At 30.9% G+C, this 72,089-nt stretch overlaps 1 long non-coding RNA gene and 1 pseudogene across 2 annotated transcripts in view; one reads left to right on the plus strand and one right to left on the minus strand.

Moving 5' to 3' along the window:
• Nucleotides 1–11,085: 11,085 nt before the first annotated feature.
• LOC129962959 (cytochrome c oxidase subunit 1-like) lies at nt 11,086–41,193 on the minus strand (annotated as a pseudogene).
• Nucleotides 41,194–53,446: 12,253 nt separating this feature from the next.
• Nucleotides 53,447–72,089, plus strand: part of LOC129964123 (uncharacterized) — a 25,093-nt gene continuing 6,450 nt past the window's right edge. The window contains exons 1-4 of one of the 2 annotated variants that reach the window (XR_008784070.1): nt 53,447–53,580; nt 56,510–56,730; nt 63,223–63,413; nt 63,594–64,431. This is a non-coding gene — a long non-coding RNA (uncharacterized LOC129964123). Of the gene's footprint in view, nt 53,581–56,509; nt 56,731–63,222; nt 63,414–63,593; nt 64,432–72,089 lie in introns of those variants that run through there. The other variant, XR_008784071.1, reaches the window with a different exon arrangement.

The following is a 72,089-nucleotide window of genomic DNA, read 5'->3' on the forward strand; positions in this document are numbered from 1 at the left end:
TTTTCATATTTAATCAATTTTATACAGAACACATGTGATAATATTACTGAAGATTAAATCATGAAAGATGTAAACTTATTTTTTTTTAATTTGAATTTATGACAATATATAGTAACACGTTGATAAAAGCTAATTTTTTCCCATGCAGATTAAAATGGTCATGTCCGAGCAGATTAAATTTTATTTTCATTTTGAGCGAAATTTTTGAAAAATTTGGTTCAAATATTTTTTAAACATTCATTATCAATAAAAACTTAATTTATAGATTAAAACATATCATTAAAAAGATAATTTTTTGAATTTGATGTAAAAATGTACGCTTTGGGGGGATATTTTCGGAATTATCTTGAAAAAACACCAACATTTCGTTTACTTTGCCCTTAATCAAAATTCTAATTAAAAATTTAAAGTAATTGCTCCGAGGTGCACATTCCGACCTCCAATATATATATATATATATATATATATATATATATATATATATATATATATATATATAATATGGCAAATTTGGTAACTGTAGGTCAAACAGTCTGGCCTGTAGACAACCAGCAAACATTAAACTTTATTATAAGTTTAGATAGATTGAAGGTGCCATTTTTCAAAACTTTTAAACTCTCGATATTTTCATCAGAATTTCAGAAAAAAAATTGACTGCTAATTTTATGACAAGCAATCGGTTGGACGAAAAACATTGGGAGGTGTAATGGAAAAATTCACATAATTAGTTAAAATGCCTGGACTAACATGTCTTTTTGAGCTATTTCCAACGACACCAGTTTTGAGAAAATGCGATAATAAATAACAAAGTTTCAGATGCATCCCATTATTTTTGTTGGTGACTGTACAGTGTTTTTACTTTGTTGTGTTTGTGATAAAGTAATTTTCTAGAGGTGGTGTACAGAGAAACCGCAAAAATCTGACCACTGCATCCTTAAAAGTTTCACATTTCTTTTTCTTTATCTTCCATTTTTTCTGAAAAGAGGGAATTTTTCTCTGTCGGGGCCAGTAAAAATAACCTTTCTCAATATATTTCTGTCAGATTTGTAAATTTGAGTACAGATATTTGAAGCAATCCCATCTTTAGACGGTGATTTTGTAAACAGTTTAATGAGCCTACTTTAAATAAGAGGTGGTAATAAAAAATTTTCAGGCTGTAATTATGCTTCTTGCCAGGTGTTACGACACCTTGAAATGGTTGTCAGTTTTAGACCAATAAAAATGTTTGGCTTTCTCACATTTAGATATTTTGTGTAACCTGCCTGCTGACCCTACAACATGGATAGTATTTTAATGTTTCCATAAAACATCCAACGATAGTTAATTGGCTGAAGAGTCGTATACAAATTATTATACTCGATACCTACCTGCATCGAGTGTCCTAAAGTATTTCCATTATGTTGCAAGATTGCTTTGACGCTTTTTTTAAACGAACCTGTGATAAGGTGTCTCTGATAATTCATATTTAATTAACCTTTGAACATCATCACAGACAAGTGAGAAAGGTAACACTCTGTAATGAAGGCGTCAACCGAAAGAACGCCTTGTATGGCATTGAAGTACAATAGTTATGAAATTATTATTAACCTTTGGTTTGGATTTAGCATTTTTACTGAATCTATCGTGTGAACTTTGGTGAGTGTTTCGGTGATTAATTTAAATTTAGAAAAGCTTAGACCTTTAGCTAGATCCTGACACTCGTTCTGAGAAAATGGTTGGGTTTCTCGTCAGCAGAAAAATCTGAGCTAGGTTCATTCTGGGGAGGTTGTTTTATCCTCATCCTCAGAATCACTCCGAATATCAATCAAAGAGGGCCTAAAACAAGTATTTCTGAGTTATGAGGTATTCAATGTTTGGCCAGACTAATGTTTGATTAAAACATGTTCTTTCCTATTTGATACCTTTTCGAATACTAAAATGTCTATCAATAATGTCGTTTTCCTTATACTGTAAGTCATTGGAATACCAAAACCAAAAGTTTTTCTTGCCCTTGATTATCATTTTTAGATATGTATTTTTTGACCCGAGAATAGGATACCAGATTTCAGATTAAAAAGGGAGAAATGTATGCTTAATTAAACTAAGCATTACTGTTTTACAAGTAAATCTGACCTGATGGAATTGTCTAAATATTTTTCCTGGTTTCATTAAGTAAAAATCTAAGAAATAGACCAAATGCATTTTTTTGGCTGCAGATGATTGCAATTTTTGCCTTCTGTATAATGAAAGAACTAGAATTATTACTCTCAATATTTGTATTCGTTTTTAGTTCGAATTTCTTAAGAGTTCGTATTTTCTTCTATCAGATTCCTTTCTTTTTTCTTGTCATCTGCCAGAAATTAAATGTAACAATGAAAATTCTCAATAAAGAAGGTGATTAATTATTAAATTGAGACTCTAGGCGCTGCAGTTAAACCTATTCTTCGTTTAAATTTCACACTTTTACATACACTCGAAAGGAGATATTAAAAAAAATCTATGTATATAAAGATAATGTTTTTGAACGTTTTTTAAATGCAAATCTAAAGTTTTTATCCGATCTTAATGAAACTTGGCTCACTTGTTGTTCAAAATAAAAAGGTGGAGCATTGTTGAATTTTTAATGTTTAAAGATTTATCTTCTGAAAATATTTTATAAAAATTGAGATTTTTTAAAATTCAAAAATATGTTTTTAATTACTCTAATTTCATTTCTGTATAATTTAATCTACTCTTAAGAAAACAATTTTAATTGAATCAATTTTTTTTATTTTTTATGCAGTCTGTAAAAATGCTTTTATTACAACAGTCAAGATTTATAACAACATTTTCTTTTATTCCTAATTTCATTATTAAATCTAATCACGCAGATGTGTACTTTTACCAGTATTGAAATTATGATAAAAAATTACTTTTTAGCTTTCTCGTATACAGAATCTGTAACTATCAAAAGATTCGACCACAAGGTTTTGATGAATCTCCGCATTTAAAACCTTTTCTAGTCCGTAAAACACATTTTTGGAATTGCATCTTTCAATGAACACTACTGCTAAACAAAAAATCTTTCAGCTATAAATATGAAATTTGGTGTGTGATCTTTATACCAAATGTGCAGGTTTTTGTCAAATTTTAAACGAGAATTTATTTACAGCACTTTGTTTGTCATCTGTCTGAGAACAAATGAATATGATAAAAAACGTAAGATCTAGATGTTAAATTCTAGATTCCTGTTTAGCATCTATCTACACTATAAATCTGTAACAAATCTTGAGTCATATCCGTCAACAGATTTACCGATTGTTTGTCTGCGCATTTGTGTGCATGTCAATGCGATAACTTAAACAAAACAATTTAAATCGATGGAATTTAGTTCTTGATCTTCTTTCTAAAAATGTAGTAAAATCCTGATTTCAGTCAGTCGAGAAAAAGTGTCAAAAATACTGAAATCAATTTTCTTCTATAGACTAACTACTAAGTACAAAACGCTCATATCTGCTCAGGACATTTACAAAGGGCTCTTCGATTTCTAGGGTTGAGCACAATAGTTTGTTATAACAATTCAATAGAATGAAGTCCATTTATCCATAAAGAAATGTTTGTTTATCTGGAACCTCTACCCATTTTCATCGGCACAGTTCAGGAGGGAAAAAATGCCATTTTTGTTTTCCTCGGTGGAAGGAAGGGAATAGAAGTCGCTACTTTCATTAGAAATCCTAAACTTGTCATAGATGCCGCCATATTGTTCTCTTGGTCAGTACTGTGGGGGGAACAACATATGCGTAATGTTCGTTTCAGTATTCTGAGACGACTACTTTTCGACGGTTCTATCTCACTAAGGGGTGAAATGCGGAAGGATGTAGACATTTCCGGAATTTACTTTATTGTTAAATGTAAACATCTCCTTTCCATTTTCCTTTCACCCCTATTTTGCCGAATTGAACCCATTCTAACGGATACGCAAAAGAGCGGAGAGTTTTAAAATCTGTTTTTATCAACTAAAAGCTAATTCATTAACACTAGAACATCCGGGGTTTTGATTACCTTTAAACGTCCACCTGTATCGTTTCGACACCGCGATATAAAATATATAAAATAATTGCAATAACGAAATAATTGCGGGTCTACTGTTCAGTAGGATTTAGTTTTTAAGACATTTTAATTATTTTACGTAATTATCATATATTATGACTGTATATCATAGAAACTGTAACAAAACAAAAAATTAGTTAATCTTGTAAAATGAATGAAAAAATAATATTCATAAATATTAGTATAATAAGCAAAATTGTAATTTTTGTGCGAACGAAAGTTTTTTTTAAATCCTTTATCGTTTTTACGCATAATGTTTTGTGCATACCTCATTTGCAATGGATACAGTGATATTCAATTTCTTCTGTACATTTTCCAAACACCATTTTCGTGCAAGCGACGCGCATTTCTTTAACTGCATTTTCATTACACTTTTTAATTTAGAATCGAAAATCGAATGATTTTTTGTATGAGCAGATAAGCAAATGCTCTGTAACGAAACACAACACTTAAGACACAACAATTTCAGAATAATTGATTCTTTTCCGCTGTGAACCCAATAACACTGCATTCAAAGTCAAATATATGTGCGATAGTGCTTAGGGAAGTTTGTCGTTCAACAAACGATAATTCTAAAACAGCTATTTATAATGATGATAAATTGCCTTGGTATTGAAACGACCCCAGTGGACGCTCCAAGTATATTTAGTTGTTAAATCTCTTCTAATTAACCTAGAACCACAAACCTTTTCTACATGGAAAATAATTAAAAGTCATGAAAATTTTTAAAATTCCTTGCTACAATTCGGAAAGGAGAACCAACTAAGCAGGCTCCGGTGTCCAATACACACCGACGGACGTTCTAGTGTTAATTGTCCCAAATCTTTTCTTTTATTCTAATAGCATTTGTGAGAAAACCATATTAAAAATCAGTAAATTGGACTTCATGAGATACAAAAGATTCAGTGTTCGAGTTTTACATAGATTTTTACTTATCAAGCATAGAAAGAAAATTTATTTATTATCATTAAAAATTTTGGCCCGACATTTTAAATTTCTGCGTTTTCAACTTGCATGAGTGTGTCTGCATATCACAAAAGCGAAACGATCTAGGTGAATGCAATTTGGTATATTGTCAATATATATTGTCAAGATATAACTTTGAGATTACGCAAAACGATAGATTTAGATTCCCTCTAATTTAAGGTACAAAGATGTAGATTAAATAAAGATGTTAATTTGATTTCAGAATTTAATCTACTCGTTAAACGTATAAAGGACAGCTTTCAATAAAATCTTACTTTATTTGTCTAAACCATTCCTGCTTTTTAGCTATCCTGTTCACAGGTACATAATTTTACATACAGAATGGATGATCAACCAGCTTATAAATTTTGTCCAAAATTGGATACAGAACTTCTGCTGATAAAACGTAACTTTTATATTATGTGTGCATGCACACATATAATATGTTGCTCTTTGAGTTTTTTTCTATCTCGCATTCACAAAAACACGAACAGATGGCTGCCTTATTGACCGATGATTTTTTTATAATACTTGATAGAAGTCTGTTTTAAATGTAAAAGACACTTATAGTATGTTATTAATTTTCACTCGGTTTGTTTTTGAATTATTAAATTAAAAGACGAACATGATTTAACAAAAGTAGGTAAATTTTCTTCGATATCTCCTTGAATCTTTTGGGAATTCTCATTGATGTTTGGATATAGTATTTTTCCTTTGCTTATGATAATTCTGGGTTTTAGAGTAGTATTTTAACCCCCAGAATGAAGCCTTTTTTGCAACAAACCCTTCAATCATTTACCTGTGTTAGAATTTTGTGACATTCCATCTTTTTTTTTTTTTTTTTATCAGTCTAGTTGTGGGTATGCAGGAATGACAATTAACAATCGAGTTAAATATTCGAAATTTAATATGCGACCTTGAGATCGTGATTAGAGATGCTTATCAAATTTCAGACAAAATCGTTGATTATTCAAAAGTCGTAAAACGATCTTGGGTTTCTTAACACTACAAAATGTGATAGTAAAGGTATTAAAAGTAAAGGCATGTTGCTGATGCGTGCAATAAAATAGAGGGCGAACACTTCAATTGGCTTCAGAATTTGTTTGATTGCTTTGCTTATGATTATGAAAGGTGCTCGGAAAATGAGATACTGCAACAATACATCTTTTCTTGTAAGAAAGGTGGAGAGGAGAGGTGGGTCTACCAGACTAGGCATTCCGACTTGCGGAATCCTACTTCCGACATTCCGACTTCCGACCGTCGTTGCGGCATGTGCTTTCTTCCCTTGATTTTAGTCCACATACTGGAAAAGCTTTCAGCCAAAAGTGAACATGTGCACTTTAACATTCTAATCTTGTTAGTGAAATAAGAAAGGATCCGGTGTTATTTTTTTCTCAGAATTTACTTCTTTTATATTGATTCTATTTTTAAAGAACCTTTTAGCTGTAATTTTCATAGAACAACTTCCAAAAAAATTTCTGAAAAATCTTTAGAATATGAACGACAAAGAAAAAACACTTCTGGAATGATATGAATATTATAATAGGTGTGAAAATTTCCTGCGAGTTCGTAGATGGGTCTTCCAGCTTAAAGGAGAAGGCAATTGAGGGAAGGGGGACGCAAGATGTTCACTTAATTTTAGCTTTAATTATTGAAATTATGAAGATTATTTAATCAATTAGGTGGCATTGACGAACAATAACCACGAAATATTAACCTCTGGCGTGAGTTTAGTATTTTTGCAGAATCTTTCGTGTCATTCTTGACTAGTTATTTGGCGATGAATCCCTGGCATGCGGTTAATAGCATCCGAAATTCGAATTTGATACATTTAAATCATTGCATTTTAAGATATTGCGTTTATATCTTTTGAAAGTATAGACCGATAAACGTTCATTTCATAGTTTGATTTTGTACAATATGTGACAGGCATCAACGATATATAGATATCGAATCTGTGCACCGAATCTCATGCATCTAGCTTTCTTCGTTTTGTCATTATCGTGTTAACTTACATTCGAGTATTCGTGTAAATTAAATTCTAGCATCCGGCAGACAGAGTTACACTGACAGTATTTTTGCTTAAAATTTGACAGAAATATACGAATTTGGTGTAATAACCATATACTAAATTTCATTTATCTAGATTGAGCGGTTTTGAGTTATCTTAGTCACAAACAGTTCGACACTTCCCAGAAATATGCTTCGCAAACTCAGGGAGGGTTAAAGCGTTGAGATTCGTCAAAATCTCAAATTCGAATTCTTTTACGATTACTATACCAGGCATATGAGAATGTAAAAAGACGAAGTTGCACTTCCACGGAAGTTAATGTGTGATCAGAAAATAATTTAGTTACATTGTTAATGGCACTGTGGTGTGAGGTTTTTAAAATGAAAGGTTTAATGTTTAGAACAATTTCATGCTTAATGCATTCATTTCCTGTGATTAAGATCGTAAGATGCTTAATCCTTTGCTATATTTTAATTGAATAGAGATGAGCTTACTTAATTAAACAGTTTTGAGTCACAGGCAATTCATATTATGAACAACGGATAAAGCAAAGAGATGTAAACTGAACACAGGTGTGTTTCATAAGCATCTCCTTCTAAGCTGAATGGCAAGTTTTGTTATCATTCATATATGGACTACATGGCATTTAATTGATTATTAAAAAAAAAAAATCCTGATGTTAATGATTTCTCTATTAATTTTTTTATAAAGGATAACTTTAAAATTGAACACAATCAGTATTTTCGATTAACTTAGCTGGTCACTAAACATTGCTTATAAATTAGTAAATGCATACACATTTTCACAGAATTGTAGAAAAAATATAAAATAAACTGAAATAAATTAAACAGCTTGTTAATGATTTAAGTACCTGGTGAAATATGAAATGAAATGGGTCCATTTATTAAAGGAGGGACCACTTGATATGTAATGTCTAGGATCAGCAAATGATTGAATCCACTCCTGTCTTTCAGTGAAATTCAATTTTTTTTTAATCATTCATTCTTCGTTTTCCTTCATTTTTAATACGAGATGAGTCAGGAAACACATGAATTTTTTTTTTTTTGGCAAAAGCAAACCCGACGTGTATCGATTTCTAGCTTGCGATGTAATTGACTCGATAAAATTTACGTTTCAGCTACTCCCGCTTCTGTTATTGAAATTCTGATTCATGATGTTTAACGATTATATCTATTCCTTTCAATGAATATCTTTTTATCAATAGATAATCTAAGGAATGCACTTGACCCATCCTGATCATAACGAAAAACTGGAGCTACATAAAGACCAGCGGGAGTAGTCGCCCCAAAACTTTCTCGCGTCACCTCTAATAAAGATGTTTTCTCAAAGAGTGCCCTACATGATATTGGCGTACAATAGTTACGTAATATCTGGCTTGACTGTAGCATTTTTATCGGTGAATCAGTCATGTGAACCTTAGCTTGTGTTTTGGCGATAAATCCCTGACGAATGGTGAATAGTATCCAAAAATCGAATTTGTGCTTTAAACAAATTATTTCCAACCAACTGAAGCGAAAATTTCACGCAGAACTACACTTATATTAAATTTTGTGTGTGGTTTTGTGACTACTTTTAAGGCATTCTATTTGTGAGTAATCTCATTTGCATGCTTCTGGTGGTCGATCCCTTATTTGATTTAATTCCCCTTAATCCCTTATTTGATTCAAAATTTGATGTGTGTCTACAATATAGTGAAATCTGTGTCTCGAATTATATCGATCTAGCTGTCTTCATTTTGCATTTATCGTGTTAACTTATATTTGAACAGCCGGACAGACAAGTTCCTCTTAACGAATTTAGCTCAAAATTTGATAAAAATCGGAAAATTTGGAGCAAAGCTCGTACACCAAATTTCATGAGTCTAGCTCAAAGCATTTTTGAATTATCTTTAGACATAAACGGGCAGACATAATGTCCAAAATGTGTATTTCGAATTCGAAAAAGATTGAAACGTGGCGATTCATCAAAATCTCGAGTTCGATTTTTTTTTTTTTAATGGTTACAATAATTTCTCTATGTGAGAGTAATAATTAATAACTATTACCTTCATAAGAATTGCAAATTGTTGCTTCTAAATTAAACAGAACATACTTCAGATGACGTTGAATTATCTAAAGCAAATTTCATTGCTGATTTTTATTATTGTCTTGTTTTATGATATTGCTCTACTGTTGTGCATTGCATTCTTATTAATATCATTTTTTTTTCCATATCCCGCGAGGCGAGTATCTTCTCCCAGCAAGCTACAGGACGGATGTGAATACCTGCTTTTGCGATATGTATGTTATGTCATACTACCGCTTGATAAAAGTTTTAAGGAAGGAAAACTGACATTCTGCGATGGCTTGGACTGGCTTTTGCTGTCATCGAGAATTTCCGCATAAATTTGAAAGGACAAATTGCTTCGTTTCTTACTCTTCAATAAACGAACTCGGTGCTTTTTCTCGGCTTCTTTAGCAGACGTTTTGTGGAGAATTTGGACTTTTTTTATGAACTCAATCATCTGAATTTTATTCGATACACTTGGTACTCATGGAATATTCCCTACTCTTTTTAAAATGTTTGTATGTACTTTTTTTTTTGTTGTTGTTCTAATCAAAATCAGATTGGTTTTTAATTGTATTTGAAATTTTGAAAGCAAAAAGACTCCGCTATTCTCCTGCAAAAGAAAAAGGAGATATTTTGGTGGCCAATGAAAAGCTTCCCGTGACCCCACATCTCTTGCATCCGGACGCCGTTTTATGAGCCGGCATGCGACTGCTGTGTGGTTTGAATGCGAGCGCGTTCTTTGTTTGTGTTCATTTATTCCCCATTACATACGCGAACATTATACTTAGAGATTCCCTCTTATTTCCTAGTGCATAATATAAACATTCCACTAGTCTTGCACAACGTATCAAATATTTTTCTCCATTGAAAGGAATGTTTTCTATCAAATTCTCTTATAAAAATATTAAAAAAATTTTTTAGCAAAAGATAATTTAGGGTAAGGTTATAAATTGAACCTTATAGCTATAAGTCAATCAATTTTTTATTGCTAGTTTAAAAGGTTATTAATTTTAATACTAAGCAAACCGTACTATTGTAACATCAGATTTAGTTGCAGTTAGGTTTAAGTATTAAAGTGCAAGTTCAGTTGCCATTTTTTTTAAATTTAAAACGTACCGTGTAGTGTCGGTTGCATTAAATTAAAAGGAGATTTGCGAGTTATATTAAGCTGACCCAAAGTGCGATCTAAAGGAGGTACATTATTAATTCATTCCACCGTACAACTAACATAATAAATTCTTTAATTAGACATTTTCACAATTAAACCTTCTCAAATTAGCATAATAAAGAACAATACTCCTAATAACGATAAAGAAGACCTCGAAGATGATACTATATTTCAAAATACATAAGCATCAGGATAATCAGAATATCGTCTACGTATCCCATTTAACCCTAAAAAATTTTGAGCAGAAAGAGTTGCGATATTTGTAAGTGTAAATATAAAATTGTAACTTTGTTTTCTTTCCATTTATTACCATGTGACAAACCAAAGGAAACTAATATGTAATTCCAGCTAAAATTGCAAATACAGCCCCAATTCTTAATACATAATGGAAATGAGCTACAACATAAAGATAATAAGTAGTATGAAGGACACTATCACAAGAAGAATTTGATAAAACTACACCAGTAATCCCCCCTATAGTAAATAAGAAGATAAATCCAATACATCATATTAAAAGCGTCTCAAACTTAAAATAAGAACCATGTAATGTTGATATTCATCTACATACCTTAATAGGAAATCGAAATAATTATCGTAGCCGCAGTAAAATAAGCCCCAGTATCAACATTTATTCGTACAGAAAACATATGATGATCCCATACTAAATTCCTCCAATTCCCCCTATAGCATAAATTATTCCTAAATTACCGAAAGGTTCTCGCTTACCTACAGAAGAGCTAATATGCGATACAATTCCAAATCCTAGTAGGATTAAAATATAAACTTCCGGGTGACCAAAAAATCAGAACAAGTGTTGAAATAAAATTGGATACCCACTTCCTGAACGATCAAAGAAGGAAGTATTAAAATTTCGATCAATTAATAATATTGTACCAGATCCTGCTAACACAGGTAATGATGATAATAAAAGAACAGCCGTAATTAGAACTAACCAAACAAATGAAGGTGCCTTCTCTATCGTCGTTCCATAAACCCGTATGTTAATAATTGTTGAAATAAAATTAATTGCCCCTATAACCAGCCAAATGAAGTGAAAAAATTGCAAAATCTACTGATCTTTCAGCATGTCCCTCTAATCCAGCCAGTGAGGGGTATAATGTTTCTACCATTGAAGAAACAATTAAAAGGAACAATGCAGGAGGTAATAATCAAAATCTTAAATTATTCATTCGTGGAAATGCTATAGCAGGAGCTCCTGAAATTAAGGGAACCTATCAATTCCTACCCCCCCCCCCAATCAAAATTGGTTTACTATAAAAAAAATTGTAACAAATGCATGAGCCGTAACAATTACATTATACAATTGATCACCCTTAAACCTTCCGGGCTGTCCTAATTCAATTCGAATCAATATTCTTATTGCTGTCCCTACTACAGCAGCTCAAGCTTCGAAAATTAAGTACCAGTATTCTTATGATTAGTTGAATATAATCATCGCAGTAACTTAGTTTATTCAAAATCTTAAATTGCAAGTTTAAATTTCTTCTTAAGAAGTCAGTAGATGATGAGATGTAAACTCAAATTTGAAATTAGCTCATTTAGCCTTGAAAACTAACAGAATTTATAGCCTATAATATTAATCGTAACCTTACACCCACATTTAAACCCATCATATATAGTAGGTCTAAACTTATTTATTTATAGTAATAGGATTTCATCCATTTATTCTTACTCTTCCTATTATTACTCTATATGAAATTCGTAAATAGACATAAAATATTAAAATTATTACGATAAATAAGCTAAAATCTATAATTATAAAATAATCGCCACTTCAAATAAAATCCTAGTATTGGTGGTATACCTCCCAAACGTAATATTCATAAAACAAAACTTCATTTAGATCTTATCTTTCATAAGTGTCCAAATAATCCCTGTAATTATTGCTCTGTCCATTGCTAAATAAATTTCTCATAAATTTTCATGAAGAAAGTTTCCTGTTAAAATCCACCCAATATGATGTACTGAAGAATATACTATTAATCGTTTTACTCTCTTCTGATTTAAAGCTCCTATAACTAACCTTCGAATAATAATTAATCAAAGAAAATATTAAACTAAAAAGGAAATTATTAAAAGCGGTAAAATCTTTTGAATAGTTATTAAAAGTAAACATCTTCACTTTAACCATACAGCAGGAAATCAGGAATAAAATGGTCCCACACCCATTTTATATCTTAATACACCTAAACAAATGTAATCAAATTCAGAATGAAGTATTATTAAGATTCCAGATCCTAAGCTCTGAATAAAAAAATATTTTATACATGTCTCCACTCTAGAAGATCTTCGATCATTAGCTAAAGCAATAAACCTTCTTATATTAATTTCTAATCCCACCCAAATCAAAAACCAATCCCTACATCTCACAGTTAAAATAACTCTTAAAATATAAAATACTGAAAAAAAAGTCACACTTTGAGCAAAAATTTTTTCAATTTATTAGGTATGAACCCATTAACTTAACTAGCTGACTTTATTATATATATTTTTACATTATTATACATAAACATATCGTTCTCATTATTCATTCCTCTACATTTACAAAAAAAGAAAATGAGAACCAAATTCCTTTATATACGAAATATATTCAATCATTTTAATTTAATTACACACTCGAATTTAAAATATGAAGAAGAGAGGCAAAGGGGGGGGTGAATTTATCTATCCCACCCCCTACATTAAGGCAATATATAATATAATTTCAATTTTTAGAAAGACAAAGATATATATTTAATTTAAACTTATCTTCACGTTGTAATTGGCTTCAAGGAATAAAATTGCTTATTTTATAAAAATTAAGCCTTTTTTCCCTCCATAATAGCCTGTCAGAAACTCAAGTAGTAGGTGAATTTTTTATATTTATGGTTAAAAATTCCATTTTTGAGAAAAAACCACTTTTTTACTATGTGAAAGTGTTAAGCACTAAAAAAATTTGACTTCAAAAGAGATATGAAAATATCTAACAAATTAATGCTCAGTCCAGCTTTTTAATATAAAGATTTAAATAAAAATTCGATTATTTTCAGAAATTTAAAATATATAACCACATACAATATGATAAAAGTTGTAAATCAACTCGTTAACTGAATATAGTGCGAGGTGTTGCGGTTGGACTATAAATGAAATTATACAATTATTTTCTTCATTAAAATTTTTTTTACAATAAAAAAATATTAAGTGAAAAGGAGATTTGTGACCTGAACCTCACTTTTTTTTTCTTTTTCTTTAATTGCAATCCCAATCGTCTTTATACATTTGTGATGGGTCGAACTATAACAGTCTCCTAAATTTTTAATTCAGTTGCAACGGTTAAATTGTTGAGATTTGTCCCCTTTTAAATCATTTACATCTTTTCGTTGGTTTATTTTTTTTAATGTCAGGACTAATTAAATTTCAAGTAACTGTTTAGTTTTAATAGGAAAATGAAAGAATTAAATATTGCTTTCGTATATATGTATATTTACATTTCATTTTTTATCACCTGGATATACAATGTGAAGAAGCTCTGTTGTTGTTTCTTATGGCACTTGGCATGGACAATCCCGCTGTTCGAGGACAGTCGATTTAAGACTGAGAGGGAGCGCCATCTAGGGACGAGAGAACGATATCTCCTTGCATTATAAAATGAAATTATATTAATATAATCCATATTCTATTCGTAATTTACACAGAAGTTTCAAATTAGTATAAGTTTGTGCCTATGAAAGTCAGTATTGTCAAATGATAATTTCTTGAACTGCCGTAATAATCCAAACGGTGCCAGAAACAGATATTGTACAAGCTTAAATTTATAAGGAAATGCTTACATCTGACTATTTTTTTATTTCGTTTTCTTACTGAATACTTTTTACTGTTATCTGCCGAATTTTCTTCCAGCAAATCGTTTTCTCTAGTATGGCTATTTTGAAACCAAAAGAAAAAAATAACCTGTACAGGAGGGAGAAAGCCACGCAAGCCTGAACTGGATTTAGAACATCGGTCAACTCCAAAAAAACGATGTCAAATATTTAAAACATATGTCTAAGACTAAATCAAGGATAGTAACTTTGATCTGTTTAAAATTTAAGAGATGGGTTCATTTTTAAGTATATAGAAATATACTATATAATACAGTACCGAACTCCTCTTCACAATATAAATTAATATTTTTAAATTTAGCCGTGTGAAAGCGAATTAAAAGTTGTTAAATTTTAAAAATATGAAGATAAAAAAATAACACACGGAACTTAATTTATACCATAAGCAAAAATAAACTGTCACAAACAACAACAAAAATGAGCAAACTAAATAAGACAGAGGGACAATCAACTCGGAAGTACGGTCATCTGTTTATAGTCAGTCGACTGTAATAAAATAGGCTCGAACACGTTTCAAACATTTTTTCCAAATTTGTAGAAAAAATATTTAAAATTTCTCTTTTTCATGCAAATTAAGATGTTTAAAAATCTTTCTAGGATTGAAATTGGCTTAAGAAAAGCGTTTCATTTAGCTTACGAGGTAATTGTAATTTGATTAATAAATTAATTTGGTCAATTGTCAAATAAGAAAAAAAATTTGTGCGAGATAAGAAATTGAGGCATCTAAGTTTCTTTTCAGTTGAAAAGTTTGTCAGAACTTATACCAACCTACATAACCTCAGGCAAATATTGATGAATTTGGTGCGAAGCATACTTGTCCATGACCCTAGAAAGGGTTAAAAAGAAAAATGTCCAGCGGCAGAGCGGTTAGTAATTTCGGATAGCAAAATATAGTTACTGGAATTTTATAGCCGGAAATTATTTAATTATCTATAATAATTTTTAAAAAATTTATATGTAAATATTTATATTCAGTATTACATTACGGAAAAGTGCATAATAATTACATTCCTTTGTTGTTTTGGTATTTTATAAATTTATTTCAAAAACATTTCATATAGAATACCTTTTTAATAATTAGCCAGATTAAATGCACAATGTCAAATCTTTTTTTCAAAATCATAGTAATTAATGCATAATTTTATGATAATCATTTTTATATAATTTAATGAAAACTCATTTGCCTACGTTTCGTTTTCAAGGTTCTATCCAGCTGTATGAAATTTATCTGCCTTTTCATTCTGCAAATCTTGAATTGGGTCATCAAATTCGATGACCCAATTCAAGATTCGATGATTTAGCACCTCCTTGAAGTGGCTAAGCCAGAAAACGGTCTCATTGTCTGAGGATCTGAAACAATTCTTAATTTGAAATTCCTCCAACAGAAATACATAAAATTAAGAAAAATCTCAATAATACTATTTTGAGATCGAAACGAAGTCGAAAATTTCGTATTCATCCGCAAACAAAAAGTCGCATTAATACAAAAACGACAATTTTTGCCTACAACTAAATAATTATGTTTTGTACTCGAAAGGATTGTTTCAGATGCCATGCTATCTGCACAATGCATCACTTTGAAGTGTTAAAAAATCGTAGGTTAATTTTTTTGAAAAAAAAAAAAAAAAAATCGGCTTATTTATCGAAACATTCAAAGGAACTCGTTATAATTATGCAAATTGAATTTCCTAGTTTTCTAAAAATTGGATATGTATCTGCATTAGAAAGCTTGTTACGTATAGACGACTCAAACCTTCCCAATCAACATCAATTTCTACTGCACCAAATTTAATTTATAATTTTGGCAGTTAAAAGCAATTGCATATAATATTGCAAAAAGATACAGTAAAATTTTTTCGAGAAAAAATCGCTTTATATAAAAATATTTATTTTTTGGTCTCAGAGCTTTGCAGTGAGCCGTTATGTGAAGGGAAATATGCGCCTGCTTAACATTTGTGTACTAAAGGCTAGGAAATAACTCGCTTAAAAGGTATCTGTCTACGTGCAAAGACAAATTTTTGAAAAAACTGTTCAATTTTCATTTTTAGTTTATTTTTTAGGTCATTGCAATTCAAAACAATGAATAATACCATTTAAAAGGTTTTATGTAATTTGCAACTCAGTCAAATGGGGAAATTTGGGTAAAAAACTGTCAAAATTGGTGTAAAACGCAAAACATCCTAACAAGAATTCTAACCAAAATTTTCAAATTCTTTTTCTACAAAATATAGTTACAGCTTTAGTGAAGGCAATGAACTAGGATCTAAGAAATATTTGCATTTATAAGAAAGTTATAGCAGTTCGAGTATTTCCTAACTGAAAATTTATCAAAATTCTTATGCATAAACAACATTAAATTAAAAACTATTCATCTCAGAACTGTAATCCTAGTTCATTGCCTTTAGGATAGTATAAATAACATACATACAAAATTTCATTAAAAAATATTCATAATATTTTGAGATATCATGTTTTGCGTATCAAAATTTTTACAAAATTAAAGTTCCTTTTTTAATATTCACCACATTTGTATGATACACCTTCTTTGTTAACAATTTTATCTGTTTTCTTCTTTCTAATAGCTCTTAATTTTTTCCTGACAATTTTTATTGTACTTAATGACTGCCTTTTTGACGTGATTATTCTTTCTTTATCGAGAGAAAGGTAGTGTCTCAGGGTATAATCCCCAGGAGTTATTCCCAGTTCAAAAAAAATTGCCAAGAGACCATAAAATTCATCATTAAAAATTATTGCAATTATTGATGCTCCCAAACGTAAAGTCTGTATTCACTCGAAAAAGCAAAGTAAATAAGCATATAACACGAGACGAACAGATGTTTTCAAACGTAAACAATGCTCGAGAAGCAGCTGTTGCCAATCTTTTCTGTATATAAAGAGCTGAAAATTAATTCAAATTTAGGTGGCTTGCAAATAGTTTTGTATAAATTTAAAAAATTAATTAATTTATGATTTTAGGAGCGTATATTTGATGAAACGACGAAACACATTCAACTTCCGGTAAGCACTTCCGGTTTCGTTTTCGACTCTTTTGAATTACATAAATCTTCATATCTCCATTTCTATCAATCGTAGGAGAAAAATAAATACAGATTTAGAAAGCTAAATAAATGCACTTTAATATAAAAAAAATTGTGAATTTTGACCAAAAGTGGCCTTTTAGACGTAGACAGATACCATTTGCATCTTTTTCAGTGCAAAAAACTAAAAAAAAACCCGGAGTGCATCGCGGTGGTTCTTTTTTATTCTGTGCACTTAATTAGATTTTGCTAATGACGGACACTTGCAAACTTGTGAAAACTGCGAATAATTTGGAAGATATCTACCATAACAAATACTCTAGTAAAATTTAAGCCTTCAGAAAACTAGATTATTTAATGCAGGGAGCAGCCCCGATAACCGTTACACGTTGTTTCTCGGTATTCGTTTAAAAACTGCAATCCAATTAAATAGAATATTACTTTAAAAATAGCTCTCTTCATTAAAAGTAACACAGTAATACTAACTTTTAAAACGCTGCATAAAATATTTTTGTTTAATTGTTACTAACAAATTCAGAGAAATGTTAGAATTTATAGAAATATTTTTGCCCTTTAATTGCTGTTTGAATGCATTTTTTACAAAATCCTTACACAAAATCTTCGAATTTTAAAGCGCGGAATTCTCCGAGCAATGCTTGGTGCATGTTGATTTATATGTATTTCAAACCATGTGTTCATTTTCGCAAGAACAAAAAGGAAAACATCGTTATGGCGAAAAACTCGACCCTATTTCAATAAATTTACGAGTTCAAAAATCGCGTTTTTTTTAATTATGTATATGAAAATTAACTGATGTATTTTCAATTAAACTGATGAAATTCGATATGTGATGTCCTTTTATAGTCATTATCCCGTCTAACGATATTCCAAAATTTGGTTTCAAGTTCATTAAGTTGTTCCTTTTTAAGGTAATCTTTAGTAAAAGGCAAAATATTCGCACGATTTTGAAGAGATATTTGTTATTATTAATTTACAAACATTTTGCTTGTATTGGTTTGCTTAAAAGACCATTAATTCTCATTCGAAAGTATGTGTTTTCATTATTATTCACATATTCCTATATATGCTTCAAAAGCATACTTTTCCATACCTTATTTAACTTAGTACTTATAGTTTGAATTTTTATTCTTAATCTTTGCTCGTATTCTTTAAATTTTTGTTCTTAATGTTTGTTCTTTTCTCTGTCTTGAACCGTTGGCAATGATTAGAGATATTTGCCCAATGGGAGTTGAAGGGCCAGAGTGATAAAAAGACACCTCATTTCCTCGGACATAAATTTAGGAGGGTCAGTCTACTTTAACCCCTTTTTCCCCAGCTGTGGAGGCATCAAATTACAAGATCTTTTCAGCTCGTAAATGTGACCTCATGTAAAAAGAAGAAATGCTCACATTGCCTCAACTTCGTTTACTGTCAACGCTTCTGAACATTAAAAAGATTTTATTCGCGGAGTGCGCACATTTTACTTAGGAGGACGAACACACAAAAGAGTCAGAACTATATATTTTTTTCTAGCGTTATATAGCATTGAATTAAAATTTAAAAAATAATTAAAGCATTAAATTTTACTACAAAAACTATATTATATAAACAAATTAGTAAAAATACTAAATTAATAATAGTAAAAAGGAATAAAAATATAATCAAAAGTAAAATCAAAAATTAAATACGAATCCAGCCTGAAGACTTTCTCAAGGGCGATCCTTTAGAAATATATCATTCGGTATACTTTCAAAATATTTAATACCGGCAAAAATAAAAAACATAATTTCAACAACGTAAATACAAAATGATTAAGAAATTATCAATTATTTTTTTTTCCCCTGAGGAAGGAAGTGTTTACGTTAAATCATAAGATTGATAGTTCTTAAACTTCCTGAAACAATCTATGATTTGAATATTGTAAAAATTAAGGAGTCAAACATAACACAAACTGGCTAGATACAACACGCATTTGATTATAAAGCATTTAAAGACACTAATACTTCAAGATTTCCAGAAAGAATATGTAAATCGCTATATTTAAATACGTCAAGCTCCCCCCCGAATCTAAATAGTATTTGAAGAAAAAAAGGAAGTAAAAAAATTTCATAATCTAATATAAAAAAAAAAGAATTTTTTTTAAAAAAGCAGAGCAGAGAAAAGATTAAACCAGAGGCTTTCATTGTCAACTCTTTGGCTGTAATAAATGTTGGCATTTCCATAACTGAGTTCAATTTAATAAAAACTCCACCATATAGCTAAAAGTAATTCCTCTATTGAATAATGAATACCATTTACAAAATTTTTGTTCCAAAATAATAAAATGCCCGCAACTTTTTTCGTAATATATATTTTGATAAAAGCAATTGCATCAAGCGCATTTTTTTTTTGTTTTGTTTTTTTGTTATGTTGGAAATAAATTCTAAATAAAAATTTCAAATGGGATAATTCAAATAGTTACAACTTCCATATTTATTAAGAAATTTTTTAATGAGAATTCATAAATGTTTTCTTTTATTTAAAAATATTAAATTAATAAGAAAATGGCAAGCCACAAAATTAAATTATAATTTCATCTATTATTTTTTGTTGTCGAATACATTCAGTTTTTGAAAAAATTAACACATAGAAAACTATAGAATGAATTCTCTTTAAATCATTAAAAAATAGCACTGAATACATTTTTATGACAGCTGAGGAAAACTATATTTTTAATTCTAAGTAAATGGCGTTTGTTTGTTTCGAGACTTGAAAAATGTGTATAGAAGCTGGCATCTTCAAAACTTCAGCAAAAAGAAAATCTCATGAGAATAAAATACTTTAATGGAAATGCACACGATAGGAAACGAAAATGATCCGAAATCTCTACAAAGCATGGCATCCCCTGGGTCTAAGGTCAAGAGTGGGGTCAATCTTACACCCTTTTGCAGGTGCAGGGAATGATGGCATTGACATTTCATGTAAAAGGGGGCTCTTTCCGACCCTCTTTGTCTTACGTTACTGAGAACTGTTGACTTGCGAGTCGGTTAGCCAAGGAAAGGAAAAATGGATATCACAGATCTGCAAACAAATTGAAAATAAATCACGAGAGAAATATTCTGAAATTTGACATAATTTCATTTTAATTATAATACATTTAAGTAAACTATCCTTGTCAATCAAATAAATAAAACTCAGTTGTTCATTTATTATCGGGAAAAAAAAAAAAGCGTTTAGATCGTCCCGGTACACTATCTCTCCCTCAGTTAATAAGGATATTCAAATCATATGATTTTGCAAATCATATTGCAAATTATTTAGAAGAATTGGTTTTAATATTTCGGAGGTTTTTTTTCCTCCAAGGTTTTATCATTTTTTATATCTTTTGATATTATGTATTTTTAGTTTTTCATCCTCAGTTGAAATGAATCGTCACGTAATCAAATACAATGAAATTTTTTTCAAAAAAATGAAAAATCAAACCAAAAATCGGGAGTACTGCCAATGGCAGATTTCTAAGTAAGCAGATGTCTAGGACCACCAGATAGACAGGGGGCTGCAAGGGCGGCGATTAAAATTATTTTCTAGTTGCCAGAGTAAAAAAAAAAAATCAATCAGTATAAAATATTAGGATAATATTAACACTTTATCAAGTATAATTGTTCAGGTTCTTGCATGCAGCATGAAGTTAATTTTGTTATTACAATATTTTTCAACAATTTCCATAGAAACTGGGAAGTCTGGAATCATTATTAATAAATAAATGCATATTCACAAAGTTAATAAAATATTTAATTAAAATATAAAATTAACATATTGAATTGAAATGTGAAATCAATCATTTGATTAAAAAAAGGGGCCAGATAAAATGCACTGCAATTGGCCGCAAAATACCTAACACACCTTTGTATACACAGCAAAATAATTCTTAAGGCGATGAAATAGTATACATGTAAAAGTGTCATGTTTTGAGAATTTTACTAATTAGTAAATTTTTCGTGTTATAAAAGATTAAATTTGAAAAAACATTGAGATAAATAATGCCATTTAAAAAACAAATTGAACATTTTTACTGAACATTTATTGGAACTACCAAGGACAATCCATTTAATGATTCCTTCAAATGGAAATTCAAGAATCGCACTGAACTTTAATACTTCCGACAGTTCCGTTTTTTACTTGCTAATTCATTAGTTATGTTTAAGATAAATAAAGTCTACATTTTTGAAAAATGTCAGAAAAATTCTCCCATTCAACTTTTAAATATACACTGATTAAGGACGATTATATATCTTCCTACATTAGTTACCCAGACATCCGTAGTACTTCTTACAAATATATCCATAATTATTGAAGAATAGATACTTTCGAAGAATTTTAATTAAAAATATTACTCAAAAATTATTTAACAGACATTTATTATTGACTAAAAATAAGTGAAAAACTTGAAAAAAATCACACAAAGATTTATTTGATCAAACAAATTAACACTATTTGTCAGACATTTAAAAATTTTTTAATAAAATGATAAGCACTTGAACCGTTTTTCAAATTAACCATCGCTCAGTTTAACATGATAATAAGCTGCCATATACATTTTGTATGAGAAACGCTTCCAGAAAAAAAAAGTTTTTTTTTTCACTTTTTTAAACACATGCTATTTTTTATAATTTTTCTTTCGTTAATCACCAGCATTGGTGAGAGGTAGAATCCGGATATATAGTTTTTCCACTATATATCCGAAACTCGGTGGTTTTCACCTCAATTCCGTAGCAACTTCGGAAATTCCATAGCTGTTGGAGGGTATGCAGTTGTGAAGGGATAACCAAATAGTATAAACTAACAATATTGCTAATATATTTATTTCATCAAGAAGCGATCCTTTTCATAAAAATGTTACATAATAGCTTTGTGCTAGAAGAGAGCGAAGACCACAGGAGAAAATATGAAACACAATAGCAAATTTGTTACATTACATCTTGCTTTAATGAAATTTTTTAAAAAATAAATATTTGTCGAAATTGTCTATATTTGCATATATTTTTTACTATGCCTAATAATCATACCACAATTCTAGAATGTTTAGAATGAAGTCAGGTAAATTTGATCATTTAATTAGCTTCTTTCTAAAAATATTTTGCGTAGTTATAAAATCTACTGCTCTTCTTATATTAATTTATTTGGACGTAATTTCATACACTAATTTTTATTCACCAGATCTATGGACTACATATGCATATGAGTGCTCGCGACATGAAAGCAGTCTTGAGCAGATGTAAAATACAATACAAACCAACAGACATCCGAGACATGTTAAAGGTAAAGATTAACTGCATTTTTCCCTCAAATAAAAATGAAAGAATGTAGCAATATTTCTAGAAAATGTACACAAGTTCGAGCTGCCACTTCGTTTGGATTGCATTTGCAGATAAAAGCACGCAGTTAGAATGGAGCAGCGTGAATGGTGTCCAAAACCTTTCTGGTACACTCTCTAATAAATGAGAATTTGTGTTTTACACCCAATTGACTGAAACCAAAATTTCCCAAAGAGCTGCAATAGAAGTCACAAAATTACATACCAAATTTCATTTGAGTCATGGCGTTGAGTTGTTGCCTTTATATATTTCTGAAATTACAGATCGACAGACGATCAACCTTTTGTTGAATTCGATTCAAAATTTGATAAGCGACTACACCCTAGATGTCGAATCTGTATCGAATTCGGTCATTCTATCTATCTTCATTATGTAAATATCATTAAATTATATTCAAACAACCGGGCAGACAGATTTCTTAGGAATAGATTTTTCTCAAAATTTGATAGAAATCTATATATTTAGTGTAAAGTTCAAATATCAAATTTCATCCGTATAGCTCGAAGCGTTTGAGTTGTTTTTGTCACAAACCAACAGACATGCGAGACAAATTAAAGGTAAAGATTCGTCAAACTCTCGAGATCGAATTTTTTTTGCTGATTACTTCTATAACTTCGCTAACAAGAATGTAAAAACTGATAAAATAAAATCGACTCGGCGTGTTAATTGTACGCTTTTGCTGATGAACGCAAAGCTTTTTCCAACAAAGTTGAAATGAAGAATTTTGCTTGAACAGCATAATCCATACTCATTCTCAAGTTGTGTTCACAGTTGAAAAAAATCATTCATGCATAACTTTTCATTATCTCAAAAGTTTCATTTATACAGAATCTTCTCCCTTGCTTTTTACTAGTGTGTTAAAAGCAGAAAAAAATGTTTGTGCTTCCTAATCAACAGACGCAACAAATTTGTTCCGAACTGCCAATCAAAGTTCCTTCATGAAATCTACATGTCCCGACTGTATCTCATTAACAATTATTTTAGAATAGCGATATTTGCAGATGTTTGATTTGCTCGGCTTTTTTTCTTTTTTTTTCTTCTTCCCCAGCATGAATGACATATGAAGTCAGATTTTCCAGCACGAATTGTTATTATAAACTATGAGCTCTCGCTAACATCTGCTCAAAAGTTTATTCGATATTCATACGAAAGACTAAATAAATCCGAGATATCTAAATGAACGCAAGATAACAAGGAATGGCTGAAATGACTGTTCAGACACACATGGAAACTTTGATACAAATCAGATCTAGCTTTTGAAATAATTCAATAATTTGTATCAAAGGATTATTATCGTATCGTTTATTAAAAATGGGCATACGTGAATCTTCAATCGTTTCCACTTAAGATGCGTTAAAAATTCATATTTTATAATAGCGTATCTAGAAAACACGTGCACCCTTTCCTGTTGGTAAAGAGAACACGCCCGCTAGAAGATTAAACAGCGGGAGTGGTCCCTACAAACCTTTCTCGCATACTCTCTAATAAAGATATCTTTCCAGAGAATGCCTTGCATGGCACTGGCGTACTATAGTTATGAAATATTGAACTTTCGCGGGAATTCAGTGTTATTGTTGTTGGCGCCAATAAGTCAGCAGAACGCTCTGCCTACTAATTTTGTAGCGCCCGCAAGTGACCAAATGATATAACCCTTTATTATGTCCCAGAGAGTGTTGAAAATAAAGCAATGATGATACAATCCAAGATTTTGGTTTGATAACTGGACGCGTGTGACAGCAGTCTTAATTATTAACAGTTTCTGTAATTAAAAAAAAAACATTCAGAATCTTCGGAAATGTGATTCAACAATTAGGTTTATGAGATCATTATCCTTTCTGGTATGTAAAATGTGTTTACACAAACTCTTCCAAATGAAAACGAGCGAAAGATAAGTAAGTGTTGCTATATTAAGAAGAAATATTCCTACAATAGGTCCTTGTGAAATCGGCCTGCAGGATGCATAAAATTTTTTAATGCATTATAAGGTTTGCATACAGAAAAAAAAAAAGAACAGAAGCATTTGAAATATAAATTTAATCACAGCAAAAGATTAGATTCTAGAATGTCCAAAACTAATTAAATATAAAATAATCTAGTATCTGTAATTTGAAATGAAGTAAATTCCGTTAAAAGCAATAATTTCAATTCTTCATTTCATTATTTTAGAGCTAAATCAACCTTAATCAACTGGACTAAAATTTTACCGATAGTTTTTATAAAACTACATAGATTACAAAAAGAAAAATCCTGGATATGCTGTAACATTTAAAATTAAACATTATAAAATATAACTTTTATTATACAAAATAAGTGAAAAATAGTTACTAAGAAATCTGCAGGTAATCTTGCAAACAATTGTTATGCCAGAGAAATATTAAACATGATGAGAAAATCTGATACAGCTTTATAATTTCAATAATGATTCATTCCGAATTTCAGCTATCCAGTTTCTTTATGAATTATCATTTTCAAAGTAAGGTCTTTTACTGATGGATTTCGGTGAGAAGTCAAATTTCAAACGATTCAGTTTGTTCATTTTTTTGTATAATTCTGGCGGTTGAATGTAACGTCTGGTGGATCAGTACTTCCTCCTCGCATACAAGAAACGAGTCAGGTTGAAAGGTTGCAGAAATTTGACAGAATGCTATTTTTAGTAGTGAGATATTGCATACCAGATTTCTTTCACACAAGCCATTGCTTTTACACGTATGAGAAAGTAAAGAGCGAACATGACCAACTTAATTATGAATTTCGTTCAAAACTTTATACGAATTTAATTTAGATGCTAAAAATGCACACCAATTTTTATTTACTTTAATAGTTATAATTAAGGGAAAAACTCAAAATCAGCACTCGACATTGAGCAAACACAAGGCTAATAACTTTACCCCCATTACAACATTAAATTATAAGAGATTATTTAATTATACAAATAATAAGATTACGGGAACTTATCTTTCTCTCCGGGGTAATATTTGTATCTCTTAGTGGGTCCCAGTGGTAATGATGAAAAAACACTTAGCTCTGAAACTACAGGAAATCTATACTCTACCTTCTCAAAATCTGAAAAGATGAAAAAATGCGAATTAGTCTGCTTCCAGATTTGTTAAAAAGTATTTACATTTACTTTTTAAATCTGAATGATATCTACTATTTTGTATTGATAACTACAAAATGGGAAACACTTTAAGAACTTCCTAGTATTTTATTTCGACAACTCAAGTTCATTTTTTTATTTTATATTAGCCGCCTCTGGTGACCAGCCGGTTTGTCAATCTTAATGCTCATTAAAATTTTAATAATCAAATATTTTATGTAATTCCTACTTTAATGGCCCCTTCATTAAAATATTTTAAAACTTCAAATTTTCATAGTCATATAATTCACTCATAATATTATAAAGGCCTTCGGCCATAACGTAATATGTATCTCTCTCATTTTCTGTTAGCTCCCGTAGAATTTATGCTTTCAATTAAAGTGGAAATGATTAAACTGCAATTAATATAATATTTTTTTTTCTTTACTGAAACGAAGCATTTTTTTAAAAATATGATTACTGAAAACAGAGTCGCTGAGTATTTAAAACTTATGGGCACTAAAGAATATTTTTCTTAATTTATATAATATCTCAAGAAGTTTTCAACAAAATTTTCTCAGATTCATCATGAACAGATCGATTAATGAACAATGTTTAGTTTTAAATGCATCAAACACTAAAGAAATAAACAGAATCGTTCGAAATCTGTTGATAGCATATTAAGCCTTCAAAACCAAGTCCGTATCCGTTGATAATAGTTGTCTACAATCGGAACACAATGCGTATGCGTAAATTTTCATCTCCAGTTACGGTAACGCAAATGCGTGAATTTTCATCGCCAGTTACGGGAACGCTATGCAGATTGGAAATTTTTAATTTTCCTTATTCTCTTTTATTTTAATTCAAAAGTACTTCAGAATGAATCTATAAGATCGATTAATTAGCAATGTTGAATTTTAAATGCATCAAACATTAACAGAATCGTTTGAAATAATCGGCGGAAAAATATTAAGCCTAACTTCATTAGCGTTGGGGAAAAAACTGAAGCCTTAGCCTTACTCATTTGGCGGTGGGGAAAATGAAAAGATTTTTTTCGCGGGAAAGTAAGTTTTTAATTAATAATTAAAATTCTAATTAAAAATTGAATAAAAGGTGAACATTCCCGAACTCCAAGGCATACATGTGCCAAATTTGGTAGCTGTAGTTCAAACGGTCTGGCCTGTTGAACGCCAAAACACACACACAAACACACATTGAGCTTTATATAAGTATAGATTAGTTGGCTGTATATCGTCCAAGAATTTTAATTGCCTTGAAAGTGGGTAACTTTTATTGATTGACGGTTAACTTTTATTTCAATTCTTCAGATTATAATCGCATTTTAATTTTAAATATTTTTTCAGAAAATTGAAGTTAATTTTTCAGTCATGTTTTTTACTACACTAATTTTTTATATGTATAATGTGAATACCTTTTTTATACTTTTCTATTGAATTCATTATAAGGGGGGATTAAGCTAGTTGGATTACCCGGTATTATGAACTGATAAATTTTTTTGTCATATGTTTTTAAAGTATTTAAATTTGCATTTTATTTAGCTGTTTTTGCTAACTATAGTTGCGGTTTATTATTTCAGTTATCTAATTTATTAAAATGAATATGCTTTGAAATCAGATAATGAACTTCTGTAATTCAGATTTGTAATTTAAAAATATATGTATTAACGTTAAATAAATCATCGAAATAATTTAAGATTTATTGCATAAAAAAAGGCAAATAGATTTTAATTAGCTCAGTTACTTCAAATTCAATAGTAGCTATTACATTCAGGTGTATATGAAGTAAAAACTGATGGTTAATTTTAATATAACTGAACAAAAATAATAAAAACAGTATAATATTTAAATATGAATAATCTAATCAATGCATCTTTTTATTTCAGGTTTTTTCTTGAAGGATCGGGGTCTTGTTGTTATAAATCACACCCCCCCCCCCTTATTTAAAAAGAATTTAGAAGTTTTAGACAAATGAATATACAAATGAAACTTGTTTTTGAAAAATACTCTTTAAAATGCTTGAAAATAAACAAATCAACCCAAATGTGAATTTTTAAAAATTCGCATCGTCCTTGTAAGAAGACTTTTTTAAAAGAAAAGTTTACAAAGAATATTTAAATATTAAGAAAACCCAGGAATTTTGAAGTACAAGCGTATAAATTTAACTTATTGATATTTTCATTCCATTAATAAGTAACATGAAATTAAGTGGGAAAAAAAGAAATGACTCATAAATAGTAATAAATCGATTCATTTGTTCTTTTCAAAAACTAAACATTTTTTAAGTATCTCTTATCTTGATTAAATATCATCAAAGATTTGTACTTGTCAAGTATTTTTTAATGATATGGGAAGAGTACGCTTAATAACACCAATCAATTTAAATCAGCTATTGCCGATTTGTTGAAATCAGTTTGAACTGATTGAGTTCTGCAGAATTTCTCATTAATTTTCAAATACCCATAAAATATCCTCGTTAGCTTCAGATCGTGTTAAGCGAGATCTTGTTCTTGGATAACTAAGAAAACGGTTTTCTTAAGTGATTTTCCAAAAGATTATAGAAATCTATTCCGTGTGAGGTGCATTCAGAGATTCAACAAAAACAACAAAAATCTCCCTACTTCCCTGATTTTTCGGCCTTTCTGCAAAACGGCTTCAATTGCTGTTTTCACTTGAACCTTGCTCCAAGTTTCCTTACTAGTACTTCATTTGAAAAATTTCGAAATATCTAAGGAACATACAAAGTGCCCATTTCATAAAGGATTTTTTCTAACGGAGTAATACCTTGTACCAGGTGTCATATTGCGCGGAACTACTCCTCGAAGAATTTCTGCATTCTAAAGGTATTCCTTCAATTAGAATTTACTAAATTGACATTGAAATTGGCTTCATGAAAAAACTGGTTTTGCAATATTTTCTGATGGAAGATTTTATTCCTCTCACAATGTCTTTCCTTAAAAACAGGCCAAAAATTATAAAAAAAAAAAAAAAAAAAAAAAAAAAAAAAAACTTTCATTCATTTTAATAACTGAAAATGTTCCAATAAAAATTAATGTCCAAAAGGCTTATTTTAACACATGTCTCTTGTATCTTGTATCTTGTAGGCAGGTGTTTCAAACAAATTCCCGTGCTTTCTACTGCCGAAAAGATTTGTGTGTGAAATTGTCGTCTGCACGGTATTATCTTTCGCCATGAGCTAAAATATAAATAAAACAAAATTCTAAGCAGATGTTTGCTAAAATCGTTCTTAAAAATTCTTCAATCCTATTCAATGCATTACTGCTATTTAAAAGTTTGTCCCACAAACGATATCGAACTTCTACAATAAGTTTGTAAATTTTCAAACCAGGAAATATGTTAATTAGTTCAATATGGGTGAAATCAAAAAATTCTTATTCCGATTGCATTACAGAATTTTTTTATGACTTTTTTTTATAAGTAATAACTGTTATGAAATGCAACAATATATACATCACTTTGATATGCAGATTATAAATTGCAAATATATAATACAATTCTTATTTTTTCAATAAATGCATTAAAAAATATATATTTCCAAGCTTCATTTATTGTTCTGCAATCAAATCGTTGCTAATAATTTTAATTGTCATAAAATGAAATTTTCTCAAACGGGGTTAATCTGTGATGGAGTGGAGCATCAATAATGAAATGACCAGCGACAATGGCATGACAATGCCCAATATCAGTTTAATAAACGGAATTTAAGACAGCTAACACATGACAAGACATCTAGATTTGGGTTTTACATTGTTGACATTGAGACAGTGTTTTAAAATCCTTTTTAAAGTTTGCTGCTACTTAAAAGTTGATTCAAAGCTTCATGTTTGGACGGTTGATGAAGACTTGAATTCACCATCAAAATGGCAGTTTTCTGATTCCATTTTGCAAATACTCATTTCTATAACTACAGAAAGATAGGAAATTCTACAAAAGCTTTTAAACATTACTCTTAAACCATTATGCGACACTCATTAGCAAGCTAAAATAGATACGGTTAAAGCAGTATTCATACAGTTCGAACAAACTTGTAATGCGCTAGAAGAATTTATGAATGCAAATAATATTAGAGCGGTATTCGAAGCTAAAAGTCTATTGGATTCAATATAAGAAATGATATTTATTTTATGTTTAATAGTATGATTTACAATATTGTCCAAAATTAGCCCCATCAATAAACTACTTCAAGTAAAAATCATTGTTCTCGACTGCGCTTTTAATTTAGTTAATAAAATGAAAAATAATATACAAAATTTACGAACCAAATTTAACTCATTTTTAGACGAAGCAAAGGCGATTGCACGTCATTTGAATCTTTCAGAACATTTTCCGCTTGAGGAATTTAGATATTTTTTTAACTCTGTAGCTGATACTGTTATTGTAGAGATAAAAGATGAATTTAAAAGTATTTCAAATGAGTCACTGATATTAAAACTTTAGGAAGACATGGGTTTGAAAAATGTTCCTAAAACTTTGTAACGTTTTATAATAACGATGTAGATGAAACTCTAATCAAATAATTGCTTTGCAAAGGGACTTGAATCTGAATGAAAGGGATGTAAATAATGCTCTACGCGTATTGCAGTATATTATTAATTAATAATTATGATGATTTATTTCTAAATGTATTAAAATTTTTCTTTACATTGCCAGTTACTATAATAAATGCTGAGAGCTCTTTCTGCAAATTAAAATTAATAAAGAATTGTCTTCGGTCAAGCAAGTGTGCATAACGCTTAAATGCACTTGCATCGAAAAAGAAATTGCAATTTTGCTGAAGTAGTCAATAGCATCATGCATTGAATAAACATGTAGTAGTAATTTGTGTCCGTACTTGTATATTTTTCGACTTTGTAAAAAACATAGGGCCCCAATTGATTTCTTGCACCCGGGCCTCTTCAAAGAGAAGGCCGGCTCTGCCCGTGCGCAATGTGTAACTTCAGAAATTCAGGGGTAACTGGACTCTCCGAAATACGATTTCCCAAGCCCTAAATCAATTTTTTCCCCAATTACCCTGAATCAATTTTTGGAATGCAACAGCTCTTCATAGTTTTTACTTTCTTGTATGCGTGATATAGAGAAAGTACAGCAATCGTCAAAAAAAAAAAAATCGAACTCGAGATTTTGAGAATTTCCACGTTTTAAACTTCCCAGAAAACGTATTTTAAGAAAATGCCTATTTCTATGTGACACAGATAACACAAAAAATGCTTTGAGCTAGATGACTGAAATTTGGTATAAAGTCTTTAGACCAAATTTGCAGATTTTTATCCAATTCAAAGTAAAATCTGTTCAAAGGAAGCCGTCTGTCTGGCTTTTTGAATATGTTAACACGTTAATTATAAAACGGAGAGAGCTAAATAATTACAATTCGGTACACAGATTTAGAATTATAGTGTAGGCACTTGGTAAATTTTTAGCCAAATCCAACAACAGGTTGAGTGTCTGAGGTCTTTAACGAGAGAAATATGTATACGAGAATTTAAAAAAAAAAAAAAGCAATGATTTAAATATATCAAATTTGGTATGGGATTTTATGACTACAAGTGTATTGTTTGCCAAAGAATTCTAAAACTCTCCACCCGTTTGCGCATGCGTTAGGAGGGGTTTAATTTGATAAAATAGGGTGAGAGAAAAGAGTAAAGGAGTAGATGTTTACATTTAAAAATAAAGTAAATTCCAGAAATGGCGCACATCCTTCCGTGTGTCATCTTTAATGAAGTAGAATCGCCGAAAAGTGGTCGTCACAGGATACTGGAACGAAAAGCATTTCTGTGTCAAATTTCTGCTTCAATCGATTGAGAAAAACGCGTGTAAAGCACAAATTTGATTTTTAACACATGCCAGGGATTAATCGTCAAAAACTATTCAAGGATTTCACGATAGATTCAGTAAGAATGCTAAATCTATGCTAAAGGTTAATATTTTAACCATTTTTTGCGAATATCCTGCAAGACGTTCTTTGTCATAACAAGTTTATGCGAGTAAGTTTTGGGGAAACCAATACAGCTGGTTTTTTTCCAACACAAAAAATGGAATCAACAAAAATGAATGTTTATAATAATCGAAATTGTCATATTGGACGGAAGGAAATCAAATGGAATGAGTGCATTTCTTTAAAACTATTTTAGTTATTTTTATTGTAATTGTAAAATTACATTTAACATAATAGTTTAAACTGAATAATTTCTGAAGTGGTAAGAAAAAAAAATCTTCTTTTTATAAACGACACCTTAGCTTAACATTTTTACTGTAATTGGTGATTTGACTATTATTTAGAAGGAAAGAAAATCAAATGGAATTGGGACAAACTTAAAACTATTTTTAAAAATGCAAAAGAAGCATGGAATCTCCCTATAGCTCGTTACTTCGTTTTACAAAAATAATATTCGCAGGGTAAAATCGATTAAGATAAAAAATAAAATCATAAATTTAGAATTCGTAAACAAAACAAATGAAGGGAAAGATTAAATATTGAATTGGGTGTATCTGGAAATGGAATAAGAAAATAAGCTCCACTTTCAGTGATATGATTTAATGATACGATAATTCCAAGAATAATCGGTCCGTTCAGTTTTCAACCCATTCACAGATTTCTGCTTTTCCCTTTATTCCTGTTAAGGGGATGGGCGAATACATATCCTAAGGAAACAAAAGAAGAATGTTTTGTGTTTCTGGCTTTTTACTTTCCTCCCCTGGGATGGTTGGGGATCAGCGGATACTTCTTTTCTTTCAGAGATATCGGCTGAGATAGGACTTTCACGAAGGTCGTGGCTGAGACTGCATGATGTCAATAGGGGGAGTTGTTCCTTTGCGGTTTAAGGTTGAAGGAAATTCGCGACTCTTATTCCTTAACAATTACAACATATTCGCCTATTGCAGACTTTAAGATTTTACATTAATATCGTACATAAAATTGAAATCGACTGATTCCTTCGATGTCTTTTTATTACATTCACCTAAGAATGATCGATCGTTTATTAATTTTTAAGCATTATGAATAAAATATTTTTATTTTTCAGTGCCCAAGGTAAAAATGTCAATAGTGAGGAAACTTGAGATTCATTTGACTTGAAGTTGGAGTTTTTGATATTTCTATCTCATTTCTGCTGTTTTTGATAACGAAGCAATGCTTAGTGTATGCATGAGGTTTCATATTACATTAACCCTTATGTTCATTTTGTATAGTATATCATACATACAACTTTATAAAAATATACTACCACTATAAAACAATTTTTAACTTAGTTTTATTAAACACATAATATTTCTAGACGTTTATTTATACTTCAAAAATAAAAATAGTAGTTTGTCTGTCATAATTTTAAATCAATTGTGAAAAATAACCGTCAAGATGCGCCGCTCAGGTTTATCTAAGGTAAGTTTTATTTTATTTTTATGTTTGTACCCCTAAATATGTATGTTTATTATAAAATACACATTCCTAAATGTTTGTTCTTACACATTTTTATATATACATACCTATATACATTTTTTTTTTTTTTTTTGCTTTTTTTTTAAAAAAGCAATCTTGCCACGATAAGGGTTAACCTGAGAACGATCAATTTTATATTAATAATATTTTTAAAAAAATTCTTTTTTAAAATAAGTTGATTAATTTTCACGCATTATATGTATATACAACAAAGAGGTCTTATATTCTTTTTTGCTAAATATATTTTGAAAAAAAATGTTATCGTGTAAATATTTCTCATACAAAATACATACTTTTATGGATGTGATTATCATAAATCTTTTCTAAATGAAACCATACATTTCTTCTATGCAATTAGAAAGAATCATTAGATAAATGGATTGTCGCTTGTATATGCTTTCGTGTAAAAGTCATTTTTTTCCATACCCTCCCCCCCCTCCCTTTGTGTGTGTGTGTGCGTATATTATCACGTAGTTTGTTATTTAAGTTCGTAAAACAGTCCTTATTTTATTTTATGAATTAAAAATAAAATTCAGGATATTTTAATGGAACTTTACAACTGAAAATAGAATAATAATACGTAAGAAAGTATTTTTCACTATTTTTCAAACTTATCCCGGGTTTACTATTTATTTGATTTTTATAATATTGCAATGTATTGAATATTATTTTAAAATATTCTCAGTGTGATTTCTTTTGTCTTTTGATACTTTGTTACAAATTTAGGTAATTTTGAAACGCTGCATTCTTTTATTTTTCCATTGATGATGTAAATTTTGAAGGTAGAATGCATAAGAAGCTTATAAAGAATACTTATGATAAATATTAATCGCAAAATGCATATGCAGGAAAGTTAACATAATATTCTAGTTGGATGAAGAAGTATTTAAATACTAGTCTAATTAAATGACAAATCTTAACAAAGAGTGATTAGTTAAAAAACGCAACAAAGAAAAATACCGTCAGCTCTTGATAATTTTTAGTAGTTGTAGAAAGGTATTTAGTTTTATACTTTAATTTAATGACAGAGGCCCCTACACTCAAATTTATTCAAGTCATAATCAAGTATTAATTAAATTAATTTTGGAACTTTATTCTAGTAATATTCCTAAATACCATTTACAAGTTATTCGTTATGCTATTTTATAATTCTAAAAAATGTGAAGCTTTACAGTTAAAAAAAAATATATTTGCTCCTTTTACAAAATTGTTTAGAGTGTTATAGAAAATTGTCTTTTGTTTTCGATATTTTGCTTAAAATTAATTGTACGTTTTGACTGTGCACTTTTTTTATTTGTACAATACTGTAATGGACTTTTTAGAAAGGGACTTGCGATTTGAAAAATTTGGAAGGAAAAATGGGCTTTGAGATTTGCATTATCTCAGGGCCCCTGGAAGGTTTAAAACGGCCATGAATTCTTCTGAAATTAGATATAATTATATTGTTTAAAATAAGGAAGAAAAAAAAAACGCATAGCGAATGAATAGACATTTCAATAAAGGTGTAGATGTATATTGTTGAAGAGAGTATTACCAGAACTTCATTCAACACTATTGTACATATAAGAACACTTATACATATAAGATCTTTAATAAAATTAAAGTTTCTGAAGACATATACTACATATATTAATGTAAAAATAAATTTTCTTAATTCTGTTTTATTTTTTAATAGTAGATTTGGATTATGGTTTAATAAATAGTGTAACTAGAAGAAAATTAAATTTGAATTCAGCTAATATATCCTACAAATTTTCGCGGATACAAATCATCTGTTAGCAAAATATTAATATACATCTGATTTAGTAAGCTGCTTATTTTATGCACCGTATACTTGCAATATTTCATTTACAAAATGCAAAGTCATATAATGAGCAAATAATTTATCTTTATCAGAGTACAGATTTTAAAAAAATGTAACAACTTTTAAATTAAACTTATGATGATAAACAGAAAATTTTAAATTTGTAATGGCGTTCCACTCTGGAAATTGATTTTTTTACAAACTGATATAGCATGGAAACTTAACATCCGTAGTTGGAAGCTTTTCGTACTACTTACGGCATTTCAAAAATTGCTTTTGCAACTTTTCCCTCCTTACAAATCATTCCGATACCATTAACCTCATTTAATTATACTTTAAATTTAAGAAACAACTTTTTTTAAACTGCCTATATTTAAATAACATATATTTTAATGTTCGAACTGATTGAATTAAATAAACGAATCAAGAAGAAATAAAGCAAAAACTAATGAAACGCAAACTCTTTCGTTTAATGCAAAACGTTATATTTATGTGAAGTAATGCATTTATATCTGAAATCTAGAAGAAATGATTATTATTTCGAAGTGGATACACTATTTATATGAGAAGATTCCTCACTGATTTTTATCATACATTTTTGAATAAATGCATTGAAAAGCAATCCATTTTTCATAAAAAGCAAAGTGAAAATTATTCATACAGTATTAAAACGCATGAAATTGTATTAATGAACGTATCGTTAAGTATTCGAAATTGTGTCAAACATCATGCTAACTCTTGCCAAATATGACACTTTTAGATAACGTTTAAAATGTATTAACCTTTTTCAGAACTGACCTTATCAGTAACACAACCGCATTGTACACGAGACTATTGATTGACAGTTTTATGACGTACGCAAAAGTCATACAACCTGCTATCACAAAAGAAGGGGGAATTGCAACAGTTATTCGAAAAATAGTTACACTTGTCTCATGGAAGGGGATGTTCGTTTCCCACACTCCTTTCAAGGATAAAAGGGAGAGACATTTACGTCCTTGACCTTATGTAGAGGGGTTGGCAACGTAGATTTCTGTTTATTTCCGTTTTCTGTTTGTATTCATTTATTAAACTACTAGTTTATACATCCTAGGTTGCACGCAATCAAAATACTTCGTTAGTAATAGTTTTAAAATTAAAAAAAAAATCATTCGTTATAAAATATTATAATATAGGGTCTTTTAGCGTCTCATGTTTTTAATTAAAATCAGAATGTCAATTGAACCAGATTATTTTTAAAAAATGCCGATAAAATTCCTTATTTCACATTCGTCAGCATTTACATAATTGTTTCTTAAATTTGGAAAAAAAAAGAAGAAAAAAAAAAATGGCGAAAAGTAGGGAAAAATGACAGGGAAAGAAACTGCATCATTGAAAAGGAAGAAGTTTGAATTTTAAAATGATATAAAAACATTACTTGTAGAATAATTTGTCCCGAAGTTGCTGTAGCAAAACGATAACATTTCGATGCATTCTAATTAATTGAATATTTGATTAACTTCCATACTTTGAAAAGTTAACAGTATTCTCTTTCTTTTAAATAATAAGTATACAAGGTTTGATTTATTTCGGCCAGTTCTTTAGATCTATAACACATATACACAGCCGCAGTGACTGCATATATATTAAGATTATATTTTTATTATTGGCAATTTTTTTTACCGAATTTTTGAAGATGGTTTGACAAGTAGAGAACACATAAATACAATTTAAAAAAAAAAATTTCATTTCCAAATGACTTAAAAAGAATTCACCAGTTTTACATTTTTTCTATATATTAAAAGAATTTATTTTTAAAAAGTGTAACATAATTTCTAACAAAAGAATTCAGAAGTAAATAGTAATTGAAAAATGAATTCAATAACAAGTACTAACAGGTATAAAAACAAATTATTGGAGTTTAACACTTGCAAATTTTAACCTTTTGTTCTGCTTGCTTTTTTAAAAAATGAATTAAACTCTTTAATTCTTTCCATCTCAATTATGAAATTTCTTTTTCCTGTTTAAGATATATGTGGCGTCATGCACGACCCGACTTAGTTTAATTGGGGTTCAGGGCACTTCTTTGCGGGCCCCACTCTGCTTCACTACTTTAGTAATGAAGAACCGTGCATAGAACTTGTCTACGGTAGTTTTCGTTAATTAATTCAAAATGCTATTTAAACTTACAATTAAAAACACTCATAGTCTTCACTCGAAGTGCCACATTTAACCATTTAAAATGCAATCTGACAAAATACTTAGGCAAGATTTATATTAGAATGCTTTCTACAACTATCTTAAGCATCTGTCTACAAGAAAAACTCCTAAATCTCATAAACTAAATATTAGTAATTTTTAAATGAAAAATATGCAAATTTTCAACAGTTATTTTCATATGTAGGAGTATTTAGATATTTCTTACATTTATTGCGAACAAACTTCATTATTTAAGAAAGGTAATTATTTTATCAGTCTCAGATTTTACACTGTACTGATATTTCGTTTAAAAAAAGTTCATTAAAGAAGGAAACGTAAAATAAACTTTCTATTCGATTTGGGACCCCCTTCTGATGTGGGGGCCCGGGGCAACTGCCCCAGCCTTAAGTCAGACTCTGGCTTCATGAAGGAACTTGTTAAGCAATTAAGTTCGAAGAATTACATTTAAACAAAGAAATATTTTCATTCTTAAATTCTAACGTATTAGCTCTTTTAAAAATATATGCGCGTTATATATCGATACAAGTTATATAAACATTTCAATAATTACATTATTCATATCATAAGTTCTTTCATGAAATTTAAGAACTGTCTTATTCTTATGACAAGAACACGAATTATTCGTTCTTGGGGGAAAAAATTGAAAGCACGTTTTTATTCTTTTTTTTTTTTTTTTTTTTTTTTATCCTCAGCATCAGAATTTAAAAAGCATTCTGCATGATTCATAAGAATTGCTTCTTTAAAAAAGAAGATAAAATATCTTTTTAAAGAATTACATATACTTTTTAATCATCCGATGACATTTTTTTTTTTTTTTTTGCTTTTTTGGTATCTCAACGTTAAAAAAATATATACATTTCTGTAATTCAGATATGTCCATATTTTTTAATGTATATATTTAACGTTAGAAAATTATAAACCTAAAAAATATAGTTTACTGAGTTTTCTTCCTCATTAAAATGTGCGCCTTTCTAGAATAAATTCTTAAGAACTTTGTTTCTGAAGCATTGGCAGTGCACCACTAAAAGGCAGATAGAGTAATTTCTGGTAATTTATGTACACTGAAACCATTTACTAGGCTCTTGTAACTTGATAATACCCCACATCTGTTAAAAAGGGGGGCTGAAATAGGCTGACGCTCATAAATTTATGGCCGAGGGAAGGTGGGAGGAAATTTCATCACACCAAGTCGGGTGTTGTACATTCTGTAACGTAATCTGCACTATATCGTAAACACGACCCTCGGCAAGTGTTAATAGCTAAAATTTCCCTGCTCAGGGTTTTGTTTTCAATTCTTCGACCACCTCTCTCAAGATGAAGGATTTATTGGCACCGTAATCCAACATACAACGCAATTGCCCTCTTCCGTGACCTAGGGTCACAGCTCTTCCCTTCCTCCCTTTCGCAGAAGCTGACAATGCTTGCAATAAAACCGATCCAGGGACCCTATTTTTTCTTTTATTTGATTCGGTGCTGAAAGGAGGAGCGGTATTTTCTTTGGATATAAAAGTCTCTACTTGGACTGGAGGAGAAATGAGGGGCTTCAATGAGCAGGGTCAGCAGAATGTCACTGAACACCAAAGAGAGGTGAAAGTTCTTGTCATTTATCAAAGGCCATGGTCTAAATTTCCAAAATCTACGCCACTACAGGAGATAGCTTTTGGATGAAGCGGGCTCTCTTCTAACTGCACAAGTAAGTCTCAGCGTATAGGGGAAATATTCTTAGTTTCGGTTTCGGATTGCAGTCTTTCACAAATTAAAGAATTATGCGAAAAAGAACCACAGAGCTTACAATTTTGATAATTACTATTGCAGAATTTTCTTATTGGATTTTCAAAATATAGGAAGCATTTTCCTTTAGCCATTAACGATTTTTTTTCTTTTCATTAATACTAAGTGAGCAACCATGACTCATGTGTTTTTCAGTACAAAAGATACATTTTTGATTACTCAGTCTGTCAACGGAAGAAGGATAATAGTCTCTTTTTTGAATAAATTTACGATTTGATTCATATTTATGCTGAAATGAGTCGTTAAGGCATTCGTATGCGAAGAATAACTATTTTTGTAACCTTGATCAGGTTTGATTCTAAATGAATACTCCTTTAAATTAGGAATTTTAGGGTTCACTAATAATTACGAAACTTCCCTGCATTCTACTTTAATTCTTATGAATTCTGCTAAATTAGTAATATCAAACAATTCACCTGCTTTACTTTGACGTTATAATTTAAATTAAATTCTTCGAGTAGCTTTTGTAGTATTACCGGGCACAATAGGTTACTATAGATACCTGTTGCAACATTTAATGATTGCAACGATCTAATTTGTATTTCTATTGCATCATACATTTTTCTTAAACCCGTTTTACTGGATCAATCAATAAAAGTTTATGCATGTGAGAAGATAAGATTATATCTTATCGGCCAAATCTTTCTTTTAATAACTGTTTCGACTCATCATAATTTCGATCAGTTAATAAAAAATCCCGATACAGCATTTAAGGCAATTCCACCAAGATACGTTTTTAGATAAGTAAATTTCTCAATTTTTGTTAATGAATCATTTTTATGAATTGCAACTTCGAAAGAATTCCAAAAATCTACAAATTGACTGCAATCGCCTTGAAAGGTTTGTATATTTAATTTCGGTAACTTAACACTTTGATTTCTCTAAAGGGATAACATTTTCCGCGTTATTTGTAATTGGACTGTTTGTCTTTATTTGTGGAATATCACTCAAATTTTTTATTTGTCTTTCTAGCTTAGATGTTTGATCGATTGCTTTGTCTTTGTAGTTTTCGCATAACTCAATTCCGCTGCCATTTCTCTTAAGTCTATATTTAATTGAATACTGTCATCCAAGTTAGTTAAATCCTTTAATTTTCCGTGAGCTGAGCTTTTAAACTCACAAGTCATTAAGTTTGGTTTCTTTTGTGTATTGATTAGAAATTTCTTTATTTAATTTTAGTTAGATGTTTCGTGAAGATAGTCCTTAATCCTTTCCTTTTTTTTCCTTTAATCATTTAATATCCATTTTAAATTAAGTCATTAAAAAAAACATTAGAGCAAATAAAAATGTGCCCCCCCCCCCTCTGGTTTCAGCTCCTCACTGCGCTTCCTCCAAATTGTCGTGCTTTTCCAAAAAATTCCAATTTCCAAATTAAATTTCAACAGTAACAAATGCAGCAATCATTTAGAATTATTAAAACCTGCCCTGTCTGATAAAGCATAATGCAATTTACATTAGATTTTATTTTAAATTTCTTCTTAAATTTAGAATTTGAATCATCATTACATTATTTCTTAAATCCGTAAAAATAGCTTTTTCCGGATTAATTCCTTTTTTATTCTCGAACGAGAGGGTTTTTTTTTTTTTTTTTTTTTTTTGACATTGTTACAACTTTATCTACGCAGAAATTTAGCTGTTCCAATTCTGTTTTGATATCTTCAACGTTAGTTTTGATTGGTAATCCTTTTATGACTACTTTTAGGGGTCTGTCCTCCTTAGGTGTAATAAAGTAATAATCATGTTTGTTTTCTTTTAGCAATTTGATTATATTACGATCATCTTCTTCACTTTTAGGGGAGATTCTTATATATTCATTTGAATAACTGTTTTCAGTTCCAGGGAATTTTCTGTTATCCTGAAGGGTTAGATTGTATTTCTCAGTTATTTTGAGCATGATGGGGTGAATTTTAATTTTATCGTTTTCTTCGTTTAATGATTCGAATCTATTGCTGATTGGGATTTCTGTGTTTGGATTTTTGGGTTCTGTTTGATTTTTTGCAACTCTTTTAGGTGGTGGGGTCTGAAAGTTTTGGCTGTTAGGGCTGTTTATTTTTGTTGGAGAGTTTAAAGGAGAGTTTTTGTTGCTATCTGCGTTTCGCTTTTGGTTGGACATGTGAAGGGCACACCCCTCTACAGGGCAAGGGCTTAAAGACGTCACCTCACCTGATAAGTCGCTTTCTCTGTTCATCAGTAGTGGGATTTCCATTTCCAGCTGGCGGACGATGTCGGTAATTGCTGATGGGTCTCGATGAGTCCGTAGACTGGTTTCTTTTGAAGAGACGTTCGCTCTTCGCCATGTCAGGAAGAAACGGGAATGCGCGAGCACATATGACGACAAGATATAGATTAGTATAATTTATTCGAAAAATTAGCGAATGGATTTGGGGGAGGATGAAAACGTAATTAAATATTTCAATCCAATCAGACAGAATTGGTGTTTTTCAAGAAATAATTTTCATTTAGGACAAGATGCGTTCATTCATTTACCTTTGTTTTGTTTTATAATTAAGTGAATATTTACTGCTTATTTAAATGTGAAACAACGTTTAGTATGAAAATCGGATCGATTGGATAAACCATAGAGCTGAGATACTATATTATATATCAGCTCTATGGGATAAACTCATTTTGAAAACAGCATTTTCAGACTTTTATAAAGAATTAAAGAAAATGTTTTATATTTCAAGAGAAACTCATTTTTATGCTCACGAGATTTAAAACTTGTGTGTATTTAATGAGGTACGATAAATATACACCCACAGCACAAAGAATCTTGCATCTGATTAGATTTATATACTGAAAAAAAAAGAAAAAGAAATCGTTTCATTTACTGTTGAATAATAGAATCTGTATAACACACTGCGGAAATTTGAATGTTACGTATTAAATTACGAGATCGGGTCATTTTCTTTGTTTTTTATTTAATCCTTCCTTGCTCAAAATTCAATGAAATTTTCGATAGAATGGACATAACCTTAAAAAAATCTTGATAATCAATTATATCAAAAAGTATGTAAATCCGAATTATTATTTAAATTTTTGAGAGGTTGAAAATAATTTATTTTATTTCTTTCTTGGTTTATTTGAATAGCAGAAGCAGATGAATTAAGTTTCAGATATATATTAAATTTATAACTTCAAAATTGAATCATACTTGAAGATGGAACGCATGAAAAATTTATTTACAGGATTAACATTAATTTTTACACCTGTGAGAGCTTTAAAATATGGTAATTAATTTTTTTAATACGGAATACACAAAGAGTAATCATCAAACGTTCAGACCTTCTTAAGTCTGAAAAACAAATTTTTTTGGAATCGTACCTCTCGGTTTGCATATACGTAAATTCAAAAACGTTTTGAGTTGTCTGTATCAAGTTTAATATATGGTCTTTATACCATATTTGTAAATTTCTATCAAATTTTGATTGAAATCCATTCAGAACGATTTTTAGTCTGTCTGCCCGAGTGCAAGTGACAACGATAATTACAAAACTTAAAACGATAGATGGATTAACTTTGGCATACACTTTTACTATATAAAGTAGTATGGTAAGGAAATTTGTACAAATTGGGAGGGGGGGGGGTCTGAGCCAAAGGTCATCGTTGTCGTCTAATCAAGGTTCGAAATTGCAAAATCTGTCCCAAAATAAGACAAACTATTCTTTTGACTCCTTTTGACAAAGCATTAGTTAACATTTGGAAGTCAAGAAGTCTGTGGATCTTCTGTTTATAATTCAAAGATACGCGGAACCGTTGAAGTAAGTTTCTGTTATATCTCCTTTTTTTTTTTAATTAAGTGTTTTAAAAATAATGTGTCTGTAATCAACAAGTATTCATGCGATAAATAATAAAGAAAAACTACTTAGAAGGAAATATCTACGAAGCTAGAAATGAAAATATCTACTAAGCTTTGAGAGATCTCTGAACGCATCTTTTCTGTTTACAAAGCGAATTAAAATTAAATTGCTAAAAATACAAAACAAAAATAATTATGTTTTGAAGACAGGAAGACATGTCGTCATCAGGAGCAAAAGAAGCAAACCACCGAAAAATGATTAACACACTACAAATATGGGGTTTGGCAGTAGGATTTGACAGAAATTTATATATGTGGAGTTTTCTAAGCAAATTTGGGCAGACTGCAACGATGGAATGATATGAATATAAAACTGACTTCTTACTTTTTATATCAGAATTTCAATTTTTTTAATTTCCCCACTGTTTGTACAGTTTTATATTACAAATATAGATATTACGGTTGGAATACTGGCAATTTCATTTCTTTTATTTTTACGTCATTCAGAAATTTGTTTGTTCATTTTATTTTGTCCCTATGTTTTAAGTCGCATTTTTTTTTTTAAATAAACGCTCTTTAAAAACGATTTTGCTTATTAATCTCTCATCCTCTACCCAATTGCAATCTACTTTTCATAATTAAACTCTTAAACACAACCTAAGCGAGTGATCCCTTTCCAAACTCTCACAATTTACCAGACGATTTTAGGGGGAGGGGAGCAATTGGAGCACAAATTTACTTTGATACAAATTAGCTCTAGCTTTTGAAATAATTCAATAATTTGTATAAAAGGATTATTATCGTATCGTCCATTAATAATGAACATACGTAAATCTTCAATCCACTTAAGATGCGTTATTATAGTTATGAAATATTGAAATTTGGCGGGAATTCAGTGTTGTTGTTTTTTGTTGTTGGCGCCAATAAGTCAGCAGAACACTCTGCCTACTAATTTTGTAGTGCCATCAAGTGACCAAATGATATAACCCTTTAATATGTCCCAGAGAGTGTTGAAAATAAAGCAATGATGATACAGTACAAGATTTTGGTTTGATAACTGGTCTCGTATGACAGCAATCTTAATTATTAACAGTTTCTGTAATTTAAAAAAACATTCAGAATCTTCAGAAATGTGATTCAACAATCAGGCTTATGAGATCATTATCCTTTCTGGCATGTAAAGTGTGTTTACAGAAACTCTTCGAAAATGAAAACGAGCGAAAGATAAGTAAGTGTTGCTATATTAAGAAGAAATATTCCTACAATAAGTCCTTGTGAAATCGGCCTGTAGGATGCATAAAAATTGTTAATGCATTATAAGGTTTGCATACAGAAAAAAACAAGAAAACAGAAGCATTTGAAATATAAATTTAATTACAGCAAAAGATTAGATCCTAGAATGTCCATAAATAATTAACTATAAAATAATCTAATATCTGTAATTTGAAATGAAGTAAATTCCGTTAAAAGCAATAATTTCAATTCTTCATTTCATTATTTTAGAGCTAAATCAACCTTAATCAACTGGATTAAAATTTTACCGATAGTTTTTATAAAACTACATAGATTACAAAAAGAAAAATCCTGGATATGCTGTAACATTTAAAATTAAACATTATAAAATATAACTTATACAAAAGAAGTGAAAAATAGTTACTAAGAAATCTGCAGATAATCTTGCAAGCAATTGTTATGCCCGAGAAATATTAAACATGAAAAGAAAATCTGATACGGCTTTATAATTTCAATAATGATTCATGCCGAATTTCAGCTATCCAGTTTCTTGCCTTTATGAATTATCATTTTCAAAATAAGGTCTTTTACTGATGGATTTCGGTGAGAAGTCAAATTTCAAACGATTCAGTTTGTTCATTTTTTTGTATAATTCTGGCGGTTGAATGTAACGTATGGTGGGTGGATCAATACTTTCTCCCCGCATGCAAGAAACGAGTCAGGTTGAAACGTTGGAGAAATTTGACGGAATTCTATTTTTAGTAGAGAGATATTGCATACCAGATTTCTTTCACACAAGCCATTACATTTTAAAGCCACCTCTTTTACACGTATGAGAAAATAAAGAGAGAACATGACCAACTTAATTAGGAATCTTTCAAAACTTTATACGAATATAATTTAGATGATAAAAATACACACCAAGTTTTATTTACCTCACTAGTTAGAGTTAAGGGAAAGACTCAAAATCAGCCTTCGACATTGAGCAAACAGAAGGCTAATAACTTTACCCCCATTACAGCATTAAATTATAATGGAGATTATTTAATTAAACAAACTATAACTATTACGGGAACTTATCTTTCTCTCCGGGGTATTCCGTCGAAGCCTGAGCGTACTGGATTTAGATTTGATATCCATCCAAATTAGTTATGGCAAGTGATTTAGTTGTCTTGAATAGAAGAAAGGGAAGTAAGTATTAGAGGACAGTTGACAAAACTGCGATCATTCATTGAAAAAGGAGAAAATTTAACTGAATCGACAGTGACTACCCAACTGGATATTCTTACGAGAACAAGTACAAGATTTGAAGAACTGAGAAACGAATATTATAGGACTGTGGCGGACAATGACTTTGATCAAGTGGAATCCAATCTATCCGAACTCGAGGATGAAATTTTAAAAACCGAGGTAAGCATCAAATCCATTTTATATGATCTCAAATCTACTTCTGTTTCTAATTCTACAAATGGTGCTATTATTAAAGAGTCCATAAAGCTACTTCAATTAGGTTGCCGGAAATACCTCTTCCTTTGTTTAACAGTAAAATAGAAGAATGAAATTCCTTTAAGCAACAATTCCTAAATTTAATAAATGATAATCCCAATTTAACTGAAAACCAAAAGTGCTACTACTTACGTTCATGTTTGAGAAACGATGCAAAATGGATAGAAACTTCTGAAGATATATATGATTCCCTTCTTAAAGCTTTAGTGGAAAGATTCGAAAACAAACGCGTAATTGTAGACACCCATATCAAAAATATAATTAATCAAGAAAAAATTGTTCATGAATCCGCGAAAGACTTACGCAATTTAATAGATTGTATTCTTAAAAATTTAAGAGCATTAAATGTTTTAAAATATGAACGTAATGAATTGTCAGATGCTATTTTAATAAATATAATTTTGCAAAATTTAGACCGTGAATCTAGAAAGCAGTTTGAACTTTCCTTAATAAACAAGGAAGTTCCTGATTTTGATGATTTCATAGAATTTTTAGAAAGAAGTTATCAAGTTTTAAATGCTGTTGGACACAATATTCCATACAAATCTAAATATTCGTATGTTAGTAAAGAGAAAAATAAAGCACGAAGTCTATTTGTTAAGCCATCGAATAATCTCAAGTGTTGTATACTGTATAGAAACGCTGATCATCCATTGCATAAATGCGATCAGTTTATGCAATTCTCCCCGCAAAAGAGATGTGAATCTGTTCGAGAAAAACATTTATATTTAAATTGTTTCGGTTCTCACAAAATCGCTCAATGCAAATAGAAACACACTTGTTCACTAGCAAAGCAAAGCATCATACTCTATTACACCGGATGCAAGTGTCCACAGTAAGTGATGTCTCACTCATCTTCAATGAATTCCAGGCAGACTCGAACAGTCTGAATTGCTGACCCCTCTTCGTTGTGCAACCCTTCCCCCCTGACATCCTGTTTCGTTACACAAAAGAAAAGAGAGATTAGTAGAAGTTTTCGATTCAACTTAAGCGCAGAATAAAACAACAATTATTGCTGATGTACGAATTTAACTCGCAGATGGAATTTTGTTTTTAAGAGATAACAGGGTTGCCAGAAAAATGTACGGGCCGCTATTCTCCATTAAAACTCTCACAACTAAAAGAATGATTAAAAAGACTTTTTGAAAGACCTCCAACTGAATGATTACATAATCCAAAAGAAGCAAGGAATTTGAATAAGCATGCATTTAATTTCATACACGCGTGAGATAAAAAGAGTTTTGTAATTTAGAGCTCAATACACAAACATTTATTTTCTTTAATAAATAAAATAGTAATATTCAATAAAAATGTTGGATATTTAAAAATTGTATAAATTTGAGTTAAAACTAATAGTTTATTTAAATATGGTCAATAATTTAGCTATTTGAAACTCCCTTCTCCTCCAAAAAATATACTTTTGTCACAATATCATATTTAACGGCCACTAACATTAAAGCTCTTTTTTCATACTTAATTGATTCATATTTAACATAAGTAAAATTAAAATTATTAATTAAAAATTAAAAACTTGATAATAAAAACGTTTGATTATAAACTTTTGATCAAATGCTTTGAAAGAAACTGTTTCAACTTAAGAAAATTCTTACATCGGTTTTTAGCTATAAATATTTAAATCCACACCTATTAAATTTTTCCGTTTTGAATCGGGGGATAAAAAAATATTGAAAATAACCATCGGACCGTTTTCAAAATATAATTCAGAAAAATATATACTTCAAGACCAAAGGAATTGTAATATCGGGTTTTAAAAATGGATTAAAAAATTAAACAATGAAAATCAGTTTCGAATTGTATAAATCGTAAAATTCAGCAATATCGAAATTGAACTGCATAATTCATTTCTAAGATGATAATTTTTTAATGATACTTATTCTAGGATGAATACAATTTAAAAAGGAATAATGCCTTTTTCAATAATTTTGCTAGCTATTTTTTGGGTTGCTAAGTTTTGTAGAACTAGATTTCATATCGTATTAAATGATAATTTAGGAAAATTGCGATATTTCTGCTACAACCATATTTAATGCATAGTTTCGGGTATTTAGCACATCTTATTCGGCGCGAATGAATATTTTTACAAGTTTAGTATTCTGAGTAAATTTCTCAATTTAATTTTAAAGATTTCATGATCCTGAATTTTCGAAATTTAATGCTTTTCATTAGGCATCATTGTGTTTAATGCTAATCACTAATTTGAGATTTCGCTCTCGAAGCTTCTTGATTATTTTTATCAATTAATTTCATACATGTAGAAATTGTCATTTAAAGTAGAGAAATATGTTATTATATAAACTTTTAATTAATTTACAAAATTAATTTACACTGAATATAGATTTTGAGAAAATATAAATACTAATGTACTTATCAGCTGCACTTAAATTAGGAAAAGCCGGTTTACCCACAAACAAGGTCTATTTTTCTTGGGATAAGACTGGTAAGGCCAACGTGAACAGATTGCGATAAAAAGTTTTAGAAAATAAGAGCATTAAGTATCCGTGTAGCATTTGATTTATCAAAAATTGTTTCATGGCCGGAAATATGTCATTATTCTTATAAGATGTGAAGAAAGACGAATTTTCATTTTGGAAGATTTGGCATTTGTCGAACCTTATCAATTAATTTTTGGTTATCGTTTGTGTAACCGTGAATTTATAATCAAGGTGCCTTCTCTGGATCTTGTCTTAGGTGAGTTATTAAAGCAATTTTATGCAAATAACAAAGTATTTATACAAATGTATGAAACTTGGTGTTTTGGTGTACCTAATTTTTAGGGATCTCGAAAGGCTAATGTTAATATTTCTGGAATATACGAAAATCGCTTGTAATAATTGAAAACTTTTCCAAATTTGCTTTTAGTAGTTTGGAGTTCATCTTTAAATAGTTCAACTTTCAAAATCAGAGGATATCATTTCAATAAATTTAATAAAGCATTTTTATGAGCATACTATTAAAGTCTTAACAATTAAGTTTATTGAGGGTTTGCCATATTATTTTAAAATCAGATTTTCTGAAATTGCTTACCAGATGGCGTCAGTTGTAAAAATATTTAATTAGTTGAATCATTGATAAGTCATTTCTGCAAATATTAAAATAGTATAGTTTCCCCGTGAATGCATATTGAAAATTTCATCATTAATTCGCCTGGAAATGAATGAAAAATTGATAATTCTATTTTTACGATCTGAAAAGATGTTTTAGTCTAAAACACAATCAACACATTTTATTAATCGACTAAATAATAATAAAAAAAAAAACTATAAAAATGAACCTACAGTTAAAAACTTTTTTTCCTACAGTTAAAAATTTGTCGTATTATTCATACTTTTACCTTATTCATCTGCAATACAAATTTCGATCTGCCAGCCGTTAAATAAAATGTGCGACTGGAAATGAGTTGACATTTTCCAATAAATTCTAAGTCTAAAACTGTTCCATCGTTAAAAGGGAGAATTTTTTTTCCAGTACTCCCCAGATCTCGTCTGGATTATAAATATTTTTTTTTTTCAATAAAACTAGAAATAAGTAAATACTACGAACTCAATAAAACATCTAGTAACAGCTGCTCCAACTGTGTTTGTACGTGTATATCGCATGCTACAGGTGAACTTGAAACAAAGATTTTAGGATACTTGTTAGGGTCAATTTCCAGACAGTTGCATGTCCCTCGACCAGGAAGCAAATAGAAGCGGCGTTTAAGGTATTGACGGATGCCATGGGTGAGAAATGCAGGATAGACCGCCGGGGAAGGAGCAGAGGTGGCGGTAGAGATTTGCCGACGAGGGGGCAAAACAAATCCGACAGGGGGCAAGCACCATATCTCTAATTTGACTTCAAAATAACTCTTAATAATTAATTTTACATTTAATTAAAGAAAATAAAGTATTATTTAATTCTTTTTTTATTCATATCCTTTTTTTTTTTCATTGTTAAAACTTTATAAAGTTATTTGTAAAAAAAAATGTTCTCAGTTTCTTTTACTAACCATCAAAATATTGTCAATATTTATGACTATTTTTTTTATGAGACTCTTGAGGTTTAAATTCTCTGCGATCTAATTTAAGAAAAAAATAGTCATATTCTATTCTAGATTGTAGTATATAGATAGAAACACAGATTGTACCAGATTGACGCATCGTGATAAATGGAAAAATACATACTCTTATTATTTTATATGAGAAGCTATATAAAATGAACGTTGAAACAAAAAGTTTTATAAAAGTAACTGTTTTAGAAATTCAGAATAATAAATAAAAAATATTCGATGTTTTCTTCAAAAACCGATTTTTCTGTTTAGTCCCCTACCTGAAATATTTGTTAAGTAAGAATTGCAACAACGAGTAAGAATTAAGATGTGTTTCGAATCCGAGGAGAATAAGTGCGCGTACTCAACAAACCTTTACTATAGTTCGGACACGAACAATATAGAATGCAGAAAAGATACAATATGTTGTTTTTTAAAATATTTTGTAAATATATGTACAAAATTACTATTTTATGTAAGATATAAAAAAATATTCTTATGAAAAATGGACTGTTTAAACGTTAGATCCCCCTTGTATTTATTTTTCTATATATATTTAGGCTTAAAAAAACCAATGCATTTTATTTGAAAAAAAAATTAGATCTTGAACATAAATTCATTTATCTTCATTTTTATTTATGTACTTTCTGACTATTCTATGTACTATTGAGTACTTCCTTAATTCGAAGTTATTACAAGCTAATTTCCTACCAAAAGGTGAGTTTATCCCCTCAGTTGCATACATAGGCCTTTTTAACCCCTTCATATATAATGACGAGTCTAACTCGAGTATGGAATTATTTAATTTTTAATCTGAAATTAAGTGAAAGTATTAAGTAATATAAAACGCTAAAATCACTTGAAAACGCATCATTACCTCAAATGCCCTTATATTTTTCTGGTGATTAAGATAACGATAATTGTCCCAAATAAGATCTGCCATTTACTTAGGAAGTAAGTAAATTCGTATATCAAGGGGTTAAAGTGTTATTTATGAATATTCTAAGAATGACTATTTTAATCATCTTTTTATCAATACATCTTTATTCAAAGTCTATTAAAAATTTAGGAGCATCTGAAATAATATACTTTTTGCTAATAATAGTAATTGAAAGAAAAGTATATATAAATTATACGTTCTCCGATTACATAGTCATAATATTGAATGCAGAGTCTTAAGCATTTAGGTAGTAATTTATTTAAAAAAATTAGCGCATACTTGGATAAACTCTTTTAGTGTAGCTAAAAAGTTACCATACCAAAAATATATTTTTTTTTTGTCGTCAACTGCAGTCGGTATTATTTCTGTAGAGTAATAATTGTAGCCTGATAAATTAGATTGCAAAGAAAACAGATATTTTATTGTTGAATGGATTTAATTTACAATTATACAATTTACTTACTCCATTGATTTATAATGAATTCATATAATTTGGTTACAGCAAAATAACTCTTCTTAGTATGCATACTCACAAGAGTGTCAAAAGAAAACATTGTGTGTGTGTTTTTAACTAGATTAACTAGATTTTAGTCAGGCAATTCTCATAGTGAAACGAATAAAATAAATTTATCAATTCGTTACCGAGGAAGTAACAATTATATGAATAAGATGATGATTAATTTTAGAACTTGGACTTGAGTTATGAATTATAGAAAACAACTCTATTGTCCTATTCATGAATAATATAAAAGCTCCAATTTCTCTAATAATTCCACTGACAGGCAATAGAAGTGCTCGATGAAAACAATTTTTTTTTTTATAATCGATGACAAAATCTTAGCCGAAGGATAAAGATTAGTCGGGATAAATGTGACGTCGTGTTCATTTGTCAGATTATTGACTATTCTGCTAAACATAGTATAAATTGTATGCTGAATGAACATTATGACATTTAAATAAAATGACTGAGAATTTGGACTCGTCGACATCCCTTCACATTGAACTCTTAATCAAACGATCAAATTTTCTTGACAAAATGCGACATGTCTTATGTTTTATACACATGCCACCTTGTCGGTTATATTGCCAAAAGTAGTGCAAATTGAAAGATTGATGAATGACATTTGAATCAAATGTCGGAAAATATGTCGATACTTTCTTCGACATTCATCATATTTGGTTCATAGTCAGCCGCCCAAAAGTTATCGGCAGAATGCGGTATCTTATTCACTTGTCGGATATATTGCCAAATTTAATGCAAATTATAAGCCAAGTGAACGACATTTTAATCAAATGTCTGAAAATCTGCAGATTTAACATCTTCGGAACTCGCTATTGAGTATAGTCGAGCGACCAAAAATTGCTAGCAAAATGAAAATATCACCTTGTCAATACCTTATTCACTTGTTACCTTGTCGGTTATATTGCCAAAAGTAGTACAAATTATAAGCTTAATGGCTTAATTAATGTCTGAAAATCTGCGAACTTAACGTCTTCGACATTCATTGCATTCATTTCTTAGTTAGGTCTATCAAAAATTATCTGTAAAATATGGCATATTATTGACGCAGAATTCTATCGATTATTGACCTACACCCAAATGATGTTGCTAAATATATCCGAAACACTTTAACCATTACTTGAATATTTCGATTGTTTACAATATATTAACTTTAAGGTGAATTTTAAACAATCATATTCGATAATGCTCAACTCTCTACAACCATTATGAAATGGTAAACACTTTTGCCGACGAAACTGAATTTCTCGCCGACGGGGGGGGGGGGAAGCGGCTGCCGACAGGGGGGCAATTGCCCCCCTGCTACCGCCGCCTCTGGTCTATACCACAAGAAATATCGCGAGATTATAATTCCACCTCCCCCTCCAAGCTCTACTGTAAACGTAATATTTTCTGTCGAAAGCGTTCTCCATATATATTATAATCCCATATTGTCATCCGATTGAACCTTGATCATTATTCTAGAAAACCCATTTACACTAATCTAGGATACAATTCTGACGTGCCTTGCACCAGAGCTGGATGGATTTTGTATTCGAAAGCTTATGGACGGCAACAAGCCATGGAAACCAAACAAGTGGGCTTCCTCGCGTTTCTTTATTGTGAATTAAATAAATAGTCAGATACTTATGGGAACTCCTGGAGTCTATACGCCATCGGTTTGGTACAGTCTACTTCTTAGTTGCGTGATCTGCTCGGTTTAAATGCATTTTAACAACCAGCACTCACCTTCTATTTCCTAACGACAAAAACTATTAACGATTTTGGAATGTTTAACTCGCTATATATGCCTATCAAGGATCGACCATTTCAATGCTATCCAACAATTACCCCTTTCTCGATGTCAGACAGAGCAGAATTTCGTGGCTAATGTCATTACTGGATCCTACACGATATTTAAGTATAGAAGATGTGACGTTATCATGACCGCAGATAATCTCATTTGCATGGGTGTCCAAATACTTTTTGGTAGAGAGTGTATAATCTCAAGTTCTGTTGTTTGAAATTGCCTTCTGGATTGCTATTTGTGCTAATAAGTATTTAGTATTTATTTATTATTACAATTTAGTATTTAACTCATCTTTTTGTTGTTGTTGTTGTTGATTTCAAAATTCTTTCTTAAATTCTAAAAAGTCACGAACATAATAATAGAATATTACTCTATCCTGGAGTTCTTTACCAGGGCTTCAAATACTTTTTACAAATGCAGCCTCATTTGAGATCATATTATTGGCGTTCCCAAGTGTAATCATAATCAAGGAAATTGAAAACAAAAACAAATAACTGATCTGCAATAAAAGAATTTAAAAAGAAATATAGTTTATTGTGCGTATTTGTAAAACTGGAATGAAATTCTTAGAATTAAATGGAGTTATTTATCGCAACTTAATAAATAAAAAAAATCCATATTGCAAAGGCTGACGAAATTTTAATAGCATAAAAGGATTTAAAACAATCATGATTAGAACCTGGACCCATAGCTTAAGGAGTTATGCTCCAGTCCATTGATTTGAAGTGAAGTAGATTATAATTTGCAAAGATTTTTGGTATAGTGATATCTCACTTCGCGAGAATTCTGAGTCGGAGAGGGGCGTTCCCGACTGCCTTAGGATTGAGACAGACTCCTGTTCATCTGATAAAGGTAATTTTTCTCGTGCTTCTATCGCAAGTTGTTTATTATATTCGGTAAATATAAATATCATTACTATGCGGATGTTTTCTAGTACTTTGCTTTAGGTTATAAACTGATAGTTATAGACCATTGCCGTTCTAACAGTTTTTTTTTTTTTTTTGGAACCTAATTTTTCTGAGGAGTCAATTATTTCATAACCCTGTAAGTATTTTGCTGCAAATGAAAGTGAATAATGTTTGACGCTAGTTTTTAATGTTTCTGTAGTTATTTATCTATGGAATATTCATTCTCAGCCAGCGTATAATATGTATCCTCGTTTGTAACGTTTTGTCACGCAATTTTATTGAATGCCAAGTTGGTAATTGTGAGCCATTGTTCTGAAAATTAATTTAATCTCATTTTCGACACTTTTTGGACGTCTTTTGAGCATTTACTCTTCTTATTTAAGCGAAATATGTTGATTAAGCTCCAATTATAACAATTGCTTTATTGTTGAAGAATTTTTAATTGAAGTTCGAGTAACAAATTTATGAATTAAAAGTATCCCGACAAACAATTTGCTTGTCCATTTGGGTCACAACCTTTAAGTTCAAAACCTTTATGGCTATATTAGTACGTGCAATATTTAGCTCACAAATGCAAAACAATCGCTTTCTAACTGCATTTTATCCCTACACTATGAAATCTGAAACTATAGAATTACGAGAATTTGAACAATCGAATTCAAACATATTCCGACCTATTTTTTAATGAAACTTCTAATTTCTCAAAGCATATTTCATTTCTAATTGTTTATTTGATATTTTTTTTTATCTCGGTTGGTTTTCTCTTGAACTGTGAAATCTAAACTTAACAAGGAAGTGTATATATTTGTGCCGAAAGTTTACAGGACAGCCACTAAAACTATCAAATTCGGCACAGGTATATTTTATAAAATGAAAATGTTTATCTCTAAGCTATTTTATGAAACTTTAATTGCATACTAAATGAAACTTGAATTTCCTTGGGTGATTATTTCCTGAAACCTTGAAGCAAAAATTTAGTTCATGCGTCTCTTTAAAATTTAAAAGATTGTCTAAGGAAATGTTATTACCATACAATTTTTCTGAATTTTGACAATATTTAAAATAACTTAGTTTTTCTTACATTACATTATTGTAATGATATTCAAACCATTTGTGTTTCATCAAATAGCAATCGCAAGACTTCCTTCCATTTCTGAAAGCTTCAGGAAAAAACGCTTCTACTAATCCTGGAACAAACTGTAATTACATTACCTTAAAAGATAACTTGAAATTTGATTTAGAATACTCGGAAACTTAATAAACATTTAAACGATATCATGGAATTATGCTTCATTAGGAACATGCTTTAGTTGAGGACAGAATCATGACCGTGAAGTTATATTTACGAGATTCAACATAAAACGAAAGCAATATTTCCAGAAAATCCATCAGTGGTTAGTCTGTAATACTCTCCAACCTGAAACCGCCTGTATTTGTCATTGAGAATTGAAAGTCGCCATCCTTGGGTATCTGAAGATGGAATGTTGCAGATATTGTTTTAACTTTAAAAATTCGCCTGAAACTATAATGTGAGCTTAGTAGCTTCTCTAATGCGTTGAATTCAAAGATTTTATATGCAAGCGTAGTGTTAATCTTTTAAGATAAACGGACCAAAACGAGCCACTCTGATGTCGAAAATGCAATGTTTGGTTACAAGGTAAAAATACCGCTAACTTTGTTAATTGCTCAATTTATGTAGAAATTTTTTTGTGGAGTTCACATTTCAAAATTATATACTTTGCAATTATCCATTGCATTTTGTTCATGAAAAATTTCAATCTTAAATGAAATTTCATCTAGGGGCAATCGAATGATTGGATTATGTCGTATCTAATAAGTTATGCTTTGCGTTTTGATGGGTTTTAATTTATCATGCCATTTCTCGTAGCTTATTATAATCGCTAAATTTCGAACTCGAGTTTTTAATGAATTATGTTTCAGTCCTCCACGAGTTCGGAAACTGTCTTTAGAGATGTCTGTATTTGGCCATAATCGAAACGCGTTGAGCTACAACAATGAAACGTAGCTCGAAATTTTAAGAGCTCGATTAAATTTTGGCCAAAACCATTCACAGAACATCTGTTCGAGTACAACACAATAGCTATGAAGTATAAAAAGGTAGACGCTTAGTATTTGGTACAATTTTACATGTAAATTATCTGTGCCAAATTTGAAACTAATCAGTCAATGGGTTGACTGTCAGTAAGTATATTTGCATGTGATAAAAACTCAACATTTAATAAGATGAAATCTGGCATGTGATTTTCGTACAAAAATTGGATTTCTAACAATTTTAATTTCGATCGGCAAAAAATCCTTATATTCTCGGTTCACTATAATATTGAGGTACAAAACGGTCATATGCGGACATCAAATAAAAATAAATTCGTGGTTGTCATGGCCTTAACAATGGTTCACAATTTAAATGCTAGGGCAGGAGGATAACATCTGTATTCGGGAGTTTCTTGAAGACGTTTCGGCATGTTTTGTCAAGCATTTGTTCTACATCAAACAAACTGAAACTGATTATCTAGCATCAACTCTACACCAGTAAGCTGTCTTTTAATTCTTTATTAAAAGTTTCGCAAAAGATGACGAGTCTCACTCGTGCATCGAATTACTGAATCTTCAATCTGCAATTAAGTAAAAATATAAATCTAAAAGGCAAATCATTAAAACGCTTCACTACCCAAATGCCCTTTTCAGAGAAATTAAAATAATGCCCCAAATAAGTTGCATCATCTGATTAGCAAAATAAATCACTGTCAATGGTTTTATAAACTGAGATCACTTGAGAGATCATATCATTTTCTATATCTTTAAGTTGTGAACAGTTTAAACACGTTTCATTTATATATTTCCGTTCTTTTCAGGCTATTCAATTTGTCATCTCATCTGCTATTGTCTGGATACTTGGTGAGTCGAGAAAATTAGTACAAAAATGTTGGGATTTTAGAAGACTTGCTATACAAGAATCGACTAATGCCAAACGAAATGGAGGCTGACTTCCGTAATTATCTGCTGGTGCAATTAGTTTCAACAAGGATTACGCTGGATCCGAGATGCGTTACGCCAGTACGGGACTTTTACAAATGTAAGTAAATTGAAATCATTATTTTTCTTAATTTACAATTACTTCCTCTCAACTTTTAAGCTTAAATGCTGAATGTTATATTTTAAGCAGCTTACTTAAAATTGTCTCCTGAAATTAATATATTCAATTGCTAATGCTATTTATTGACAGTAAAATCATACTAAGTATATTACTAAATGAGTTTGCTGCATGTGCTTGGTAGAAGTGTTGATTTTTTTTAATTGCGATTCCATGTTCATTCATACTTTCTAACATATGAAGTACTGTAATCGTCGAAAAATTCAAATTCGAGATTTTCACCACCCCGATTATGAATAACACGAAGTTTGTTCGTCTGTGATACAGTTCAAAAATACTTTGAGACAGACGGGTGAATTTGGACTACGGTTTTTACGCAAGATTTTTAAATTGTTGCCAAATCATAAGCAAAATCCGTCCTAAAGAAATCTGCCCTGCTGCTTAAATAAAAATTAGCACTAACTTCGAGAGTTCAGATGCAACTTGGTACATATTTCAATAGACTAGTGTTGCTTTAAATCTAGACATTAACAGAGCTAAACTAAACTTGGTACAGGCTTAATATCTATAGTATAGATGTCCATTAAATTTTGAATCGAATCTATCAAGGGGTTCACGTTGGTCGGTCAGTCTGTAATTTCAAGTGTGTGTGTGTGTGTGTGTGTGTGTGTACCTTGGAGGTCGGGAATGTTCACCTGGGGACCATTTTTATGAATTTTTAATTAAAATTTTAATTAAAAACTAACTTTCCCGCTAAAAACGTTTCATTTTCCCCACCGCCAAATGAGTAAGGCTTCAGTTTTTTCCTACTCTAATTAGGCTAGGCTTAAAATGTTTTCGACCGATTATTTTAAACGATTCGTTTTATTTTCTTAGTGTTTGATGTATTTAAAATTAAACATTGTTAATTAATCGATCTGGTCATGATGAATCTGAGAAAATATTTCGACAGATTCTTGAAATATTACATAAATTAAGATATTCTTTAGTTTAAACGCTCAGTGACTGTTTTCAGTAATCATAATACAAAAAATACTTTGTTTCAGTAAAAAATATTACTATATTAATTGCAGATTAATCCTTTCCACTTTAATTTAAAGTATAAATTCTATGGGAGCTAACAGAAAATTAGATACATATTACGTTATGATTGAAGGCCTTTATAATATGAGTGAATTATATGACTATCCAAAATTTCAAGTTTTAAAATATTTTGAAGTAGCTATTAAAGTAATTGCATAAAATATTAAAATTTTAATGAACATTAAGATTGAAGAACCGGCTGGTCGCCAAAGGAGGCTAGTATATATATATATATGGTTTTGGGTCAAACCGATTTCAATCGGTTGGAATAAATGCGCCTAAAACGCATTAGTCTTTCGGGTACTATTAATCGCATACTAGGTATTAATGGGGACTCCGTAACATTCTGACGAATTTAGGATCACACGATACATTCTTTATTGAAATGAATATTTCATAATTGAACACCAAAGCCATGGAACATGTTCTCTGGAGTAACACCTTTTTAGAGTATGTGAGAGTTTTGGTGCCCACTTCAACTGGCTCTTATTTGTACGGTTAAGAATATATTTAATTCTTCAGTGTTGAAATAAGTTATATATTGTGAAGCAAAATACTTAAATTTACCGCCATTCCCAATAATTTTACTCAACTAAAGCAGTCTAGCCAATTAGCAATAGGCTGTTTCAGTCATAAACTCTACTTAAAATCGTCCTTTCAGCATTTTTCAATTTGTTCATAAAATTAAAGTTAAATGTTTCAAAACTGTCAATTAAAATCCGAAATGTGCTCGAAATGGTTAATGGATCTGTTGCCATCTAGAATGTTTTTAACCAATTGAGTTCAGGAGTAAATTTACGCCATCTAAGTCAAATGCCGATGAAACTGCTCATGCACTCCACTACTTCAATTACACGCAGTGATGTGCTCTTTCATACATAAATTATGAGTTTAAAATGGATGCGGCTTGTTTAATATTGGACGCCTTTCTTCACCAGTTGGGTCACCAGGTGTAAAACTCACAATTCGGTTAAATATTTGTGCTTTGGTCTCTTAATAGCTTAATCAAAATATTAAGCTTTAAATTCACAGTTCCATAGCTCACATTATAGAAGCCTTACGACATTTTGTCCATCGTAATATCTATTTTCTGTCGTCTCCAATTTGCTGTAAGATTTAAATTTGAATTTGAAATGAAAGAGAACTTCAATAAATGCGAACTTTTTTACTAAAACCAGTCATTTTTAATTAAAGAAAATCGAATCTTTCAGTATTGTAAGCTTATATGTATCGGAGAATATTTTATAATTCAGTGAACTTCTGATTCGTCAAATTCAGTTTTTTTCTTCAAAAAGATTTGAATGCGGCAAGTGTTATTTCAATCAATAAATGTATTTCAGAAAATTATGAATTCTACGTTATACAGTTCTTCGGTCCTGTAAATCATAGTCGGTAAAATTATCTTGCTTCTAACGGTTGTCTTCCGAGATCAAGCCTGATCTAGTTATAATGCTTTGAATATTATTTTAGGATTATCAACGATTGCATTATTTTAGACAATCGGCCTTAGAAAATCCGAGCCCTGAGTAGCGCTTTTTCGTCAAGACGATTCTTTTTTATAGAATAGGCATTCAAATTTCACTTAAGATATTTTAATTGCAAAAGTAATTGCAAAACATAATATATTTTAATTGCAAAAGAGTGGAACTTTTAATAAAATAGGCTTGAGACATTAATATTTAATGACTTATAGAATATAGGATCCGTATAAAAATTTTTTAATGTAAAAATAAATCTGAGCGTAATTTATAGGAATATTTGATTCAAACTATATAAAATGTCCCATTTAGACTAATTCGCGTATGTATCTAATAAAGTTGTAGAAATCAGCTGTTGGTCCCTGATTAGTGTGGATATCCTATGTATTAAGTTGTATATGCCTTAAATAAGATTGAATTATTGAACTGATAACCATTTTAAAACATCGTAGAACTTTTTCTCGTATTGCTTTTTTAGAAAATATCGCATTTCATAGTCTATTTGATACAAATGCTAAAAATCGCATTTTTAGGTTAAAATTTCAGAAAGAGTTAACTCGGTCTTTTAACTGGGGTTTTTGCCAGCGTAATTGCAATGTGATAAATAGAACTACTTTTTTCTACGCACTTCATTTCTTTGTGAAATAAATTGTTTGAAAACATTTAAAATATTTTCTTAAAATTCATTAAAAGTAGAAACTTAATTTATAAGTTAACATTGGTATAATTTGATTTTTTTGAACTTTAAAATGATGCAGAAACCATTTGGGCTATATTTTCGGAAGTCATAGAGGAAAGATACCGATATTTCGCTTCATTTTCAGTTAATGAAAATTCTGATTGAAATTTGCACCTTTTCCCGAAGTAAAATTCCCACCCTCTAAAATGCGTTTCTAACAAGTTTACTAGTTCCAAGTCAAACGGTTTTGTATGTAGAGCGCAGATATATTAAATTAGCATGAATAGAATATAAAATACGGCGAGATTTTTCTCGCCCTGTATTTCATTTTCTGACGAAAGCCATGAAAATCTTCAAGCCACAACTATTACGCCGATTTCCTCAAAATTTACTTTCTCGTAAAAAGTATTGCAATTTGCAAAAAAACTCAATTAGGGATTTTTCACGAATCTTTTCAGATATCTTAAAATCCACATCGCCTTTTTGACATTTATTCCCGCTTTTCTGTGAAAGTAAATTCAAAAGCTTTGAGCTAAAAAGATGAATTTGGTGTGGGACTTAATATCAAATTAATAGTTCTGTCAAATTTTGGAGAAAATATCTAATCGGGGAAAGTTAGTCGAAGCTATCCGAGTAAAACGAGCGCAATAAATACAAAACTTAGAACCAACGCATAGTTAAGTGCAGCCAACGTATAATTTGATACACAAGTTTAGCATCTAAAATGTGCATTCGGTTCAAATTTGGAATCAAATTCGTCTCCAAATTTGGCTTTTATCGATCTGTACTTTTACATGCATATCAACGCAATTTAAGTTCATATACAAAATTCTATTTATTTGATTACATTTATATCTGTCAAATTTTTGTTTTAATCAGTGAGCAACCAGTGGGAGTAGTTTCACTAAGTTTCCTTTCCAATAAGTGTTATTCCAGAGAACGTCACATGTAACATGTGTAATTGTATTTTAAGCATTAAGTATGTGTTATGTATATGCAAAAACTTTTTACTTAGACAAGCCACTTTGAAGCTCATATCGTTATGTCAATTGACACCCTTGGGGCCGGCAATGCTTTACTTGGAGAAATTCGAATTAAAATGACTTGCTTTTAACAATGTTTATTAAACATAACCGGAAAAATAACGTACGATAATTCGGTCTTTGTACCACTGAACCGAACTAATCAGTCAAGCTCGGAGAACGCCTTACATGGCATTAGTCTACTATAGACAAGAAATGCTAACTTTGACATCAGTTTGCCATTTTTATTGAATCCGACTTTTGTTCTTTGGCGAGTTTTTTGCCGATTAATCCTTGGTTTGAGGCAAAGAGTATTTGAAAATAGAATTTGTTGATGCAATTTTTTTGTACAGTTAGAAAGTCTACACTTGTAATCGCAATCACATGCCAAATTTGTAACACAAGTAAAGTTTACACGTTTCTGAAAGTATGAATAGGCCAACTGTCAATCAAGTTGGATTTGGCTCAAAAGTTCATAGATGTTAAATCTGTGTACCGAAGTTAATCCATTTAGACCCGTCTTTGTAATTACCGCTTTAACTTAAATTCGAACAGACATCCACTGGACGGATTTTGTTCAAAATTTGACTGAAATCTACAAATCTCGTGTGAAAACTGAGTTTGTTGGACTTTATACTTTATAATCAATAAGTTACTTTAAGGAAATTGCTTTCAACTTTATGCCTCCTCGACATAAAATTTCTCTAAAATTTAGGTTAGTTTACTCAGAGGAATAAGTTTTCGTATGTCTAGCTTAAAGCTTTTTCAGTTCTGCCATATAGATTTAATGCTGGAAGAACACGGACGGACTGATATAATTACAAAAATGTTTATTTAATTCGATTTCTAAAATGTGGAGACTCGTCAATATCGAGTTTGAATTTTTTGACGATTACAATACTTTATCGATACATCGTATACGAGAAAATGCCAGTTACGCCAAAGATTAATACTTAGTAACTATTGATCACCAGTGCCAGTCAAAATATTGGCATATTTTGCCCAAGATTCAGTTTTATGTGAAAGCGTAATGTTTATTAAATGAGTTTGGAGAAAGCCAATCTAATTTTTGTTGGATGGAAAAGAAATTGGCGGTCTTTATATAGTCCAAGTGTCACCTGCTCCATGCCGCGCTTCAATTTTTAAGCTCTCAAAATATAAAATTTCGATATAGCCCCAGAATTACCTTCTGGAGTCATTTCGTCGTTTTTCTTCAATTTACGTACATATCTAACCAATAAAAATGTTGACGGCTTAATGTTAAATGGCATTTTCATTTAGTATAAAATTTATTTTACAGATTTCGAAGAACTAGTCACCTACGGTAGCTAGAGATTTCTAAAATTACAAGCCTATTGACATGACATTTGCCATTCGAAATTATTTTAACTGTTTGGTATCTAACTCTGTATACTGTGTACAGATAAGAATAAACTGGACGGAGTCTTGCAAAAATTTTCGCGCATACTTTCTACTTCATCGTCACACTTACTTTCCTTCACATATAATTGTTGAATTTGGACGAGATTGGACCCCACGGGTGCTGAACTTCATTTTCAACCCCTGTATGAGTCTTGCTCTAGAAGTAGAGAATTTTTTCGATGAACCATATATTCAGAAATATAGAATCTTGGTTCGACTGAGGTCACAATTTAGCAAAACTTCAATTTTAGTAAGATTACATAGACAAATAACATTTGATATAAATGCGACGTTTATAGCGCTGCGTTTTTGAGTTATCACTTTTATATCCATAGGAAAGTACAGAACAGATAAAATCTCAATAGATTTATTTCGAAATTTTCCTTTTGTATTTTTCACCTTAAATGCTAATTCTATATACCAAATTTTATCTATCTAGCTCTAAGTTTTGTAGTTATCGTATTCATTTATGTTCGTATCACATTTTGTAGAAATCTAGCGATATTTGCAAGATATGTAAAGACCACATACCAAATTTCATCAACCAAATTCAGTTTGCAAATGTTCAAATAAGATCCAAAAATGTTTTTCGAATGCGGAATGGCTTAAAGCGTGGATTCGTTAAAATGTAGAGTTCGAATTTTTTGACGTTCCCAATATTTACTTATAGTTCAGACATGATTAAGTAATATTTGGTAAATTAAATTTTATCTCATTAAACTTTATAATACTTTAATTTTTATCTCAATCCTACGTGTTTAGAGGTTTAAATAAAGTTATTTCTTTTTAGGGTTGTTGGTTCTTTCATTACTGAATGCATATAAGAATCTACTGCAAGCTGCTCTGAAGGAGGAACCTGACCAGATAAGTTACTTCAGGAATCTGTTATTCCTGTAAACCCAAGCTTGTTTGCTCTTCCCGATCAGAAAGTTTCTTCAGAAAATACAGCCCGGAAGAGCCCAAGGAATTGAATTTAACATGGTAATATTTTTTGACTTAAATTATAATTAAAAATATCTTTGAATATTTTCTGGATTATTTAAGAAATTTTCATAGTATGTTATCCAAAATGGGATGTTTCTAAAGATATAAAATTTGTGTAAAATGAGCATGTGCAATGAATACTTGAAGCGCTTGACTGACTCTAAATTCCCATTGTAGACTGTCTTAGCAAGTGCTCTCTGCTGTTTGATCAGACTTCTGTGGCAGATTTTTCCGAGTCTCGACGAAATTTCAAAAATATGACCTTGTTAGCAGAAAAACTGCAGTTTTCTTTCGCAATTGCATGCGAAAGATCTTTGATACAGAAGCTCGAATGATTTTGATTCTTTTTTGTCCATTAAATGTCTAATTTTCAGTATGTTAATCGTTTTAAGTGTTGTGCAGTTCATTGCGAAGTAGTGTAGAAATCTTTTTCCAGTTCTGAAAGCTCCAAATACTTCGATTAACGTAAGGCGGTTCAGCCTCTTCCCCCCCCTCCCCCCAAAGCTTCATTCCATTAAGATAGAATTCGAAACTAATCCTTCTATAAGTGGTTGCTCCGAATAATAGTATACAAGCCTCGACGCATCAATAAAACTATTGTCTGTGAAGAATACGATATCTTGTCTTGTGTTTTGATAAACCATGTAAACATAAAAACATAAATTTGAAACCGTTTTAAATTATAGTTAAGTACCCGCAGCATACCTTTGAATAAAAGAAAATCAATCCAAGAAACTCAATACTTTGAGCACCGAAGAGTATTCAATATTAATTCATCCGATTGAAAAAATTCAATACTTATGATATTGAGAATAAAATTGGCTTCATCAAGTCATCTGACTTTTTGCCTTTCAAGACTTAAGTCGTGACTCTTCAAGCAATAAATTTTAATCTCAGAGCCAAGAATGTGAATATGATGCATGTTAAAAATATATGCAAGTTTACACACGGTAAAACTGAATAAATGGCGACATTAATTTTGGAAATAAATACTCTGAAATTTATTAACTTAAAAACGAATATTAATAGAGTATTAGTAGAAATTTGTAAATTGTATAATTTTTCCCTCTCGATTCCATTTTTCTCCTAGGAAAGTAATGCATCAGAATAGGAAAAGCTATGCGTTTGTTATTAATTTTAAATTGTGAGAAAGTGTCCTGAATTACGATTCTGAAATTGGAAGTTCAAAAATTAATATGGTGTCTACCACAATAATACAGAAGTAAAGACATAGAATTAAGATGGAAATATAAATTTTCCGACCCTTTAATTATGCGCTTAATGCTCATCTTTCTCGATATCTAAATCTTTAAAACTTCAAATAACCAGTAACAATGCATTTAAAGAACTGAATGTAAAATGGCAGGAACACAATTATAAATCCCCTCTTGCAAAATCCTTCATCAGTAACGTTAGATGCGGGGAAAATGTTTCACTTATATAAAATTGCAAATACTTCAATGAAGGAATTTTTTTCACCATTATATTTAATTCACGACCAAAATCTATAAATCTCTAATAAATTGCACTTCATTCTATCAATGTTGCCTACTTTCTGGATTTATCTTCCTGTAGCAGAGATTGAAGTGAAAATGAATCGATTTTGTATTAACCAAACCCGTTTCACTAACTTTTTAGTACTCGGTGTTCATCAACCCACGTCGATTCACTTAATTTTTTTATCCGATTCTCGATTTTAATCGACAAACATTATTACGTATTCTTAAGTATAGCGAATTTCATATTCATTTTAATTTATTGAATACAAAAATTAATACTACATTGACCTTTCATTAATATTACATTTACAACTCCAAGCCATGATTGGCACAGTTTGGCCATATTTGGCTCTTTAATAAAACCGTAACTTGTCAGCATACATTTGCAGTGGTGCATTTTGGCACAGATCTGAGCCTTGCGTCATGAAATCGAAACTAGATAATTTCTCAGGAAGTACTTGGACACCATTTCAGTTGCAGAAAGTGAAGGAGAAATTTCATTTCTTTCCCTTGTTCCAACTCTGAAGTATAAAGATAAGCTTCTTATTTTAGAAAGATTCAGATAAAAATAACAGAAAAGTGCGCGCGCACTATTAGGATTAGGTATCTAATAGAAAGGCTTAATATATTTAACATTAAATTGGGGATCAGGTTTAGGATAGCACCCTCCCCTCCCCCTTTTTCTTAAAAAAATAGGATGGGCTAGCTACCAGCCGGCTGGTGAGAGAGTGGGAAAATATTCATAACTATAAATTAATTTCTCCCTTTACCACCAAAAGAAGCTTAATTTATACTTTGTTTTGGTAGGTGGTGGAAAAAAATTGAAATTTCCTGTAAAAAGATATCGAACGATAATGTCAATCTTTCTGATGCTCAGCTATAAAAGCAAACCAGAGGCTCATTGAGTTAGGATGAGGCTCATTGAGTTAGGATGAGGCTCATTGAGTTAGGATGAGGCTCATTGAGTTAGGATGAGGCTCATTGAGTTAGGATGAGGCTCATTGAGTTAGGATGAGGCTCATTGAGTTAGGATGAGGCTCATTGAGTTAGGATGAGGCTCATTGAGTTAGGATGAGGCTCATTGAGTTAGGATGAGGCTCATTGAGTTAGGATGAGGCTCATTGAGTTAGGATGAGGCTCATTGAGTTAGGATGAGGCTCATTGAGTTAGGATGAGGCTCATTGAGTTAGGATGAGGCTCATTGAGTTAGGATGAGGCTCATTGAGTTAGGATGAGGCTCATTGAGTTAGGATGAGGCTCATTGAGTTAGGATGAGGCTCATTGAGTTAGGATGAGGCTCATTGAGTTAGGATGAGGCTCATTGAGTTAGGATGAGGCTCATTGAGTTAGGATGAGGCTCATTGAGTTAGGATGAGGCTCATTGAGTTAGGATGAGGCTCATTGAGTTAGGATGAGGCTCATTGAGTTAGGATGAGGCTCATTGAGTTAGGATGAGGCTCATTGAGTTAGGATGAGGCTCATTGAGTTAGGATGAGGCTCATTGAGTTAGGATGAGGCTCATTGAGTTAGGATGAGGCTCATTGAGTTAGGATGAGGCTCATTGAGTTAGGATGAGGCTCATTGAGTTAGGATGAGGCTCATTGAGTTAGGATGAGGCTCATTGAGTTAGGATGAGGCTCATTGAGTTAGGATGAGGCTCATTGAGTTAGGATGAGGCTCATTGAGTTAGGATGAGGCTCATTGAGTTAGGATGAGGCTCATTGAGTTAGGATGAGGCTCATTGAGTTAGGATGAGGCTCATTGAGTTAGGATGAGGCTCATTGAGTTAGGATGAGGCTCATTGAGTTAGGATGAGGCTCATTGAGTTAGGATGAGGCTCATTGAGTTAGGATGAGGCTCATTGAGTTAGGATGAGGCTCATTGAGTTAGGATGAGGCTCATTGAGTTAGGATGAGGCTCATTGAGTTAGGATGAGGCTCATTGAGTTAGGATGAGGCTCATTGAGTTAGGATGAGGCTCATTGAGTTAGGATGAGGCTCATTGAGTTAGGATGAGGCTCATTGAGTTAGGATGAGGCTCATTGAGTTAGGATGAGGCTCATTGAGTTAGGATGAGGCTCATTGAGTTAGGATGAGGCTCATTGAGTTAGGATGAGGCTCATTGAGTTAGGATGAGGCTCATTGAGTTAGGATGAGGCTCATTGAGTTAGGATGAGGCTCATTGAGTTAGGATGAGGCTCATTGAGTTAGGATGAGGCTCATTGAGTTAGGATGAGGCTCATTGAGTTAGGATGAGGCTCATTGAGTTAGGATGAGGCTCATTGAGTTAGGATGAGGCTCATTGAGTTAGGATGAGGCTCATTGAGTTAGGATGAGGCTCATTGAGTTAGGATGAGGCTCATTGAGTTAGGATGAGGCTCATTGAGTTAGGATGAGGCTCATTGAGTTAGGATGAGGCTCATTGAGTTAGGATGAGGCTCATTGAGTTAGGATGAGGCTCATTGAGTTAGGATGAGGCTCATTGAGTTAGGATGAGGCTCATTGAGTTAGGATGAGGCTCATTGAGTTAGGATGAGGCTCATTGAGTTAGGATGAGGCTCATTGAGTTAGGATGAGGCTCATTGAGTTAGGATGAGGCTCATTGAGTTAGGATGAGGCTCATTGAGTTAGGATGAGGCTCATTGAGTTAGGATGAGGCTCATTGAGTTAGGATGAGGCTCATTGAGTTAGGATGAGGCTCATTGAGTTAGGATGAGGCTCATTGAGTTAGGATGAGGCTCATTGAGTTAGGATGAGGCTCATTGAGTTAGGATGAGGCTCATTGAGTTAGGATGAGGCTCATTGAGTTAGGATGAGGCTCATTGAGTTAGGATGAGGCTCATTGAGTTAGGATGAGGCTCATTGAGTTAGGATGAGGCTCATTGAGTTGTTAGGAATACACATAAAACATCCTGTTCTTCAAAGCTGAATGCGAAATGCAGAATCAAATTAGTCTTATAACTCTAAAAATATCGATTGAATACTTATATGTGCAGTAAAGTTGGTATCACTGCTCGGCTACTTTTGGTAAGTCATCCAGTTATTCAGTTTCTGATCAGTTTTCTAGATGGAAATAATTCATAATCCAATAGAATTTTAAATTTTGCCCAGAATCATTTCTAATTTATTAAATATTTAACAGCGGTTCCTTCTTATCTTCATTGTCAAAGAATGTATAGAATTCTTCTAAAAATGGAGCGAGTTCTATAATTATAGATGCGTTCAACTGCATATTTAACGTCTATTCAAATTTGCGCTACTCTTATTCTTGGAGGATATTGACATCCGCTTATGTTCTGTGGTATTTTAAGTCTTCAAATAAAATTTACTTCGATAGCAAACTTAATTTTTCCCCTTTAAAAATATTTGCACTAAAAGCGTTCTTCTAAAGAATTTAGAAAATTTTATGTATTTTAATGGATTGCGTAAAATTCCCAAATCCAGTTTGGCCCTCTGTTTGATATAAAATTTTTCCATCTTATTTTATGGAACATCTATTAGAAATCGCACATTATTAAATACTTGTAGGTGCTCAAAGTTATTGAATTATTAGAAAGCTTAACTAATAAAAACAAACCCAAGTTATTGAGGAAACACGCATTATGAAACGCTTTCAAAATTAAAGTCGAAAACTAAAAACATGTCCCAACTCAATTTAAAAGATGAAAACACATACGCTTTAAAATTCTAGCATTCGTTTCGAGACGAGTGCCGCAACATTAACCATCCCAGTGCCTATGCAGCAATTCATACAAATCGGAAGCTCTTGGATGCAGCCTTTGATTTTTGAGGGCAACATTTCTTTTAAAATTGCGGCGTTGAATTATATTGCGTAATTAGACATCGTATAACAATTTTCTAGATGTAAAAAAAAGATAGCAAATGTTACAACTAAATGCTTAAATCGGCAGGAAGAGTTTACTCAAATCCTAACATAGTCTCTAATAGACTTTGGAAGTCTATATTTTATCAGGCTAAAGTAGCCTTAGTTAAACTTTTCCAATATTTTGGATCTGTTCTATTGGTGCAATAGTTGATGTATTCGATAGCTTGAAATTTTTTCATAAATCAATCTTCAGTTGTACTTAAATGCATTGAAATTTCTTTCTTCATAACTATTTAAGAACAGTACTACTCATTGTCAGAGGATATAGAACTGCAAAGAACAGAGCACTTGCTTTGGGCCATTATTTTTTAATTCTTAAATCTATAAATTGACTTGTAATTGGGAATCCAAACTTTTGCCATTGATTTTGTATTCAAATATTTGGTAAAATGAATATAACGATAACTTACAGATGAATGTTGGTGAAATTTTTCATATTTATACCCTATTTCATTCAATTTTATGTGCTTTCAACCTATGTTTATACTTTGTCATTAATACTGCATAAGCAAATATTAAGAATATATTTATATATTGTGCAACTTGAGAAATGGGATAACTTTCTAGGAACTTTTAAAGTAATGCCTATAAAAGTTACATTATGTACATTAGTGTTATGTTTTTACTACTTTTAACTTAGATAAAATAAAATAACTCCTTATTATTGAATAAGTAGTTGGTATGTTTAGCACAGCGAATTCGTTGAATCTTCTTATCCATTGAGAGGATTCAAAATTCTTCTGTGGAATCTTTTTATATATATCTAATTTCCAATTATGCTTCTTGTATATCTAATTCTTGAGCCTTCAAATTCTTGTTCGTTTATTAATTCTTGCACCCCCCCCCTTTGCATAACTTTTCTGCGTATGTTGATACTGTAAAGAAATGAATCTTGCAAAGATTTTCCCAATTGCTTTCAACTGAGTTGACTTGTAGAAATAACTCATGGATTTCCACATTTGCTTGGCCATTCTGAAATGGACCAAATGAATCAAGCCATTGTAATGCTTACTGCCTGGTTTTAAATAAATCTTAAAATTATTCTGAAAGTACAGGCTGTTAATCTGCGCTACTTGAATAGGAAATAATGAATGGAGTTGTAAGATTTAGCATATTTTTATCAAGATTTCAAGATCAGAAAACCTAGAACGAAATCTATTGCATTACATTTTCGTATACGAAGTGTAAAGAAAGAATAGTTATTGTCAAATTTCGAACTCGATACTTTGGCGAATCTCCTCGTTTTAAACATGCCGACGATTCATTGCCAAATAACTCGCCAAGGATGACACGATCGATACAGTAAATGCCAAACTCAAGCCAAAAGTTAATTTTTCGTTACTATTGTGCATTAGGTCATGCAAGGCCCTTTCTGGCACAAGTTTATTAGAGTATGTGGAAGTTTTGGAAAGACCGCTCCTGCTACTTTTATAAGCATAATGCAAAGTTAAAATTAACTTGTAATCTTCATTCCAGTTCTGGAAAATATGCTAGTTTGTCTAATCCTGGGTCTTATTTACAAAACTGCAATCTTTGTAGAAATTGAATATCCAAAATTCTTCAGAGATGGAATTCTTTCTTTTAATCGAGTTTCTAGCAATACTCGAAATGTTATTGAAGTACAACATCTATATTCAAGCTTAAAATAACTGCGAGTCTATCATTTTTTTAATAATTATGTAATCTGATGCAGCCTGAAATACTAACAATGTATGCCCATCTAGTTTATTGATAGTAGCTGCCTTGTGTTTTATTTTGGATTGGAGTCTGAGTTTTAAAGTCCAGTGTGTTCTTTTTTATTTCATTAAAGGTTTTCTGGAAATTCGAATATTTAAATAATTCGTTACAGTATTGGGAAAATCATTGTGGTTATTCAGTTGTGTGAAAATTTAGTGCTTCTCATGCTTGTCTCGTTCTTTTGTCCAAGTCATGGAGGCAACTTTCAATTTAGAACTTTTATCTCTAATTTGGAATTTTGTTACTATTTCACTATTACAATGCAGTATCCTATGTATTGTCGCCATTCTGTAGTCTACAGTGTAGGAAACCTATATTGTCTACTCTATCGGTAGTGATGCGACTGATTTCGAGAGGTTTTGGCATGTTTAACCGTTCACTTCTTTTAGGTGAATTTCATACTTAATACTATTGCAGAAATAGACCAGTGAATAAGTATAAGTTTAGTACGCTGAGAAATGGAAGATAGTTTATTCTATAAATATTTCAGGGGAACTCTGAATGCAGCTAACATAGCCGAGTTGAACACATAAGTGATACTTGTAACTAAAGCATTAGCAGAAGTCATCTCGCTCTGTAAAGAGCACAACAATGTTCGGAGTAAAACTGAAGAGCGCGCTCTGCGTTTAACTTTAAAATCAGCTTCTAGAGTTTTGTATAAATTTTCTTACAAAGCTTGCAATTACCAAGGGAACAGTTTTTGGATCTCCGTTCTTGAAAAGTTTAAATCTCTAAGTTGGCCTATCCCCGTTTTTTCACGCGTATGAAGCATTTCGCTAGAGTTCCGCTTTTCAAAATAACTCATTTTGAAATTGACCATCGGTTAAATTTAAAAACAGCTTCTTGGTTATATACAAGTTAGAACACAGTTTATTAAAACGCGAGTCGATTCTTTCAATAGATTTCTATAACAGAAAATTCAAGGGAAGTCTGAAATAAATACATTGTTCCGTTGGTAAAAGAATCGAATTACTCCCAATATACTTCAGGATCTTCGAAAATTATACCGAAATACATCACTAATTTTTTAAAATTCATTCTTTACTTCAGTTAAGTAAAATCTTTATTAAATTAAAAATATTAGTCCAACCCTTTAAATTTCTTTAGATTTAAGAACCATAAGAACGAAGGATCTTAATCTAGTGAGGAATTAGTATTATGTAGGAATAACTTAGTGTCGTGTTTCTTTTTCTTTCAATCGTGAAATTCTAGTGCTCAAAAATCGAAAACGTAATGGATAGTAAGGTATAAGAGTAGGGAAAGGGAAGGCTTAAGAGGACTTGTCGTCATCTGGCATGGATGAAAGATTAATGGGTCCGTCTTTCAATATCCCTTACGCAACATAAAAACGAGACTAATTTTACCCATCCCAGCAAGGTCTAGGATAAATTCAATGTTTAATTTGCCAATCAAAGCGAACTTTGTTGGGATGCAGTAAATCTGATATAGATCCTCAGAGAATTTGAGGCCATCCTCCGAAACTGAAGAACCTTTACACAAGACAGGCTGCATGCATTGGTGCACCACCAGTCTGCTCACTTCATGCTTTATA

This window comes from Argiope bruennichi, chromosome 3 (assembly GCF_947563725.1).
Source record: "Argiope bruennichi chromosome 3, qqArgBrue1.1, whole genome shotgun sequence".
NCBI lineage: Eukaryota > Metazoa > Arthropoda > Arachnida > Araneae > Araneidae > Argiope > Argiope bruennichi.